General features: G+C 46.3%; 1 long non-coding RNA gene across 2 annotated transcripts; it reads right to left on the reverse strand.

Moving 5' to 3' along the window:
* Positions 1-21673: 21673 nt before the first annotated feature.
* Positions 21674-54206, reverse strand: LOC308188966. Of its 2 annotated transcripts, XR_013945906.1 has the most exons (5): positions 46018-54206; positions 43153-45728; positions 42487-42762; positions 27466-34586; positions 21674-21810 (listed from the first exon to the last, which is right to left on the reverse strand). It is a non-coding gene; the product is annotated as an uncharacterized lncRNA (long non-coding RNA). The 2 variants fall into 2 exon arrangements; XR_013945907.1 differs by lacking the exons at positions 21674-21810; positions 43153-45728 and having other exon boundaries at positions 32824-34586.
* Between the last annotated feature and the right edge of the window lie 17883 nt (positions 54207-72089).

A 72089-nucleotide genomic window follows, 5' to 3' on the forward strand; every position in this document is an offset into this window, starting at 1 on the left:
AGTTTAGCACAACAGGACTAGGAAGAAGGTGGGGAGAGTTGCAAATTGCAGGGCTGCAACTGAACTTCCCAAATCCAGCTGGATTGGAGCAGGCCTCCAATATCTGGCTAGCACAATGCAGCTCCCCTTTGCCTTGACCATTAAATACCTTGCAATGTTCAGACTCCTCCCAAAGACGTCTTCCTGAAGTGGAAACTCAAGGAAGTTTCTGGATAAAACAGTATTCAATTGATTTCCACTACAGTGTCTTTTACTAGAATCCCAATGTCTCTCTGAGAGTCTCAGTTAAATATTTTGGTAGCTCCACTAGCTGCTCCTCAGTACAGCCTGACAAACATTTCACACTGGTTGCACGCCTTTTGGTTGGAAGAAATCCCAGCTTTGTTGACACTGACTTCAGTCAACTTCAGAGGGCCTCTTAACTCTGCTTTTGGGCTTGTCAACACGCATTGGACTGAGACACACTGTCAGCAGGCAGCTCCTTCTAGAAAACATCATTCGAATCCAAATTGTCTCCCAGGCATTTTGTTTTAACTTCATATTGTGCAAGTAGCACGCTTGTCAGAATGGAAAATCTGGGTTACTCCTTCATTGTTCGTATTTAAAGAAGATCATCCCTCCGATCCTGCCCCTCAACCCCAAAAGTATCACTTCCTGATCATTCAAATGTCTTCCATATGGCAATGTACAACCAAACCTAACATGGTGCTGCTGAATAATAACCATATGCAAAGACAGATGACCACAGTAGCACTTTGAGATTATTTATACTTAGAAAAATAACTTCATAAGGGGTGATTTTTAACTTCTTTTACCTGAACGATCAAATGCCATTATTGCTCTTTTGCACATGAAAATCTCACATTCCCCTCTTTTGCCTGTGGTCTCCAATAACAAGACAACACCTCTACTTTAACATGGATATTGATATATTTAGTCCTGTTTAATCAATGCACTCCTGGGGTTCTCAGTCTAGATCTCTTTAAAAATACACCACCACTTGCAAAACAGCAAAACCCCACAGGAAGCCTCCCCAGCACATCCTTCAGATATGTTCCACTTTATGCAAAGGAGAAAGTAGGGAAGTAGCATCAAAGGGAGAGCTTTGCTCATCACTCTATAAGTATAAGACCAAACACTAGTTTTACTACAAGTCTTGCTTTATCAGAAGACATTTATAGTGACCAAACTGCAAATGCAGTAGTTCTGTAGAAATTATAATCATTCACCTGAATTAAAGAAGAGCCTATAAATGTCAAGATTAAAGCCCCATGATACTAGGCTTTGTACTGAGAGTAGAAAACTTTCAGGTTTTTGAAGAAGTTCTGCTCCAAACAGCACAAGCACACCACAGGTGAGGAGAGAAAACAGAAAAGAAAACGTTTCATCCAAGAGCTTAGAGAAGGCAAGAATAAAACCTTGCTTTTCCTGCCACAGCACTTGGTGCATTGTATTGGGTTCATGTGGCAAGGGTTTGGCAGCGGGGGGCTGCAGGGGTGGCCTCTGTGGGAAGAGTCCAGTAGCTGCCCCATGGCAGATCAGGGCCAGTGCATGAAATAAGGTGGATGTGGCCTGGAGGAGGCTGTGGCCCATGGAGAGCCCCCGCAGGAGCAGGCCCCGGGCCGGAGCTGCAGCCTGTGGAGAGGAGTCCCCGCAGGAGCAGGGGGTCTGGGGGGAGCTGCCGCCCGTGGGGGACCTGCGCTGGAGCAGTTTGTTCCTGGGGGACGGACCCCGTGGTACAGAGCCGTGTGGGAGCAGTTCTTGAAGAGCTAATTTAGCTAATTCTTCCTCTATTTGTAATTAACAGAATCCAAGTGCAATTGGGCTGGGGAATGGCATGTTGGTAGAGAAAACCCACCAAGCTCCAGCACAGGAAAGGTCCATCTCATCACTAAAAGTAGATGTGAAGGAAGAGGAAAAAGATTGTACAAACGTGCAGTAACCTGGTTGATCCATCCAGCTTCTGTCAGCCAGCAGCTCATTTTTTTTTTTTCTGAGCTGAAGTTTGGGTGCAAGCCATCATTAATAGCCTCCAGTAATGCTATTAATTCTGCTATTAAAGCTATTCATGCATCATAAGTCTGTTTAGTCCTTTTTAAGTACACTTAAAAATTTGGTCTCCACAGCATCCAGTGGCAATGAGTTCCACAGCTTTATTATGTGGAAAACACCAACTTTTGTTTGTTTCAGGTATGTCACCTGGTAATTTCATTGGGTCAAGGTAGATCTTGCATTTTGAGACAAGGTGGATAATTATTCCCTCTTTCCTTCCTCCTTTCCATCCCTGATTTTGGTGCCCTCGAATTTGTTCCCTCAATGTTATCTGCTTTCCAAATTAAAAAGACCTGACCTGTCCAGTCCCACCAGCGCTTCCTTCTGATGGAGTACAGGGCACGAACGCAATTTGTCTCCCTCAATGAGTCAAATCCACTTCAGCAGTAGCTTCAGCTTCAGCCTTTAGCTCTGTGCCCACCCAGAGAAGATGGAGGTCATGGAGATAAATGTCAACCAGGCTAGGGAAGCAGGAAAAAAAGAGTTAGAATACAGTACTCCGAATATTGTGGCTGTTTCAGATGCAAAATCCCTCCAAGTTATTAAATGAAAAGAAAAAAGGAAAAAAAAAAAAAAAGAAAAAAGAAAAAGAAAGAAAAAAAATTGTGATTAAAAATGTAAATGTTACTTGCTTTTATTGTAGGAAAGAAAAGCTTCAAGTTTTTGTGCATCATAAAATAAACAGAAAATGGGATGGCTGCTTGCAAAGCATTTTGAAATTTCCTAATTATTAAATAAGGTCTGGAATAAGCTACTGTGGATTTTTCCCATGCTTCAATTTCCTTTATGTCATCTTCATTTTTGTCTCCCTTTTTCCCAGCTATTTCAAAAACATCTGAAGATCAAGTGGCTAAAATTGAAAATGAAAAGGAAGGGATGAAAGAGAGAAGAAGCAAAAGGAGAAAGAGGGAAAAAAAAAGAAAAAAAAAAACTTGAAAAGGATTTCTCCGGAATGCAGAAGAAAACTGGTATTTTCAGTGTTTTTTGGGAGGGTCCCCCCCAGGTTGTCACTGCAGCTCCCATGGCTGTGCTTAGGAAGCATTCTCCTTTTTCCCTTTGTTTGCAGCCCCTCAGACTCAAAGCGCCATATGGAAATTACTCACATTGCTCTGACTGCAGATTTGGGCCACAACCACTCCTCTCTAAACCTCATCGGAGGCCAGAAAAAAACTTCTTTCTGTGAGTGCCAGCAACAGTCTATACCTACAAAGCAAACACCAGATGCTAGAACGATGGGCAAATGTCCAAATAGATAGGACAACCCTAATTAAAAGAAGTTTTCTCATGAAAAGCTGGCGATTAGTAAGTAAGAAATGCTTAGCTGGGCAAAACAAACCACACTGCTATGCTGAGTGTACTGTAATACACCGTTAGGACATGCAAAGGTATGGTTAAGTTTCCTGATAAGACAATGACAAAGGCACAGCATAAATTGTGATTAACTTACTGCACATTGTCAGAGCAGATCAGTCACTTCAGAAAGTTCTGATTTCTGCTTCTTTCCCTGGGTCTGGAAATGCACAATGTCGGGAAGTTGTCCCTATCCCAAACAGCCCTCACATTTCCAGTTTGTTTCAGCAGGACTGAGGGACCCTGGATCCAGGCTGTCCAAAGACAAGCTCTTCATGTTTCTCCACACTCCATGGACCTCTCTGCCATGCAAGGAAAAATACAGTTTTAAATGGGCAATTTGTTATTTCCTCGCAGAAGACAGCTCCCCCCGCTCTCAGAGATCTTTACTGAAGTGGATTTTTTCCTCCAGTGGACTACATTATCTTTTTTCTATGATTTTTCTAACCATTTTGCTCGGCCAATGGACATGGGTTTTCACCACAATTATTCAGTATTTGGAGTGTACCAATGAGTGCTGTTCGTCTAAGGGCATTTCCCTCCTGATTTGGAGACAGGCGTGGCCTGACATAGTCAATAAAGGTCTGGGGACAGAAACCAAGGTGTAAGAAAATTGGGTGCAAAGGAAAATTTCTGAGCTATGGGGAAGCTGGGAGTACTGTTGCAAAAAATCTCCATCAGCTTCTTCAGAGCCTGGACACACGGCAACAGTGAGCGACCTACCTGTGCCCAAGTCAGCCCCTGACAAGAAGAGCCCAGTTTAAATGTTAGAACTGTGCAATTATTGGGAGTGTTTTTAAGGAGTGTTTTTTCCCAAGGTAAGAAATAAAGCCATTGAAATGATAAGGAAGGTTTTTTCAAGCTTCAGGCTTGGATAACACTGAGACATAGGATGATTAAACAAGTTACCCTTTAGTGTGATTCAGTGATCAGAGGACAGGAGTGGGAGTCAAGGCTTCCCATTTATTCTTCTATTTACCTTTAAACAAATCCCTGATGGGATCCCTACTCTTCGCAGCCATCACATACCCATGGCTCCTCCTGACTTCAATTCAAAGTGCCTGTGTTCAGCATCTCCACCACATGGACCTTTAGTCTCTCTGGGCATTAAATTAGCCAGTGCCAAAATAGGGTTAATGCTACTGACCTTCTGTGATAGATTTTGCACCTATGTTTGAAGAGCAATTTGAGGTCCTCAAATGGGCTGCTCCAGATGTGCAAAAATCTGGCAGTGATCCTCCTAAACTAACCTTGTGATAGTTATTATGCAGAGAGCGCTGCCAGACCCAGAGCTGAAAGAGCATATGTGTGCACAGCCATGGTGTCGGACAGGCTGGCAGGTGATTTTTGCAACACAATCCAAACTTTTTTCTTGCATTAGTTTATCGCCAAATCAATAGAGGAACCCTTTCAAAATTACACTGGCAGAAGCACACACCTTTGCTCTGTATCTGCGCACTTACTGTACAGGCAGAGCCTGTGCTGTCTTAAGCAGGTGACAGAACCCAGCTGAGGAGCACAGATTTGATATGGGCCACAAAATATTTGGGCCACAAAATATCATCTTTAGTGTACTATAAAACCAACAGCAAAAAAAATAAATAAAATAATTAAAAAAAAAAATCCTGGTTTATTCTGTGGGGCACAAAATGTGGGAAAAAAATTAATTAATTAATTAATTAATAAAATCAGAAAGTCAAATGCAAGGACACAAGGCCCAGAAATGATGCAGGGGACGGAGCTAGGAGTTGTGAGAGCCTTCTAGGGAAAAAGGATGCAGAAAGTGAAAGGAGGGGGGACAGACAACAAGAAGTTTTAGATGATTGCTTTTCATTGGCCTAACTAGCAATAAAAACAAATTGGGCAAGCTCCTGAGAATAGCTCTTGGATAATCAATCACGGATAACAGAATTAGGCAGAAGCAGTAAGCAAGTGGCGGGATGTTAATTCAAGCTACATTTTTAACAGCCCTGGGTGAATAATTCCCAGCAAAGTATTTCCTAGCTGAAGTTTACGCAGTTCTTTTTTTTTCAGTCTTTCTTTGCCACCTGGTCAAATGCTGAATACAGTCATCTACAAAATTATTAATTACTTGGTATTCTGCACTGGATACTTTCTATCACTTATTCACAGAATCGCAGCCTGGTGAGGCTGGCAGCACCTTGGGGTCCCTCGGGCCCAGCCCCTGCCCCAGCAGGGCCACCCCGAGCAGGGTGCCCAGGCCCATGGCCAGGCGGCTTTTGGAGCTCTCCAAGGAGGAGACCCCACAGCCTCTGGGCAGCCTGGGCGTCAGGGGAACCTCCTGGGCTCCAGGCTGGGCCCACTGCCTCCTGTCCTAGCACTGGGCACCACTGAAAGGAGCCTGGCTCCGGCCTTGTTACACCCCTCCTTCGGGTGTTTACAGATGTCGATATGGCCTCCCCGAGCCTCCTCCTTTCCAGGCTGAACATGCCAGCTCTCAGCCTCTCCTCATAGCAGAGGTGCTCCAGGCCTTTCAGCCCCTTGGAGGCCCTGTGCTGGGCTCTCTCCAGCATGTCCATGCCTCTTTTGCCCTGGGAGGCCCAGAACTGAATGCCATATTACAGCCTTGTCAATGCTGAGCAGAGAGGAAGGATCACCTCTTTTAACTCACTCGTGATACTTCACCTAGTGCAGCCAGGCATACTGTTAAGGAGCAAGGGCACACAATAGAGCTGATATTTGACATGGTGTCTACCAGGACTCCTAGGTCCTTTTCTGCCAAGCTGCTTTCCAGCAGGGTGGCCCCCAACATGTCCTGGTGCCTGGGGTTGTTCCTCCCCAGGACTTTGCACATCGCCTTGTTGAACTTTGTCAGTCTACCTGTCCAGACTGTGAAAGTCTCTCTGAATGGCTGCACGGCCCCCTGGTGAGCCAGCCACTACCCTCAGTTTTGTGTCGTCTGCTGCCTCTTCCAGATCATTAATATAGATGTTAAACAGGACTGGACCCGGTATTGACCCTGAGGTATTCTGCTCATTACTGGCCTCCAACTAGACTTTGTACCACTAACCATTCGGGATCAGTAATACCTCAGCAAAGCTGTGTTTAGAATTGAGCCCCAAAAAGCCAGAAAGCCCACCACCACTAAGGAAGGAGAAGGCAATATGGGGTGGCAGCCATGTCAAGAGAAGGTGCCCCCCACAAGCACCCCCATTCCCTGTCTTGCACAGTTGCTGTGGGGCTGGCACTCACCTGTTGCAGCAAGCAGGGGTCACAGTGACTGGAGGAGAGTGGGAAGTCAGTGGGAAGCGCAATGCAAGCAGAGCAGCTCCGTGTCAGTATTACTAAGCTTACATATCCAGATCCTAAAATACTTTAATCCCTGCTTGCTTGCCATTCAAATAATCCTTGGTGTAAATAATCTGATAGCAGACTTCTCCATTCACTACCATGTGGGATTGACCATACTGACCAAAAACCCTCTCCCATACAGATCCACTCCAAGTCTCACTTTGTGCATATATAGTACTTACTCAACGGGGTTCTCCTCCTGGCAAGCTTCTAGCAATGCTCCTATACTAGTACAGCACATAAAAGCGGCTGTACACATATTAATATTTCTCCTCCCCGTTGGAGAAAGTCTGATCTTAAAATTAGGTTTCTGCAGGGAATAAAAATAGTCACTCTGAATATTCACTGTTTCTTTATATCTCACTGCTTCCACTAGCATTCCTGTCATTTAATTTGTTTGATAGACTATCCAGAGGAAACCAATATGTGGCACAAAGACAGGGAGAGCTAAAAGATGCTGAAATCTAAGCACATATTCAGTGTCATTATCCACATTATTTGCCTGGCTCTACTATTTAAAGCTCAAGTCAAAGGGGAAGTTTTGTTTTTAAAAACAAAGACTTGCACACATATGAACTGCATCTCCTTTCCTCAGAAGCTCTACTTGGATCAGACAGGTTCAGCAATCTGCATAGAAATAGAGAGCAGCAATATTGCACTTGCAATGAAGCAGATTTAGCCCTGATGCAAACACAGCAAGCACAATTCCCTGGCTTCAATAGGAGTTCTACCTGTTTATTCCAGACTCGTAGCTGCTTCTGAGCTTACTAGCCTGTTAGTGTTATCAAAATCTTAAATTAAAAGAAAAAAAAAAAAAAAGAAAGAAAAAACTGCTTTTGGGAATGCTTACTTGCAATTGAATGTCCAGTTTCAGAGACTTTAAGCAGGCAACATATTCAAATATTGGATTGCTGCCGTGGTCTGAAATAGGACAGGGAAAAATCAAGTTATGACTCAAGTCAAAAGTAAAAACTTAAGTGCAAATACTAAGAAAGAAAAATGATGCAGCATTTGTACATAATAGAGAGCATTTCCATTAAATTTCCTACTTTGAGTAATGCAGTAATTTCTGCAGGTTATTGGCAACATTAAAAGACACAAGATTAACATTGCATGCCCTTTCTTCAGAGAGAATAAACAAACAGAGTATCTGAGCTTCAAGTATCTGTTCTTCCTGATTGGCTTGTTATAAAAATTCCCTTGTAAGACTGAAATAGTCAAATCAAAGTAATTTTGCTGTGAAGAATGTGTGTGCTAACAAAAAAATAGGTTCCCTGTATGGTGTGTACGTAAATACCAGACCTTTAGCCTAACCTTCTGGTCTCAACTTTTGTATACATACTGTGGTTGCTCAGAATGGGCACCCTGTTGTGAATATTAACTGGAGTGGCTGAAGCAGGCCTGGGGCTGATAATTATAATTTGGTCCCCTGGATGGTTGAGAAGCCCAACACAGGACTGTGCAGTGCAACTTCAACAGCACTTGCCGATGCCTAACTAGAGAATCTGTTTCAAAGGGGCTCCATGAATTGTAGGGTACAGTCAATTAACTTGAATATTAATTATCTATAATGAATGTACCCTTCTTCAGGGCTTGAAAAGAAGCAAATTACTTGGAGAGGGACTAATTAAGATGATGTAATCTTGACCATGAAGAATAATTTCTTCCTAGTGACAGAAATGATCTAATTGAAGTATCTCATTAATTAATGTCTCATGAAATTGACTGATAAAATGCCTCTATGAATGCCTCCTGAACTCGGGGCCAGCAGAGCATTGTAGCGCATACACTCCCGCTTCAGACCCTATTGCTGACAATATAATTAAGCCTTGGAAGCACGCTGTGCTCAGAAGGATTTATAACTCTGCAGTGTGGATAATCTACAAATGCAAAGTTAAGACAATGCAGCTTGCCACTGCAAGAATCCCGAAGTCAATGAGCGAAACCATGAATCAGGTATAATCCAATGGATGACAAGTGAATTCCCCCTCCCACCAGCTTTGTCAGCCTGCACCGAGACCAATCCCACAAAGCGCCGATAACCCTATACCAGGTGCTGGCAGCTCCAAATGGCTTCTTAACGGCACCACGTCCATGGACTCTTTGTATTGTTTCCGAGATAAATAGAGTCAGATTCCAGGGGGCCAATTTTCCCTTTTCCACTAGATTAGTGCATGCCTATGGATTTTAGTTAATGATGCTATAAGCCCCTGGAGAGTGAGGGGGAGCAGAAGGACCCTTCCCCCTGCTACACAGAAGGTCTTGCCTGGGAGATCGTTGTTTGCAACAAGCAAGTCTTTATGAAGAAGATTTCAGTGGAAAGTCCAAGACTTTTGACCTGGCTCAGTGTTTTTTTGGAAATGAAACCTGTACTTGAAGAATGAGATTCCTGTTATTCAGGATCACAGGAGATGTTTGCATGGTTTATCCATGCAGATGGGAGATGTTCATCACTGGGACCACCCTGCGGATGGCCGTGGCCTTATCTCTGCCTCTTGGTGGGAGAAGGATCCCATGGTCCCCACTATGGTTGGTCCCACCCCAGTGACCTGCACCCACACCCCTTTGCTTGCAAGTGTCATCAGAAAAGATGGATTAGAGCCTTCAGTAACAGGAACAGGGAGAGATCCCTGACGTGCTGTTAGCTTCCAGTTGTGCAGAGTGCTGAGATACCTGTGACGAGTGCTGTATAAAAGCTCGGGAAAGGCAGGCAAGCTTTAAAGATGATCAGCACCTCTCCAGTGTGCCTGGACTTTGAACTTAACTTGCCACACATTAACTTACCATAAAGTGGAAATAATAACCAGAGCTCCAAGACAGCTTTTTTGACAACCGGTAAATATGCTAAAAATTCATTTTCATCAGTCTGGAGTTATGTGCAAATTTGGGCTTCTTATTCAGGCAGAGTAAATCGGACCTCTAGTCTCTGCAGCTCAGGCAGGCATCTCTCAGCTTATCTTGTTGGAGTCGGTCTGCTTTGAGCAGGTGACCCTCCTTGTAGGCATTCAGGACACGCACATCAGGAGGTGGTACACCCAAACCTACTCTCTCTTTTGGTAAACTAAAACCTACTCAAGGCCTATAAGCCTTTAATTGCATAAAGTGAAATGGAGCCAAAGAGAAATACCGAGTGCTTCTCACCCAAGACAAGCATTTCTCCTGGTGGCTAAAGTTTTCTCCTGGCAGGTGCAGGAGTGGATGCAGGTTTTCTCAGGCTGAAGCAGCAGCTAAATAAATTTTGGTCTCTAACATCCTCTGTGAGTCTTCTGAAATGCCCACTATTTCGGAAATTTGCTGTTTTTTCCAGAAAAATAACTAAAAAAAAATACATTCCTCCAGGTTGAAGGGAACATGCTGAGGCATATAAAATGCTATTTAGGGTTCTTTATTTTGGTCAGATAACCTGGATAATAACATGATTTGGTTTAATCCAAATGGTATATATTTTAGTTTGACCACAAAAGTGGGGAAAAAAAATATAAAAAGCATTATTTGAAAGCTTTGTTAGTAGCATTTTTCCTATTTTATCTGTTCTTCACTGCTGAGAGTCTTGAGCAAGGACCTCTAAAACTGATGGAAGTTCCTGGGCTCCAGTGAAATATGATAAGCAGTAATAAATGGTCTGTGGATGGTATAAAGGGAAATTTGAATCTCTGAGCTAACAATGATCAATTTACTACAAGCCTGCGGGAGCTAAAAATCATATAAGGAAAATGTAGAAACACAGCAGCCAGGCAGGCAAACAAGATGAAACTAGGCCAGTTTCAGGACACTATATTGTTATTTGTTTATGTCTTTCCTGTTAAAGTGAATTAAATGCCCACAGCTGATAAAAGGTTCATCTACCAGTGCCGGAGCTCCTGAGTATCTCATATTATTCCAGCACTAATTACATTTCATAAAGCTACCAAATATACCATAACTAACATTTATTGGCCAATGAAACGTTGCTGTAAGTTAATAATTACAGATATATGTAGACAATAAAAAGTGGAACATCAGCCTGGATGCAGGACGAGAGATTAAATGCTTTTGCTCTTACTGAGTATTACTGAGGGGCTAAATTTAAGACCAGAGGCCATATTGGCCCAGGAAAGCATGCAAGGACAGAGGAGAAAAAAGAAATGTGAATCTGGGGAGTTATCCAGGAGAGGGATATTTTACTGCACCCATCTGGAGTATACCTAGTGCTCTAAGACCACATATCCTTCTGTCTCTGAAAGAAGAGCTCAAATGGAGGTCCTGGGACTTTTCCCTCCAGCTTCTTACACCCAAGCAGAAATTCCCATAACCCTAGTGATAGGGGGATTTCCTATTTTACTGCCACCACATATCCCAGACAGCTTTCAGCATGCTCAGGTTTATACTATGCACAGAACAAACACCTCTTCCCTGCATCTCATCATATCTCTGCCACCTCTGCTGGTTACCTGGGGGTGGCCTCCTGTTTTGGGGCAGGTTAGGAGTGAAAAGGAGACTGACCAAAGCAGAGCTGCAATTCTTCCTGTGAACACACAGCAAACATCAGGCCTGCTACAAATTTTGTCATGCACCAAACCAGCCTTCAGCAGTCCCTGTAGAAATAGAAAGCAGGAGGTCACCTCCTCTCTGGTATTTCACCAAGGTAAGGATAAATCTACTTCTCAAACCACGTCCAAACAAAATACCAGGAGTTGATGGCTGAATATTGTTATTAGTTTTCTTTACCCAGATGAATTGGGAAAAGGTTGGTTAAACCAAAAGGGAAGCAGAGAGAGGAATCAGCCTCCTCCTAAATCTTTTTGTCACTTGGCTGCCAGGTCACATCTTCACTCCCATTGATTCCTGTGTAGTCAGTAACCAGATACTGTGGATTTTTTTCACCCTGTAGTGCTTAGAGCCTTATTTGAGCTGGCCTGCTTGGGTACAGATTCTCCCTCTAAGACTCTTACTTCCTTATGTAATGAGATTAAAGCAGACTTAAAAGAGCAGTAAGGAGATGAGGAAGGTCAAAAATGCCATTAACTATAAATAAATGCTCTGTCACATGGAAGGCACAGCACCATCATGGTTCAGACAAACCTTCCTCTGCCTGAAAGGGTAGCATTGAGCAGGCTGTCAGTCCTTGCAGACATGTCCCCGTGGGTGCGAAGGGAGGCTGGGAGAAGAGGGAGTGATCTGTGGGGTGCTGATAGCGTGGGATGATGTGTTTCTGCTCCAGCAACATCTTGCAAATAGAGACAGGATCTCTGAGTAGGAGGCCACGCTTGATTATCGTCGTGACCCCTATGGTCTTTACGGTTTTGAATAGATACACACTCCTGTCACTTACTATCGCTAGAGCACTATGAATCCCAGTGAAAGGTTACACGGATGGTCCATGCCAGGAAAGCATGAACTGGTGCAGACCACCATGACAATGCAGCCCCAAAACTTAAGGGAATTTTGAGGTTTAAAAAATCAAACTCATGGCTGAGCTCAAACTGAGCTTAGTGGCACTCTTGAAGTGATTTATATTCTTCTTGCTTATCACATAGATAGATTCACACCTGCTCCGTGGGGCAGCTCTGTTATGCACACACAGCCCATGTCCCTTCACCAAAAAGAGAAGGGGACACAGGGATGCCTGAGGGTTCACCCCCACGCACCATGAAGAGTGTCCCATTCCTTTTTCTTATCCTACCCCACTACTGCTAGACCAGGTAAAGTCCTTCAGAGGTCTTCAACCGAAGGAAAAGGGACACCTGAATTCCTGAATTGACAAGATTTCCCCTCTTAGAGACTGTTCCACAACTTATGAAATGTGACAGTGCAAAGCGTGACCTAATATTCAAACTAAACTCCCCACCCCCTCAATTTTATCCCACTACTCCTAATTAATCCCCTTTGCAGCAACTGCTCGTCTTCCCTGGCACGTATAATTGCTGATTGTTGCCACAGGGCTAATTCCTCTCCACATAGAGTTGGTATAAATCTATTCTATAGGGCAGTCAGAACATTTGGGAGGTTAAGTTTTGTCTTATTTCAATTCCACAGGGAAAACATTGCAAAACTATCTAGAAGCTGTCCTATTAGCAGCGAGAGAGCAAAGATGCCCTGGGCCGGGCACTGGCGTCGTGGTGTGAGAGATGGGAACTCCCGTCTACTTGTAACCATGGCGTTGCTTCAGTATATCGGCATTCACTCCTTTCAGACCCGCCACAGCACACTGACCTCTACTATTTGCAGGTCGTTTCAGTACCATAAATGATGAAACAAGATGTCAGGCATTGGGGAATAGCCTCCTGTGGATGTAAGCACATAGCTCCCATTAATGTGAATGGGAGTTACGCACATGCATCGAGCTGAGGATGTGCTCTCCGGTCTGCAGAACACACTTGGCAAGTCTGAGTAATCTGTGGTTGATTTTAGTTTTCTCCCCAGAGCTCCCGATGAAGGGAGATGCATGAGAAAGCTGGTGTACAAGGCATTAGCATCAAGGCACAAGTGAAAGAGCGCTCAATGGGATTATTAGTTCTTACGCAGCACAGGTAATGGATGGTGTCCTATAGGAATACTTTACATTCAGAAGTCATGAGCCCGGCCCCTCTTCTCTAAATCAGGAGTGGTGGTTAAAGCAAAGGGGAACAAAGCTAAAAGCAGAGAAAGATTTTTTTTCTTTTCCCTTTTTGTGGTCAGGAGATGTTGTTTCTGTCTCCCATCTTCACTTTACTCTTGGTGGAGAGCTGTTTGCATTGCCCATGTGCTCTGCACACTCACACTCTCTTCTGTTGATAAATGCCCCTGTTTCCTTGTTGCCAATTTGGGCCACAAGTGCTCAGGCAGGATCTGGTTGTCACCTGCGTGGAGAAAACAGAAACCCACATAGCAAAGAGGGAGAGAATCACTGGAGGTGAATCTTCACCTCCATGGGATATGCAGTCATAGCAGAGAATGATTGGTGTATTGAGCCTACACTGGGACACTCAGAAAAATTAATTCATTTTCTGTTCACACTTTAAGTTAATTTGGATTATTTAATCCACATTAGGCTCCTTTATGCACACTCTCATTCAGAATTAAAGTGTCCCTAATTCAGTTTACAAAGTAAATTAAGCTCAGCTAAATAAGTGCTATGTTATACTTGAATGAGGGTCTGTGAAGAGATTTAATGTGGTTTAATTACCCACTTTGCATATCAAAAAATGCATAAAATATCACATTAAATTACAAAAACAATCCCTGGAGCAGGAGGGACAGGAAGCTGAAGCTTTTCCTCCCAAAATATGTCACTGGATGAGAGTCCAACTACTTCATTTTAGCTTGGGGGATCACTGTGTTATATGGGAAAGTGGAAGCCTTTCAGCAGCTTGAGTAGAGGCAGTTGACCCCTCTTCCCTGCCCCTCATCGTGACTGCAAGATAAATCTCCAGAGACACAAGGGATCAAAGTCTCCTGGCTGCTGAGAAGTGCTCTACTGGGTGAGACGGCTCACCTCTCCATTTAGGACAGTGGCTCTGAATATTGTGCACAGTCCAGCAAGTATGCTTGAGGAGATGTTCACAGATCAAGCGTTTTGGGGAGGTGGGCAGAATAGTACCTGCTTTACACGTATCCCCAGGATTTGCACAGCACGAGGTGAGGATCCAGCAGCTCAGCACTGAAGGACCCAGAAGGAAGAAGATAGCTAAGAAAGCATTGGCATTGGCTTTGCAATAGCAGGCTAAAAAAAATCTAGAAGCCTTTGGCAGGGCTCGTCTGGATCTCATGAAAAGTGGTGGTGATTACAGGGAACTGGAAAATGGCCAACATAGAGGAAAGGGAGAGAAAGAGTGGAAAACCAATTTAACTTCAATTTCTATAAAAATACTGGCACAACAAAGCTGTTTGTAAACATCTAAGAGATAGCCAGGAACACTGAGCAACACTCAGTTTGGATTTTTTGAGATCAAATCATTTTTAAACCAATCCAATGCTCTTATTTGGCAGCATAAATAGGAGAAGAGCAATAGAGATCATACCTCAACTTCAGCAACTTTATCTTTTCACAACAAGGTGAAGCAGTCTAGGTAAAACTGCTATTGAACATGCAAAAAAAATCCAAGAAAAAAATGTATTTGTGGAGTAGTAAAAAACAGAAGGAGGTATATAACAGGAAAAAATCTTCAAGGTTCTGACTGGGATGTCACACTATGCAATATTTTCCTTAACAATTTGTATGACACTGTAACCTTTATGTTTACATGTTCGCGCACACACCACCACAGAGGGAGGGGCTACCAGCACACCAGAAAACACAGGGCTAGAGTTCAAAATCATCCTGGCAAATGATAGAAGTGGTCTGAAAAAAAAAAAAAAAAAGGATGCAAATGAGCTTTTGTCCTTACAGATATCAAGATCAGGGAGGAACAACAACTGCACCATTACAAACCAGGAACAACAGACTGGGTGGCAGCTCTGAAGAGAAGGACTTGAAGGTTGGAGTGGATATGCAGTTAGATGTGAATCAACAAGGTTACACTGAAAACAGCAAACACCATGCTGAGGCATGCAAAGAGCACCATCATATTTAAGACGTGTGAAGAAAGCCTTCTGCTCCATTTGCTGCTGGTAAAGGCTTTGCTGGAGGACTCTTTTCTGGTTTGGCCACTATATGTCAGGAGAAGTTAGATTAATGGGAAAGAGAGCAGAACAAACAAACAAACAGCAACAACAACAATAATAATAATAATTAAAAAAAAAAAAAAACAGCAGACTACAATCAGAGAGATACGACACATGGCTTGTGTAGAAAAAGACCAGGGAAGACCAGGGAAGAGAATATGGAAAAGTGGCACCACTGTGGTTTCAAACATGTAAGAAGCAGCTGCAAATACAAAGGGAATAAACTCTTTCTGATGACCGCAGCGGGTAGGAGATGAAAACTGCCACAGATTGAATTAAAGGGAATTCACTTCAGACGAGAGGACAGCTTCCCTATTCAACATGTGCCAAGGTAGTCAGTGGAATCATCACTGGAGTATTTTAAGAATAAGATAGAGAAGTTTTTACTTGAACTGATGCGACATAGTCATTGAGGGACAGACTAGATCACTGGTTGGTGTCCCTCACAGTCTTTGTAGGTCAAAGAGTTTTGGGATTTGCTCCCATTTCTGGCAGGACAATGTGATTTTGGCCAGATCAATACATTTCTCTACTTATCAGTAGAGAATATGCAAATACACAGAAACAAAATATTCTTCCCTTTAAAGGAAAAAAACAAATGCTACTAGAAGGTCTGTCTGATTATAGATCTGCTGGGATGGTGCTGACTTCTGAAAAGAGGAGGCAATCTGCCCTACTCTATGTGGAGATCATGTAGATCAAGGTCCTCCAACTCATTTTGTATATCTGCAATAATCATAAAAGAAAAGCTTTGCAACCTAAACAATTGTCTGTCATAAAGCCTCATTTCCTGGGAGACTGAGCAAACATAGTTCCTATAAAAATTTCACCATTTGCAGCAAAACAAGAAGAGTTTCAAGACTGCAGGAGTGTACAGAAGTAACAGAGCATCAGCATCTCTTTAACTTTGAACCTGCATCCAACCACTTCTTGCTTAAAGGACAAAAACAAAATGTGTGTAAACACAATGAAAGGAGGATTGTTTATGTGCCACCCCCATACCAGCAACCATGAACTCTGGCTGATTTTGCTTATCATCCATTAAGGGAACTGGCTATAGGTCATCTCTGTGATTACCTAACACTCAGGAGAAGCAATAAAGCTCAGCTGGAGTTGTCACACTGCAGCAAAAAAGGAAAGCAAGCCCAACTCTCGTTTTTGTTTTTCACTACATTACTTCAGTTAACATAGTGCACTGTTAACATTAACTCCTGGCCATATATTGCTTTATAGATAGACAATCAATACTGCGACTGAAATATGATTTTGTTAAAACGTCTAGGGGACTGTATGCATTTAGCTTTCACACTATTTTCAGAAAATGAACATCAATATAAAAATAATGAGCCTCATAAAATAAAGCCTAGTTCATGTGGCTGAGCTGGCTTTTAAGAAAGGGGACAGAGATTTATACTAAAGGCATCACAAAGGAAACAGCTTAGAACAACATTCAGCATCTCTTTCAACCCCAAACGAAGGACGTTCAAGGCCAGCACTGAAACACAGTTTGCCTTTGCTCAGTAGGGCATGTGCTGTGATGGCAACACTTGGCAGCAGCTCTTGGATACACCAGCAAGAGGAAACTGCAGCAGGGCCTTTGACAGGAATACAAAATCACCTCGTATTTAGAGATCATTGAAATAAGTCACAAGCCTCATTTTTTTAGTCGAGCTACTTCTGCTTATGAAAGAACACAAGAAATTAAGCATAGTTCCTCCTAGTGACTGTAGGGCCACCAAAGAGGACAGGAAAGTCCAAGGGACAGTAAGGGTACTGGTACTGGTGGTGGCGATGCAGGGAAAGTCCTGCTCCTCCTAAGAGAACCAGAGCATTGCACACCAATAGGACTGTTGTCTTATATGCTATATTAGTTTAATTTTCCTTGGGATGAAAATACTGTGGGTAGAATTGGGGTTGAAACAGGGAAAAAAGGCACATTCCAACTCTTTGACAGCTACATGATGTAGCATAAACCTTCACATGCTGTACCTCAAAAAATAAGGATTGTGGATCCTCACATGTGGCATGTGAGAGTGCCACATGCACAAGGCACAGCCTATGCTAAATAGTGCAAGACAGGAGCTATACATCAAAGCCAAGAGGAATTAGGACACGTACACTGAAAATGATTCCCCCCGCCCCTTCCCATCCCTATATTTGTCAGGATTTCCTAGTACTACTTTTGTTAGACCCTTCTGAAACATTCGTAGTGAATGAAGAGGTGACAGAGTTCTAGAAAGTAATGTTGAAAGGGAAGCCTGTAAAACAGCTGAATGACACTAACCTGAATCAAAGCTGACGGGGGACAGTTCACTTTAGGATCAGATCCCTTTTAATTCATTTAAAGCAAGTCTTCCTCTGACCCCTCCAGCATTTTCACGGGACGTCTACGTTCAGAAATGAAGGTACCAAAACTCTTTGCCAAGCCGTGAACAAATTTCTGCTCATGGCTTTCCCTTTCCACTCAAGGGACATCACAGACTATGGGATGTCCCCAAGGAAAAGACAATCAAGTGTGAAGTTCAGCTTTGACATTTCCACATTACACCTCTGTTCCAGCTAGCTCTGACCACATAGTGGTTGGTCATTGACATTGGCAGAACACCAGGAAGCACCACAAGAAGCTCTGCTCAGGATCAGGTCTAAATGTGTATCAGCCCACAAATGTTCCTCTTAGTACCAAAACTGGGATTAAACACACATCAAAATGAGCAAAAGGTACATTAGATCTGAATATCCTGAAGCAACTGACTGTACCTCATATATTGTTGAAGTTCACCAGAGATGCTTGGCTTTTCTTTTTCCTTTTGTGTGTGTGTGTGATATGAATTTATGGAAACTTTCATTTTGCTTAAAACCCAATAAAATATGAAGTGTTTAAAAAATTAGTTACTCATTTGGAGTTTTAAGTTAGGGATGTGCATAGACGGAACAACTTGCCACCCGCGTCAGGCAGGAGGAGGTGATTAAAAACCATCCCTTTTTGCAGGTGTTGTACAGTACCAACTGGTTTCTGCTTGCCTCAGGGAAAGTCCTTTCATCTATCACATGTTGTGTTATGGGTGGATTATGTCATATCAAATCCAATTACCTCATGTCATGTCAGTTCCTGACATAATGCAACAGAACATACTTGTGAGGTGCAGATCAATGTAGCACGAGGCATCCTAAATGTATGAAGGACACAGTGTTGCTTGCACCCATAGGGTGGCTTTGGGTGCTAAAGTATCCTTTGGCAGTTATATTATTCTTGTCCTACGCAAGGGCAAATTCTTTCCTCACTACCTAAGTCTCAATAATCCCTGCATGGACTCAAAAGTTGTTCTGGGATAAATTTCTTCAATCTGATGTAAAATGTGGGTAAGTCAGTTTGGCATCAAGCAGCCAAAGTTTCAGATCATAGAATCACAGAATGGTTTGGGTTTGAAGGGACCTCAAAGCCCATCCATTTCCAACCCCAATTCCATCGGCAAGGACCCCTCCCACCAGCCCAGGCTGCCCCCAGCCCCATCCAGCCTGGCCTTGGGCACTGCCAGGGATGGGGCAGCCACAGCTCCTCTGGGCAGCCTGCGCCAGGGCCTCAGCTCCCTCTGAGTGAAGAATTTCTTCATTAAATCTAATCAAAATCCACCCTCTTCTAGTTTAAAGCTGTTACCCAATGTCCCACCCCTACACCCCTGACCAAGAGTCCCTCCCCAGCTCTCCTGCAGCCCCCTTTAGGCCCTGGCAGGCCGCTGTGAGGTCTCCCCAGAGCCTTCTCCTCTCCAGGCTGAACAACCCCAACTCCCTCAGCCTGGCTCCACAGCAGAGGTGCTCCAGCCTCTGAGCATCCTCGTGGCCTCCTCTGGACCCACTCCAACAGGTCCCCGTCCTTCTGGTGCTGGGGCCCAGAGCTGAGCGCAGGCTCCAGGTGGGGTCTCACGAGAGCAGAGCAGAGGGGGACAATCCCCTCCCTGTCCTGCTGCCCACGTTGCTGTTGGTGCAGCCCAGGACACGGTTGGCTTTCTGGGCTGCAGGTGCACATTGCTTGGTCATGTCGAGCTTCTCATCCACCAGCACCCCTAGGTCCTTCTCCTCAGGGCTGCTCTCAGTCCACTCTCCACCCAGCCTGTATTTGGGCTTGGGATTGCCCCAGCCCAGATGAAACATTTCAAAACCTCCAAATGATGTGTTATGAGATATGGACAAAGCTTGAGTGCCTTACATGAAAGGCAGACCTATTTGATCTGTGGAATGGTCCTGACTTGAGAAGAAAAAGAAGCTCTTAAATTCAGCCTGGGTGGACTTTGGGAAACAAGAAAAACATCAGGACTGAATAATCAAACATCACCTCCTAATCCATTTGGAGAAGCAGCAGAAGTCCTACTCCCACTTCAAAATTTTCAATGCATTGCACACCACAGGCGCAAGGAGAAACAGCGACGGGTGCAGAGATAAAGACGGAGGGAGGCTGCAGAAAGGCTACTGCAGGCTGAAGAAAGCACAGAAACACAGGTATGCGTATCTCCTTCAACAGGCAACACAAGCAGCAGCCCAGAGCCTGATTAAATCGAGGAGGCTGGGCTGCCTGTTTTATATTTGTTTACATGTTTCCTTTCCTTTTTTCATTTGTCCCAGAAAGGCAAGCTCCCAGGGAAGGAATTTAATCACTATCCTCTCTCATTTAAGAGTGTGTCTGAAAGCAGCTCCTGAGAGGATGACAGGACTGCTATCCTGTCCTGCTGTGAGCACAGGGAATGGTTTCCCTTTAATCCTCAGTCCTGCGACTCTGTAATGCATTCTCCACCAGCTGCACGGATGACTGTGAACATGAGGCACTACCTCTTCCAACTTCCAGCTCAAAATTTACCTTTTTTTTTTTTCTGGATTTGAAGTCAGCCACTTTCTGTGCCCTTTCCGTGCCCTTTCCCAACACAAAAAGGTGTTAGCTAAGCATGACTGTATGGACCCTGGTTTGAGCAGGCTCTGATTTAACTAACGCATGTTCCTCACTTTCCCCTGTCACCTCCCAGAGCTGGGTCCAGGGCTCACGTTGCTGCCTACTTGCAAGCTGGCAGGAGTCCCTGGATCCCGGCCAGCCCAGCTGCATGGAGTCTGGGGCTCTGCTGGAGTTTGTAGGACATTTGTGATCTTCACGCTAAAACCTAAAGGATCAGCTATTGGCTCATGTGAGATTGCAGTGGCAGGAAAGTAATGCTACAGGCAGGGGTATGGTAGAGAAAAGCATGCACCATGATTGGAGTAATCAAAAGGAGCTTTCTCCCCATCTCTTTGATATTTTCTTTCAATGTTCTTTAATACTTTTGATACGCTAGGATCCTTTTGTTTTACTCCAGTACCAGAGCTGACCTACTGGATCCTTCCCATTGCCCACATCAATAATTCCCACAAAAGTTACTCTGAAATTTCTGAAGGTTCCTCTGCTGGCATAGGGCACTGAGGGAAGAGCCCAGAGGTGCGACAACCCAAGGCTTGCCATGGAGGTTCTCCTGTCCAAGCTAGCAACCTTTTCCATGCCTTGCACTTCTTAAAAACTCCCTGGCATGAGAGATACAACTTTGTGTATTCTTGCAGTGTTAGTACAACATGTCCTAATTGCTCCTGATTTATTTCATAACATAAATATTAAGTAGCAGTGTTATGACCCTTTGTTGATAACAGCACCAGGGTGATGAGGATTTTGGCACAGGATGAGCAATGTGTGCTTGGAGATTTTCATTAGATCCCTGATACTCCAATTACTCTACAAATTGCCAGCTGAAGAAATATGATCATATTGAGGATTTGGATCCTTACCAAAGAGATCAAGTCTCCTTCCTATACCATACGTAGCTTATACACTCATGTTCTGTTCTGTCTGTTTTTACAACCATCACTAGCACAGTGTTGCTCTCCAGAGAGAGATATTAAGTCCCCCAGGTGAGGACAGCTCTGTTATCAAAACCATCCTGGATGGCCTACCCCAATCTGCTAGGTAAAATATGACTAAGCAGCTGAGCTGTGCATTGATGCCACCATGCAAATGTTAATTAGAAGGCTACTTCCCATAGGTAGAACAAAGACGCTTGACTTTGCTGCTGCTTTGAAGTGCCTTGTGGCGTATGTCAGGTCCTGCACGTCATGCACAGCAGTTTTATGCAGATGCACAAGAGGGAATTCCTAAAGAGGAACAGTGAACATGGGACTATGCCTGAATTAATTAATTAATTAATTTCCTTTGCACAGGTAAAGACCCTCTCAATTATTTTTCAAGATACCTGTGTGTCATCATGGTCTACACAGGGACACAAGGAAACAGTCTGAACGCAGAGGTTTACAAGACTTACCACCCCATAAGTCCTGTCCTCTCTGCCATACATTGGATTATTGCAGTCTTGGTAGCTTTGGTGAGCAGGATCCCAAATCAGTGGCCTTTATGGGAGAAGATGATCTGGAGGTGGAGCATAGGAGAGGTGGATATGGGTTGTGGCAGATCTAGGGATAATGGTCAGAATACAGTAAATTCTAAAGATTTATATATTTAGCCTGATATCCCAAACTCATCTAACCTTGCTAATCTTGTGCATTTCCACACAAGGGGACCATGAATTAGGTGGAATAGTTTTACACACCTTTCAGTAGCAAAAGTTACTGTAATTAACAAAGTCTTTTCTTCCTAGTGGAACAGTGGGCAGCCAGACTATAGCGCTTTGACAGGTTCCATATAACATTAAAGCAAACAGTGAGATAATAGAAATCACATTTAACTGCCAATGAAGAAGAGGAAAGCCCAGCAGTTCTTATCTCAGCTTTATTAGTCCCTGTGCAATGCTGTTAGCTTTTACTGTTGTTGATGCACCCAGTGTCCATTCCCATAATTTGTGCTGCATTACTTATCACCTGGAGGGGAACGTGAGAAGAATCTAGGTGTGTCTGAGGAGCAGAAATTAAAGCAATGGGAGAGAGAGAACATCACAGCACAAAAGTTTTTCCTTTGCATTAGAGCTAGACTAAAATGAAGCTAGTGGTATGCTTACATGGAAGGCACGGTCCCTCACACTTGACTTTGGGTACAAATCTAATCTATATATGTGTTCCCCTTCCTATGATCAAAAAAACTCTCAATTATAATCTTCACAGATAGCCTCCTAATACTCACCTACACTCCAAATTCCTGACATATCAAGAAAATCACAGAGTTGTATTGCAACACCCTTTCCAGGCAAGAAGTCTCCAAGGTCCTGCCTTCAACAAGTGCTGTGAAATATATCAAAAATCCTCCAGAAAGCACTGAATGCACTATCCCAGAGTCAGAAGCCATTGGTGCACCTTTGGAAGAGTGCTAAATAGTCCTGAGAAATTGGACTTGTTAGGTTGGGCACAGCACCTGACTAACCTGTCCTTGGATTCCAGCTGGATCCCAAAGGCTGTCCAGTTGTTGAATTGCCCTGCATATATCAGGCCGTGCCATTCTGGTCCAATGTAAAAATCAACCAGGGGAACATGGACAGGCAGAAAGAAAGCGACAAATACACATGAAACTGCAAGATGAGAGTCTTCTGTCACTGCAGAGTCACAAGTACCATAAGGGGAACTGGAATAAATTTGAGCCCTCACGTAACAAAATCCATCAAACCCACCACATCAGAGTGATCAGCAGGACATTTAGAATAAAGATAATCCTGCCCATCTAAGACAGGGCTGGTACCTCTCCACAAGACTTCCTTCAGCCTCCACAGTAACAGGCTTAGTTCAAACAGCAATCTTGTTGATGATCTCCTGAGGTGTCCCAGCTGATGGACTCATTTCCATTTAGATGTCAGAGCAGCAAAGCATCTATGAACTTCATAATCTTGATCATCTTCAGCCCAGGGAGCCAGAGGCAATTGTGTTTCCATTCAAGCAAGAAAAACACTTGAAACACCAACATGGGTAGAAACACTTAACTCTTTAAAAATCTCAGCCGACGGCAGCTGTCATGTTTCAAACATGATCACTCTGGTTTTAGAAACAATAGGTCGAAAGGTACAATTTTAAATTTAGGAACAATTGGAAGTGCTTATGGACTGAACCAGGCAACCTTTAATTTCATGCATGTAAGACGTGGAATAGGAAAAAAAAAAAAAAAAAGAAGACTGTGAAGGAGTACATTTGAAAGCCCTGGTCAACCCAAGAAGCTCCATTATCCTCCCATGTCATGGGGGCCTTTCCACTTCCCCACCTCTCTGAGGGCCATGTGCCAGGACTTCTTTTTTTTTCTTCTTTTTTTTTTTTCAGAAAAAGTCATGAGAAGCAAAGCAGTTGTGTCATTGCATCTCATGGCATGTCACACCAGCCGTTACCACTGAGGCGGCTGAAGCTGCTTGAAGCTTAAGTAAATCCATGCCTGGAGCCCAGAGCCTCACGACATACTAGGGATCCTCACCTAAACACAATCCCAGTAACATATCTCCTTCACATTCAAATAAGAACTAAAGCATCTATATGACGTGCCCTTAGAGTGCAACCTAGGGCCAGGATTTGAACCCTGGACGTGCTCTTTCACCATGGGGTCCTCCTGCCTGCCTGGCTCTCCCTTACCCACAGATGCTACAACCCAACCAGATGGATTTTGAGCCTTGATGCCTCACAGCAGGATCAAGGATTCAGTTTCCTGGATTAGCAAAGAGAGCAGTACAGGTCACCATGCACATCAGTGAGTACAGCCCTGGCATGTCATCCTGGGGAACTTTTCCTGACACGGCTGTCAGAGGAACTCCTAGAAGCCTAAAGAGTCAATTTGCACAGCATCTACATGCATATTTTTGGTACCAAATAAAGGTCTGATTTGCACATAGGTAGAGCTGTCTCAGCTCTCATTAGTGTTCATGGTCTTTGTTGCAGGGGTGCTCACATGGCTGATTTCCATCTCCAAGTTTACAATTTTGGCTGCTTAGCTTTAGAAGTTGCAGTAAAGTGGGATGCATCAACACAAGGCTGCTTTATCAGCCTTATCTCAGCACCTCTTCTATTCTACCACTACAGCTGGGCCAGAGAGCAACTTGTCATTTAGTGTTGTGCCTAGGCATTTTGAACAGTTACCTCCAGGTTAGCAGGAGTGTACCAGCTTCGTATTGATCACTTGTCAAATATCATGCACATGGATCTGAGGCTGGTTAAGAACCATTTCCTCTAAAAGTCAATATTTATTCATTAACAACCTTTTAGCTGGTTAATTGAAAGTGACAGGATGCATTTTGCCTAACAGATTGCATTTTACTGAGTAATTTCTAATTTACAGTAAATATGATTGAAAATAAAAGTTCATTCCTGCTATCAGTTTAAAAATGGTTTGTGCTTCCAACAATTGTACCATAGGGAGCTGCTCGGCACTGATTTATTTGTGCATGCGTGTGTGTGTGCATGTTTTTTGAATTGCAGTAACTTAGCCGAGTTTGTCTCTTAATTCTGGGTATCAGAGCAAAGGGACCTTGTGGTGAAGGTGACGGCAAATTGTGTTAAAGAGTGATTATTCTACTATTTCACCTTCTGGCTCTTTTTTAAGCAGGATTAGATTTTTTTTTCCTCTCCCTCCCTCTGGCATCTCTTACACATTTAAAAACCTAAGCACCTAGGGTTAATATGCTCCAGATAATAGTATAACAGAGATTTAAAAAACAAGTCAGACGCAGAGAACTTTGAACAACACTACTTGCATTGTGGAAATACTTATAAATGGGCACAGAAAGGAATAATAGGTGCAAAGAGATTTTATTGCCTCAGTAACAAAAGCACTCAGCTTGTTAGCATGCCTTCCCCTCAGCTCCTCTCACTCTTACAGGTGAAGAGTACTATCCCTTTCACTTGAAGTGTGTATTGCAGAGCAGATGAGAGCCTGAGGCCTCCCAGACTGTGTTCCCAGCTCAGCCAGGGTGTGGGAGCTGCTTTGAAGATAGCCACAGGGTCTCCTTTGTGTTGTGGTCCAGCAAGGTTATGTCCAGCATGCTTCATTTCCAAATAAAATAACAAGCATGGGTGTCCCTTCCACCCATCTTGTAAACTTATCCACAGTTTTGAATGTTCAGTGGGGTATGTTTTGTTCATGTATCAAGGAAAAAGAAAGCATCCAGAGCTCGAACTGAGGAAACAAGCCCACAGACAGGACAGGCATCAGATGAGAGCCCGCTTGCTCCCCAGCCCCATTCACATGGAGGGGCAGGCAAGGTGCAGCCCCTCTGCCCTAATCTGAGTTCCCAAAAGTCAGACATCTGAGACTTGCTCATCCGCAGCCTCTCTTATAGCCAGTGGTGAGATGGGAAGTGACCTCATCCTAAAATAAGCATCCAGGAGAGGTCAGAAGAACTGCCCTCTAGAAAGGGGCGCTTTTCTCGCTGACAAAATGTGAAGAGATACTTTTGAGATTGGTCCCCTGAATAAAAAAGAACCGTGCAATCACTGACTTTAAACTTAAGCACCTCTAAACTTCTCCATCGGAAGCATATCTAAAGCAGATTAAATGACTCCTACTTTTAATTGATCAGTTATCCCACTGAAATCCTTTTGAACCTGCCTATAAATTTTTCAGCAGCTCCCATATGGGGCTGAGCTGCAGCAGTAGATGCTGTCCCCAGCTGATCGAGTGGGCAGATGTACTTCTGCCTACAGGTAGTTGGCAGATCAGTGCAACAAGAAGATTACACTTCTCACTGATATATTCCTCAGAGCCAGAGCCATGCTTTTGATCTCTGTAGGAATGGATAACGAACTATGAGAATAAGCCATGCACAACATTTAAGTACCAAACAGAATTGTTTTCCAGTTTAATTAATAACTGCTTTGTAGGGTGGAAGGAAGGTGTAATGTGATTACAGTAGCCTTAACATATCAACAGAGACTGCTTAGGAATTGCTTTTTGACAACTTTACCCAAGCTAAGACAGCAAGCATGGACACACCAGGGAACACGAGAGGTTAGCCTTTCACAGGACACCCTGTCCTCCATTTTTCAGGGCAAGTTCCCTTTCTTCCAAAGGAGAGAGCCAGAGGGGGAAGGCTGTGCCACACAAACCCCAGGAGCATTTTTCCCATCTATATTCATACACATAGTCCCACCATGTGAGCATTAATATCAGGAATGTATCATAACAAACACGTTCTATGTCGCAGTCCTAAAACAGGGTCACATTTATTAAGCAGAATTTCTTCTTTCTTCACCCAGTTTCTATTAGGTTTCACCACAAAACTCTGTGACTTTATGGTAGATTTGTCAATAAGGGAAACTTTAAAATCCAAGTTAATTTTTAAACCAATGCTTCATTTCCTCAATTATTTTGTAAAAAAAAAGAAAAATAATTGATGAAGTACCAGCACACCATATTGTCAGCACAACTCTCCCAGGACATCCAACAACAGGTAGGAACTTTTCAGTGGTGTTTATCCAAAAATTGTCCTGAACAATACAAAAGGTGTCCCCTCCAAGTAGCAAGGGACATATGTCAACTTTTGGGGAAGAAAATAAGCATCTTAGCATTGTTTCCATTGTGTGAAACTTGGAAGTGGGCAACTAAATCCTTCCCCCCATCCTGGGCATCCCACCCTCTCAATTCACCCCTTAGCTTCAGACAGTAACCAATAAAATATTGGGTCAGTAATAAGGATAAATATGCCTATCCTATAACCAAGTTATCAGTAGTTTTCCATGGCTTTGCTCCAGTAAAGAGTGGTCCTATTTCAACATTTTGCTTCCTGAAAATCCCCCTGAAATCCTGGTAATGCTCACAGTACAAGGTCCCACATGGACTAATAACCTCATTGAAGGACACCGGCAGCTTAAATACCTCATCTAGAATATTTACGGATTGGGAGATAAGAAATGCCATCCTTCCTGCATGACATTATGGGGAGGGGAGCAGTATGTTAAAACAGCACTTTGGACTCAGCGGAGAGTAGCATCACTGCCAAGTATCACAGCTCAGCCTAGAGACAGACCTCTTTTGTTTTAAATCTCTCTGGCTACACTTCCTTTGGGATGATGCAATCCTCAAAGCAAATTAACATACACAGGAATCTCCAGTGCACAGGAATATGTCATAAGAAATAACTATTTTTAATGGTGTTCTACCAGGGCTATGACAGAGTCAGCGAGCCAGCTGAATACAGAGATGCTTCTCACCTGCAGTACATTCAGCGGTGCCAGAAATCCAAACCACATGAATAGTCTTGTGTCTTTGTTGTTCTTCAAGTGCCCTCAATGTGGAACTGGAAAAAGAAAGAGCATTTAAAAAAAAAAATAGAAACAAAAACGGGATGTTCTGATTGCAGGCGAATCTGAGCTGAAGGTTACTGCTATTTTTCTCCTGCTTATATTGCTCCTGTTTCACATTTATAGTACAAGAAGGACTTATCTCCATGGCCTTTGAAGAGGTTTGAAGAAGTGAGGGTTTGTTCTTGGAAATACGTTCCTCTCCTCTCTCCCATTGCTACAGAAGAGACACAGAAAATCCTCTGTTTAGGGCTCTAGCTTGGGACTCAGGAGACCAGAGTTCAGTTCTTACTCTGCTGCAGACGTCCTGGGTCGCTTTGGGGAAGTCTTTTTGCTGGCTCTTTAAAGCTGATTTCAACAGGAGAATCTCTCTGAAGCTTCAAGAATGTCTCAGTTGCTCATCTCCAAATGCCTTCAGCTTTCTCTGGCTGCAAAAATTATAATTACATCACAGTGGGAAGAAGAAAAACACAACCAACTTTAGATATTACGGCACTCAACAGAAATCTCAGCAGTCAGGTGAGAAGCAACCCCAATGGGGATGCTAGTGGCTGACGCAGACTTTGGAAGCATCAGCATGAAGAAAACAGTAAATGTGAGCTGTCAGCTTGTGAGAGGCAGTTTATGCCTCTGGTTTGTGTCTAACAGACTCTCTCCAGAGTTTTCTTAAACAGGACACACTGCTTCCCCAGCAAGCAGCTAAACGGGCTGGTTTTCCTTCTGATATTGATTACTCTCTCTAGAGCTAGGAGAGGAGTCATCATATCCAAAGGAAATTAGATGGAGGTGGGAAAGTGTTGTCAACAGAGCTGTAAGAAATTAGGAAAAACTGCCTGGGGAAACAAGCTGACTTGTACTTCTTCTTAGAAAGGTCATCAGGATTAGGAGTCTTGGGAGAGCTTCATTAAAGTCAGTAGAAAAAAAAAATTACAAGTGGGGAAATTAATTTGGGCAGCAAGAAATTAAACTTACACAGAAAGAGACATTGAAGTCAGTAAAGAAGGCACCAAGAGGGAGATGCTGGTACAATTCACCCCAGATGCAGGGGCGAGAGAAATGAAGGGCAGGGAAGGTCCCCGTCGTGAGGAACAACGAGGTGCACACTTTGCTGAAAGCCTTCCCTACAGCTCCAACCAGGTGTGCATTGCTAAGTTGGACACTAACACTCAAGGCCAGCTATAAACTGATTTTACAAAGATGTAAAGTAGTATCTGTGGTGGACAATTCTCCCAGAGTGGGGCGACACGAGGTTGCTGTGCATAAGGAAGAAGAGCTGCAAAAATTCAGCTTGGGAAAGAACTACACTGAACAATGGGGCAGAGGGTTGTTTAAAAGGCAGAAAGACCAAAGAAATGCTGTCTGACTTGCTCTGCTTCATCAAACTACTGAAAAAAAGAATAGATGTTAGCGTGCCAGGCTCATAGAGTCCTCTAGGTTGGAAAAGATCTTCATGACACCTCACAGCCCAGAGCAGGGTCTTGAAAACGATCCTTGCACATCCAAGCCAAGTATCTTACACATAATATTGCTTAGTTGACAGGAGTCAGTACCCACGTATCCCTTTCTAATTTTCTAGCATCCTTACCTTGAGAAACTCACCCTCCCGAAGTTGCACTGATGGGTGTCTGTTCTGGGAAGAGCTCGCTTTTGAAAGACGGGTGTTTTCAGAGTGGAAATTTCTTTGGAAGATTCCCACTTAGATCAAATCATAACAAAAGTGGAGAAGAAGCTGCAATTTTAAAGTGTAAATCCACAGTGTGCCTTCAAAGAGAACCCCTGAAGATGCATCTTTCTCCTGGGTTTTCACCGCACAAAGCAAGGCAGGACTGAAGCCTTGGATCAATGCCCCACTGCGCGTTATTAAGGCCCCATTTCAGCTGGGTTTCATCTTTGCTGCCTAAACATATGGCAGCTTCATTATCCTAGGTGGAACTTAAAGCAGCGAAAAATGTAAGAATAGAAAATGACCTGCTCCTGAGTCTTTGAATTGCTCCTGATCATTTTCTTATAGGACTATCGGTTATAAATAGCGTTTCCGTACTAGGAAATAACAAAGAGGCCTCTTTTCCCTAAGAAGGGCAGGAGCAGACTGGTACGGGGTGACTGACACCAGCCAAGCTGCGAGCCATGGCCCTGTGATGCTCTAAGAAAAGGTACAGGTCCCCTCTTTGCCTTTTTGTGATTTCTAGCACTACCTAAAAAAGAGCTTGACGCTAGAGAGGTGTGAGACAGCATGTCAGGACGGAGGCTAATTTAGGACAATTTGGGTCTGTTTTCTGCATATTCAAAAAAATAAACAATAAAAAAAAATAAAAATAAAAAAGGAGAGGGGCTGATCCTGGCCTGTTATAGGTAGCTGTGGAAAAGGGAAAGCACTGGACTCTCAGTGCCCTCTGCACCACTCATCGGGACCAAAGAGCTCTGCCACCTTCAGTTTCCAGACTCACACAGCCAGAAATGAGTGGTGCAAGCCTGGCACAACCAAGTAAAGGGCTCCACGTGCATCCTAGCCTTGAAGGCTTCTCCTTCTAAAGAGACGCCAGCTCTGCCTGGGCAACTCGGTTACTTTCTCCAATGCTTTTTGTACATCTTCACCACCCATGGAAGTGGAAAATGATGCCCTCAGAGTGCACAGATAGGGGAAGGCACTGAAACCCGCTCCAACCATCCGCTGCCTCCACGCAGGGACAGGCACAGGACATGTGCCAGGCAGCTCCTCTGTGCTCGTAGCAGCTTGCAGCTCTGATCCAGGGGATCCACAAGGGGCAGGGGGCTCTGCCCTACATTTTGCAGGGCACCCAGAAACCCAAACCCAAGCAGTGCAGCTCTGGGGGACATGGTTCCTTGCCAACTCCTTCTTGCAAAGCTGCTGCGTGCAGCAGGGGTGATTACGGAGACAAAAATGCAGGTACCTTTGTTTGAAAAAGAGAACAAATAAGCAAAAATGTTTGCAAAAGAGACATTTGTCATGAAAGAGGAACATAATTAACGGCCCTTCATGTGGCACTAAATATGGAGAGTAAATGAGCGCCCTCTGATCTCCAGGCTTTTATGTTTATTTCTCTATTTTGCTCTTGCTGGGGGACAAGAGCAGCTTTTCCCAACGAGAAGGCCCTCTCACAATAGCAGGTAATTAGTCAAGGGGCCCGAAGGGATCGAATCTTGTCAAGGGAAACTCATTTATACAGTCAGGTGATGAAGCCACATGATTGCAGCTGAACGCCGCAGTGGCCCATTGAGACACAACGGCACGCTTGTCACATGCCCTCCACCAAGCTGGGAAATTGCTATTTTCAGACATCCCCCTTCCCCCAAAAGGAGCCAGAAAGTGCAGCAAATAGGTTTGTGTACCCAAGCATGCATGCATGGAGTGGGATGGGGGGACCAGACCCTGCGTGGAGGGGGAACAGGCTCATGCAGCCAAGCTCCCCGTGATGCCTCACAGAGCAATCACCATAACACATCTCTCCTTAAGAGCCCTTTCGCCAGGAAGATTGCTGGCCTGTTTATAAATATTGCCTATAACGAAGCCTCACACTACCCCATGTGAGCTATCCGAGCACTATAATTAGGGCTGTGATGAATCCACATTGTTATGGATGCGCCGGACACCGAATATCAGGCCTTAAATTTCCGAGGATGCCAAATGCGAGCGTGGCAGATCAGACACTCTATCCCATTTGTTGAAAACAAATGTCTTATTTACGTTGCCCTGGTTGTAATCTCTATCCCCAAGCTGCTGTTATTAACTAACATGAGTTTTCTCGGATAGCTGAGCAAGAGACAAAGATCATCAGGGAGGCAGGAGCGTCGCGGGAGAGGCAGGATCAGGAGCATACTTTACTCAGACAATTATTTTCAAAGCCTGTGGATGTTTAGGCCTTTATTATCTCCCCAAGAGTGGCACGGTTTCCCTCTGCCTCTAAACACTGAGGTATACGACCAGCTGTTTTTGCACCACGATTCCCCATACACAGAAAACACAGCCTGTTCTCACCTGCTGGAGCCAGGAGGGTATTCTGCAGTGCCCAGCGCTGATACAACACTCACCATCCCCTGGTGGCCCACCAGCACACATCTGGCCCATCTCCACCCTGAGCCCACCCTCCAGTCCAGGTCCACCCAGCACCGGCCCACTCCTCAGCCCTGCTCTCCAGCAGCCAAGCCCTGCTCTGGAGGGCTCTCTCTGGGGAAGAGCGAGGATCCTGAGCCCCATCCACGAAGTCTGGATGAAGGCAGCCCAAGCTCAGTGCTCCCAAAGCACCATGAAGTTGTTGAACTCAAGCCATCAGCTGGTAATACAGACCAAAGTCAGAGGAGTCGGAAGCATTGGCGCAGCTTGAAGCTGCCCGCAGGTCCAAGCATCATTTCACAGCCTGAGGCAGAAATCAGAGTGGTTTTGAACATTTTCTAGCAGCCACCCTGAGCTTTTACCTGCTACCATCGGGAGCCAAATCTTCAGCATCAAAAGGGGAGCGAGAGCTCGTGCGGCAGGCACCTTCCCACTGCGTGCCGAGGAGACGTTCCTCTGAGGTAATTTAAAACTCAGGGCTGATTATTCATTGCTTTGGGAACCTTCCCAATTAAAACGGTCTGTCTGAAGCTAAGCTTTGAGCTTAAAGCCTTTCCTTCTGGGGCCATGGCGTGAGCTCTGCCTTGCAAACACTGGTCCCTGGGAAGCATTCCTGGCTGGGGAAAAGTACCACTAAGTACAGTCAGAAAGATGGAGAAAGCCAGGGCTGAACTTGCCTGCGCCTTTGTGCCTGCAAAACGTCTAATTGCATGCATAAGCACCTTGTTTGCGCAGGCAAATGTGGATTTAGCATGCACAGCCAGGCTCTGTGAAGTAATTTTACAGTCAGTACGTACGTGCCAACCTCTGAAAATTTGTCCTCAAACATCCTTTGGATTCCAGAGTGTATCCACGCAGGAGTCAAAGCGACTTCTGTGTTTGCGTTTGCCGTGAAATGCCTCCTCGGCAGAAATGAGGCAGGACCAAATTTTGTCCTTCCCTTTTCCTTTGGCTGGCTTTGGGGAGTGGGCTCTGGGGTGAAACACAGCTCCAGTACACATTCAGACGTAGCCCAGCAGCTTCCAGTAGCTGAGCTCAAGCCTTACTCACCAGCCTGGGGCTCTGCCCTGGCCGAGGGGTGCAGGTATTTGGGAGAGTTGTGCAGAATTGTAGGGGATGGCGAGGAACTCATACAGGGACACTGGGGAATGGCGGGTCAGGCTGAGGCTTTTTCCATTGCTCATTTTTCAAGTCCCTTGTCATGCACAAGCACACCCCCGCAGCAATAATAAGGCCCCAGAGGCCAAGAGAGGCCAGAGGTATTTAAGTTAAACTTACAGAGTGTTTTCGTAAAGTCTTTACTTGTGTCCTTTATGATCTCCCTGCTCTTTCCCATAACCTTCCTCCCTCGGTCACCATCCTCCATCCCAAAGGGTCACTGGAGACGCTGTAGGACCCCTCCTATTTCCCAACTGCCTCAAAGAGTCAGAGACTGAGAGCACCAAATACAGCACAAGATGCCCTTACATCAACATTGTTGAGCCAAAGGAGGCTGTAGGGTACCAAAGCCCAGCCCTGGGGGCCAGCTCGTGGCTGCTGTCATGTACCTCCACTGACTTCTGTGCAAGCAGACCATGGTCTTCAGCGTAAGGATCACAAAAGTGTTTTCTTCTATGGTAAATAAATAAATAAATAAAAGAAGAAAAAAGAGATCTTAGCTTGGATGCACATTGATGACTGGTTATTGATGCTGAGACACTGGCTTGACCTCCAGAAAGCACCGAGAACCTCTCCTGGGATGGGACCTCTAACGGCCCATCCTAAAATTCACACCACCTGAACTTACTCCCCACTGCGGACCACATTTTCCGTAACTCTTATTGGATCAACCACCCAATTTGCAGCAAATGATCCAATTCTAGAGAAAACCAGCACGCCTTTTTCCTCTTTCCCTTGAAGATCATGCAGCCCGTGTTCAGCCTGTGGCTGGTGGGAGTTTTCGCGTTTAAAAATACACGTCCCCATCCTCTCTCACATACATGCATGGCTTGCACATGACGATCGTTTATTAAAACTCCTTGCTCGGAGGCAGGCGGCTGCTGCAGACGAATTGTTGCAGGAGAGCTGGCGACGGAGGAGGTGAGCGCATCCTCACACCAACGCCGGAGGTGTCTCTGCCAAGCCGTGCCCGGCAGGTGGGCTTTCTCTCCTGCCTGTACCCTTATTTCTTGGAGCTGCCATGGGAGGAACCTCGCTGGGGCCCCAACGTGGTCCTTATGTTCTTCCTCCCAGCTGCCCTCTTGTTTGCTCGTCTTATTCTGCCTCTTAGTTAATGATGAGCTCTGATGTGGTTAAACACTGACACAGCCAGCGAGACTGACTACAGTGATATATTTTTATTATTTCTTTTGTGCAGCACTTCATTTACAGTGGTTCATATTATACCAGGAATCTGTTTAAAACACACTCTGGGGTCTCTTCTTCCTATTCACTGCATCCCATTAATGCATCCTGAAAGGGATTCTCACACATACACACTTTCTGTGCTTGCTATTTTCTGCCCTTTCTTCCCTTTACCAGTCTGCATCTCTCCATCCTGCCGGGGGATTAAGGCCATTGTTGCTATTTAAAACAGCTTCCCTTTGGTCTGTGCTCTGAAGGCTGGACGCTGGCCCGTCACTTTCCCACCTGCTTGGATAGTCTCTGCTTGGGACTGAAAACCCTCATTATGTCCTTGACTTCAATGACGCAGATCTGCCGGGGAATCAGGGCCGTACACAATGGGCAGCCGGTGTGGTCCTGCCTCTGCAAGTACCAAATCAGGGCAGCCTTTCAACTGATCCAGTTGGCCCACCGAAACCGAGAGGCGATGGCTTTGTGTCTACCATTGTATGGAGAGCGGGCCTGGCTTCTCCTCCATCCTACAGCATCAGGCCTGGGGTACGCAGGTACACACAGTTGCAGCTCCATCATCCGGGCCTCATCTCCACTTCCAGCTGGGCTCAGCTTCGCGCAAGGTCTGCAATGGGGTAAGAAAAGAGCAATCGAGAAAAATGTAAGCCTTCATATAGCAATATATATGTTTATGTATACATATATATATATATACATCATGCATCTTATATATGGGGAGGAAACCAGCTTCTGTGCATGTTTCCTGCACTGGCTGTAACTCCACTCCTGTCCTCCTCCCTCCAGCCTGAGCACAGAGCAGATGCAAATAGGGGCTGCCTCATCTTTATGCCACCTGAACATTAAGGTGACAAGGCAATCACTGGCAGCAAGGCTAAAGCAGCTCTCCATCCTCTTAGTGTAGCTGGGGCGGTTTAAGAGACAGATCTAGGTGCTTGGGTCCAGCCCATTATGTTCAATGGAGCTGCATCCATTTGCAGCCGTGCCGCATTTCACTCCTGTAAAACACATCGACATGGGGAATAAATGAGTTTCTATAGGTCTTGGAGTTGTACACAAATGCACAATGATCTCAGATCCATCTGCTCCCCAAGGCCTGAAAGTAAAATCTGCTTCCAATCTTATGTTTTATGCTTATTGCTGTCATGCTGTTTATACACCCGAATGCTGCACATTCTCGTTTTGTTTAACATAAACAACAACTATGCACCGTCTGCTGAAACTTTGTCAACTGCCTTTTCCTTCTGTCTGGATAATGAAAAGACACAATCCAGCAAATGCATCTTATTCTAACTGTTTGCTTCCAGACGTGATACATCAAGCCTGAACATCAGAGGCGAGGGGAAAAAATTAGATGGATTTGGTTTCAGTAGATGCAATTCAGCTTAGCTTCATGGAAGTCAGTAGAACAGCAAGCAAGCAACAGCCAACAACCTAAAACAGTGCTGTTTTCTTCTTAAACCCATCCCAGAGCTTGCTGATATGCCGTGCCAGGGTGGTCCACAACCAGGTTTATGCCTCACGGACAGATGTTGTATTCACTGGGACAATATTTGCTTTTAAGATGTCTTTAAAGCAAGACATGTACATGGAACAGCCTTCCCACCTCTGCAGTGCTGGACTTTCCTTTGATACATAAAACTGTGGGCTGCATGGACCTTGTCCAGTACAGAAATAAAGGGTAATATGAACCTTTTAGGTACTGGATGCTAAATATTTGAATGCTCATAGCTGTTGTGCCCTATGATGCATCCAGTCGACAGTGGCCAACACCTTTAGGGAAGATGAAGCGATTTCTCTTCTCAGGGTCTCCATTACAACCAAATGTGCCATGCACTGTGCTAGGCATTCTGCTCCTCCTAATTAGACTGAGCAGTGGTAATTCCCCTCTGAAAGTGAATTTTCTTCTAAATGAATGCTCTTATGCGCACAGCCGGGGTTTGAGAAGTGATGTGCAGAAAAGAAACTATCTGGCTGTCATTTTCTCCTGGACACCAGAAATGCAAGAATGTCAGCCCTGTCCAAACAGCGTGTCATTGCTGTTCCCTCAACAAAATGACATCCAGCTCCTCAGCTTAAGCTGCAGAGCTTATATGAAGAACAACAGAAAATACAGAGAGAGAAAGGAGGAGAGACATTGATAAACTGCTTTTAAACTCACTATGTGCATTACTGTTATAAAACATATGTATCATCTTAGCTTCTGTCACGCTAACTGTGCCAAATTCAGGGGGGAAAAATACATAGAAAGCTCAGCAAAGCCCCATCCAAGAACACAGAATCTGAAAACTTTAGATTTCTCTTTTTTTTTTTTTTTCCTTCTTTCTCAACTCACATATTTGTGTAATGGCAACAAAATCAGTTGCCTAAAGTTCTTTCCACCCTAAATTCACAAAGGGACACGGGTTTATGCAGGTCCCCTTCTTTACCAACAGCCTTCTTTCCTGTAGGATTTCCACCGAATCTGCTCTCCACTACCAACCCTTGGGTCTCAGGTTCCCCCTGCTCCACCTGGCCAATTGCACTATGGTGTATTTGCAAGTCCCGGCATCCGTAGCCCAAAATTCAGAGCATCCCTGTGGCCAGAGATGTTCACCCCAAGGACATAAGGATGTTCCCCAGCAGCACATCTCCGCAGAGGCAGGGTAAGGGCCAACTTGGTGCCTCACTGCTGCAGCATCCCCAGCACCACCCCTGTGCAGGGGTGTGGATTTCTGCACTGCACAAACCACTGTCTTTCTTTGGCTTACCATAGCCTCCAGGCAGATTGCAGCAGAATTTACAACATCCTCGTCGGGCAGAAAACAAACAGGAATGGGCTATCATAATGTTTTGCAAATATAGAAAGACTCAGGAGCGATGAAGAAAGCAAGAGCATGAAGAGTCATGGTAATGATAGTTACTGTTATTGATAACTACAAAATTACTGGAAAAAAAATAAAAAATAAAGCATTACACATAGCTCTTGTCTGAGCAGTTTGATCATTCCATTTCCATTTTTGAATAAAGAAAAGCTTGTTTTGCTATTACAGCTTCTGAAGCAATCTAAGCCATATGCAGGGATGCCACACACAGAAAATAAAACACACACACATCCACCACCAGAGACAGCCCGACATTTTCCAAACCTAAAAAAAAAAAAAAATAGAACCGTGAGTTTATCCTGAATGTGGGCGAGTTCTTATTTCACTGAGACAACTTTCTGGTGAAGATGGATAAATAATCAGCTGGGAAACTAAAGCCAGTAAAAATTATTTCACTGAAGTATTTCTGGGGCCCTGGGTTTGACATAAAGCACAATCAGTCCATGCAGTTCACTGCTCAGGTGAGTGCACACACCTGAGTGAGCTCAGTTCACTGCACGTCTCTACAAGCCACACGTTTAAGAGAGGGTTGGAAATTTCGATAACAAGAACAGCAAGAGTAATAAAACAAGGAGTTAAAAAAGCCCCATCAGTTCAGCAGTGATATAAAACCCCTTGGTGGGATGGGTGGGGGAAGATGAAGACAAAAAGATTTTGTAGGAAAGTTTCCCTCTGAGTAAATTCTTCCATAACAGTAGCATTTTTAGTGTCTTCCCTGAAGCAGTAAGTAGCAGTAGGGTCACAGGATGGGCATTAGGCTGGATTGTGGATCGACTGAAAATCCAGTTTTCTGCCTTCCACGAGAGAAACATATTCATCTCAAAAGAGAAAAGAAAGGTAGCTGGAAGCCAGGACCCCGGCTCTCATTCCTTCCAATCTATTTCCAGGTAGGTGTAAGAGCTGACCTTCATTTCGGCTAAATCCTGTCCCTGCTGAGGCCACCAGGGAAGCTCAGCGGTCCCCGAGACGTGGTGTTGGTTCAGGGCAGGGTGCCCAAAGGTCTCCTACCAGAGGACTGAGCAGCCAGCTAGCTTTGTAACCACGGGTGCTGAGCACACACGTTCCCCACGCTCAGCATAACCAGCTCTAAATTAGGCAACGGTGAGGTCAGTTCCTGAGGAGGCTGGAAAAAACGGAGCTGATATCACAAAAGCTCCTGTCGAGGGCTGTGTTTGCTGGCAGCAGCACGGTGGTGTTGCTCATGTCTGGAAGAGCCGGGAATGACAACATTTCTGCAACAAAAACCCAGCCCAAGCCAACGTTCAGGAGCAAGAGAGGAGCTAGAGGTGTGGCAGCTGACCCACCTGGAGAAGGCCTCAGCTCCTGAGTCCACTGAGGAGGGCATGGGCTGCTCTATCAAAATATAATAATAATAATAATAATGATTAAAAAAATGGGGACTGATGCACTGATGCTCTGAGACACAACACCCAGCTCATCCTTGCCCTGTTCTTGGTGCTGAGCAAGGTGCTGACCAAGGTGAGCAGGTGAGTGTGGAGGAAGGATGGAAACCCACTGTGGGAGCCCTCCCGGAGCAAGCAGGTGTCTGAGATCCAGGGTGAAGCAGTCGCTGAAAGCTCCCCTGTGCTCGTGGCGTTTTGTCACCATGAATATTTAACTAGGCCGCGGCCTGCCTGGCGCTTTGCAAACACATTCCCATTGCCATGGGGCTGCCTGAAACCTCCACCAAGACAGAGGGGACATGCAAAAGGGCCCTCAGCCTCAGGCCAACATTTCCACCCCTGGTCCATCCTAAACCCTTGACCTGAACACTTGGCTTGCTGGTTAGAGTTGTTGCAATTGGCACACTAACGCCAGCTTTTCACATCCATCAGCAGGATCCGCCCCTTTCAAACCAGGGTCTTCAGAAAGATGAGTCTGTCCTTGTTCTCCCACCATCCCAAAATGCACCCAGCACCTCCCAGGGCAAATCCGGCACTGGGCTGAAAAAACAGGACACACTGCAGCCGGGAACACTGCACCTGCCAGCGCCATTTCGGTTGAATCCCATGCCCAAGGGCAGCCAGCAGCCAATATCTTGAAGACGGTAGGTTTGAGGACTCTGCTGAGACCTGAGCACTGCATAGGCTTCCTGAGAAATTCACCCACAGCAAATCCAGCAGCACAGGACAGATATTTTGACTCCAGGTGACTGCAGCCACTCTCAGGGATCACCATCCCCAGACCAGCTCCACAAAGTGGTACATCTCAGGCTGCCCTTTCTCTTTCTCCCATCCCTTTTCTGTTATTAGAGATGAAGGGAAGCATCTTCTTCAGTGAAAAAAATACATATTAAAAAATAACCCTGATCTCTTCCTCTTGGGCTCACATCTCTCCCATGAGCGCATAAACCTCAATCATCCTGACATTTTCATTGATTCCAATGAAAGGACAAATTAAAAGCTGATCATTAATTCACAGGCTCCCTCTGCCCCTCTCCCACGTAGGAACATCGGCTTATTTATATCAAATATTCACTTTGTGCTCTGTCCTCAAGTGTGCCATTATGCCCCAGAAGAAAACCCTCTGCATCATGAGAGCTTATTTGGGAATTACCTGGACTGCAACGGACCCTTGCCCACTGGAGGTCTCTCCTCAACCAACCCTTTCCCACCACTGCAGTCAGTTCCTAATTTTCTATGCTTTTAACCCTGTGATACCCCTTCATGCCAGCTTGGCTCGGTTTTGAATTCTCAGCAGGCTTCCAAAAGAAGAAATCAGCCTTAGGATCCTTTGACACCAGCTTGCCTGCTGTAGCCCGTTGAAATTTAATTTACTCCTCAGTGGATGAGCCGTTGGCTTGCAACCACCCCGTGCAAATCAGCGTCCATGCTGACATGCAACCACATTGCAACCAGCTCCAGTAAACGTGTCCGTGTCCTGCTCGTGCTCCAGATCTTCTTTCTGCCTGTAGCCTGACTGCTTCCCAAGTCTTTGCTTGGGAAAAATGCTGGAGTCAGGGAAAATCCTGACTCTTTTGGCCTTGGGGACTGCGTCTGCTTGCACACCGCCCCTCACACCCCACCAGCTCAGCACAGCGTTGCCTGAGCTCTTCCACCCAAACTTCATCTGCCATGAGTTGAGCTAACTTAGCATCAGCTCCCCCCACCCCAAACCAGGCAACTCTGGCTGTGGCTTTGCTTTTGCAGGGGTTTTCCAGGCAGAAAATGTGGTGCGTGTTAAAGACCCCAGAGCTGTAGCAGGAGGAGGTCAAATAACTCAGACAATGTCACAGAAGAGAAGCTAAGAGAGGCCGTGGTCCATCTGAGGCCTCCCAGCCCCATGCATTAACCGCAGCCATCCTCGCCTTACATCTCATTTTATCCTCTAAATGCTGGAGGCTGTTTAGTGTCTCTTTTTCCTTTTTTTTTTTTTTTCTGTTCAAATATTTTACTAGCTGCACTGAAAAGAGAGCTACAAACAGTGGGGGAGAATCTCTCATGGCCAGAATACAATGAAGTGCATAAGTGCGAGGGATTGCTCTTTACAATGCTCGAATCAAAGATAAACATGAAAAGAGCCACATCCTCAGAGCATAAAACAGAGGAAGACACCATTCCCACGGGGAGCGGTAATGCCTTTAACAAATAAACTACCTCAGAGGTCAGAGAAATGTGGGGAAGGATATTTTTTTCATCCTGCGACCCACCTGAATTTCAAATCCTGGCAACTTACTGGCAAACAGCTCTGGAGAACAGCACTGAGGTGTGGGATGTGCTGCCGACAGAGCCCTTCTCCCAAGGACCCTGGAGCATTCTGAGGTCTCTAACTGAGGAAACTTCACAGCATCCCTACGAGCTGGCTGCAAAGCTCTCGTCCTTAACGTGACATCAGGCCCGTATCAGGCTGATGGATCACTCCTGGGCAGCCAGGAGCACAGCGTGCTCCTCGTGTTTTCCAACCTGGAGCTGCCTCACGGAGTTTCAGGCCAAAATACCCCAGGGAAGCAGGCAGACTCCTTCCCAAACACAGGGGCTGTGGCAGGTATCTCCTGGGAGACCCTCCGAAGGGCAGGGGGAAGGCAGCATTTTCACTCACCGTAGGAAACAGAGCACTTAAAATATTCAAAACCCCTAAAACACGCAATCTCGTGAAATTAAGAAGCACAACGACGGGGACAGCCATTTCTAAATCACTACGGAAAGGCCAAATACGAAGCCCCTATAAGCTCCTCCAAGGGACTTCATTGCCCCATGTGGATCTCCCTGCCCAGGACTGCCCCGTTTGAAACCCTACACAGAGCAGCACCCAGGAGGGCAGAGCAGTCCTGCTCACGAATCACTTCTGCAAGTTCTTCACCTCTCCTGGGATCAGCACTAGTGCCACCCCCCATGCCGGGGGCCAGCAGTGCAGAAGTCACCTTCAGCATGGCCACTGTGCACTAAAAGCATCGGGGCACGTTTGGAGCCCACCACCTTCGTGTTCAGCCACCAGAGCGAATTGTTTCTGCGTCTGGGGGAGATGGAGGGCTGCTGAATATTTATCAGGCTTTGAGGAAAGCTGCCCACCCCCATCAGTCCCACAGAAGCAGAGTCAGGGCTCTGCCACTGCCGGCTGTAGATGTCAAATTATTCTACGCTTACACCAAGTGTACAGCTCTGCAAAACTGCCCTGCAGCAGGGTCTACATGCCCGGACTATCGGTAATTTTATTCAACACTGATGAAAAGATGCAGGAATCAGCCTGGCAGGGGAGGGACAGGGACGGACAAGTGCCCAGGACAGACACTGGGACACGCTCAGCTGCTGCAGGCACAGCTGATGGTGGGGAGAAGGAAATCTGGGGGGAGGAAAAAAAGAAAGGAAAGATCAGAGAGGAAGCAAGCATGAGAAAAAAATGAGCAAAAAAGAAGCAGAGCACAGCTCCTTTCGCTGGTATTCCCCTAGCACCCGCAGGCAGCCGAAAAGTTGGGGGGAAAAAAGCGGTGTTGTCTTTCAGCGACTAATCCTTTGAGGGAGAAAATCAAATTGATGTATTGCCCAGGGAAAATAGGAGCCCACCAGCAGCACCAGAGGAATTCGATCGTAGGAGGGCTAAGTGAAGAAAATGCTTTTATATTTTATTCAATTTGAAGACGTCTTTTCCAGAAAAAGGGGGGGGATCCCATTGTTAAGTTACATCAGTGCTCTCCCCGAGTCCCATGAAAGCCTTCTGTTGCCATCCACAAGTGTGGGAATGGGTCATCTGGGGCACGTCCCAGCCAAGGAGAGATCCCCTTGCCAGATACCCACCAGATGGGGTTGGGCTCCCCATGGGACCCTTGTGCTTTATGTTTCAAGTCTAAGGATGCTCAGCCTGCACCGTTACCAGATAGTTATTCTGGCCAATTTATTGCCGTTTTGTTGAAATGGGACCTTCTTGCTCCCAGAGCTGGAGGTGCCTTCACCCTTTGACACATTCCGAGTCACTTGGGCACTTTTTCTGAGCTCCACCCTTGCATGTGCTACAGGTTACTGTTGATATTTTATCTGCTATGTGATGACTGAGTTGGGTAGTGCTCGGGTTTCACCAAGGCATCTAACACAGTTACACTAGCTAGCACAAGAAACACACTGCCGTAGACAAGAGCAAGAAAACACCTTGATACGTTCACCTGCCTCAAACCTCAGCTTATAAAACAAAAGGCAGGCAGGAAAAGGTTACCTTAGCAGTTGATAGCAGGGCTGAAAATCAGCTCGGTTTCCAGCTGGTGCCAAGGAAAGCTGCTCCCAAACCTCTCTCTTGCAGTGCAGATGAGGAACACAACGAAGTTGAACCTGCTCCAAAATGTGGTTATAGGGCCAGGGTCCAACATGTGCTCAGGACTGGGTAAAGGAGTGCTTTGCCTTCAATGGATTGGTAGGAGCCCACGGAAATGGCTGCAAAGGTGACCTCAGCCAGGCAGCAGAGCACTCGTCTCTTCCCCCACGCTTCTTGACCCTCAAGAGACATAGAAAGAAACACCAGTCAGACTGTATTTATGGCAAATTCACAGCTCTCAATAGGTCTTGTGCAGCCCAATGGGTCAAGCATCGGCAACTCTTGCCCTTGGCTACAACACAAAGCCACCACAGGTGAGACCAGCTCTTTGCAGGTCCCCTGGCTAGCTTTTCCTGCAAAGCTCTGCCGAGTGTTTGGTCCCTAGGAGAACAAATTATCCTTCTGCCCTTTCTGTGCGGATACATCCCGCTGGGAGCAGGGAGCACTGGGACTGACATTTGCAAACTCTGGCTTGAAATCCCTTTTTTTTTTTTTGACCATCATTTTTAGTGATGGCATCATTATTTGCAAAGAGCACCAGGGAGACTCGGCCACGACACCCACACTCACCCAGTCTCAAGGATGCCCAGCCTTACGGGCAAAGCAGCCCCCAGAAATGCAGCACATGGTCACTGGGGGCCTCCCATTTGCACTGCTCCAGGTGGCCATGCTCCACAGCGAGCACAGGGCTCGGGGAGAAGAAAGGCTTTTGCATGGTTCATGTGTCAGGCACATCCCAGCAAGGTCAATCGGTTTTGCAGGGGTAGCCAAAGGAGAGGGAAAACTGCAGCTGATCCGGAGGAAAGGGGGGAAGGGGAGAAGGAATCCGGGGCTGTGCCAAGAGCTCTGCAAACAAACCTCGCTGCAGCCTCGCAGATGAAAGAGCAGCGCCCGGCAAGGGGGCTCCGCTTCCTAGGCATAAATCAGGAGCCGCTCAAACCGAACCAGGGACACCCCGCTGGCACAGGCAGGAGAAGAATCACCCCCTCCTGGTCCCAAACAACAGCCCTGGGCCCCCGAACACACTGCCCACATCCCCGACGGGAGCAGCTCTCTCGGATGGCAGTGTGGCCACGGTGTTGGAGGAGATGCAAGCCCCCAGTGCCATCTTTGCTTGGGTTTGGGGAGCCATCGAGCTGCAGCCACCCATGGGAGGCATCCAGGGAGGCACCTCCAGCCTTTGTTTCATCCTCCCAGCCTCACCGAGGCTCCCTGGACATCCAGCATCGTGCACAGATGCCCGGGAAGGGAAAAGGATGGCTTTCCCAAGAGGAGACGAGCGGTGACAAAGACCGTGACTCGCTGACAGCACGCTGAGCCACAAGCCACTTTTTACACCCTTTTTACAATAAATATTAGCTGGAGGGGGCTGCGCTTTTCCCACTCTCCCGCCAACACAGCCTCTCATTGTTTACTCTCCCCCAGCAGCCCAGGCGCTCTTGTTAATGTGCTGTGATTGAGCACTTCGGAGGGGACGGGTTTGGGGTTAGCTCCCGGCTCCCTTCGGAGAGCTGTTTACTCTTTAGTGATGCCTATGGCCCGCTGAAGACAGCGCTCCTCCACCCCTGCTGGGCCCATCTGCTTTGTCTGCCTGTTTTCCTGCTGCCACCGGCAGGCAGCTGGCCTGCGCGTTTCAGCGAGCGCTCGCAAACCCCTGGAGGGAAAAATAAAATTAACCCGGTGAAGAAGGGGGCTGGGGAGGACGTGGAGGAAGGAGAGAGCAGGGCGGCTGGGGAGCCTGCAAGGACAGGACCCAGCTGATATCAGGATGCTGCTGGCACGTGGTGAGGGTTTGGCCAGGTTTTTTTGTCTCATTTTGTGTGTTTTGACCTGGAGCAGACAGTGTGCAAGAAGGCTTCAGCTCTTCCTGGGTCCTAACATCCCTGCCCGATAGCAAGAGGGCTTCGGACCCTATTTCTCCTGGTCATTGTGTTGTGCCCTGGGTCTCCTCTGGTTGTCCTACCCCTGCACCTCTGTCACATCTGGCACAGGCCACCTACAGGCACCCATCCTTTCCCCAAAAAGAGCCCAGCACAAGAACATGGCCATGGGGCTGGCCTGCTCCCCCCTGCTGTCACCCCAGCTGTGCCTCCGTCATTGTCCTGCCAAAACGCCGCACCTGGCTGCAGCCACAGCTCCCTGGGAACCCACATGTGGTCTCAAGGCTCATAAAAAAAAGGTCTAAAGAGAGCCGTGACCACAGCCACAGCTGGCACAAGCCCCGGGGCCGCGTCCATAGGCACAGAGATTTCCTGATCGATGCCTTTGGAAATTCTGGCTCTGCCTCCTCCCACAAATGAGACCCTTTGCAACTCAGGTGGAGATGTCAGCAGAAAATAAAAATGGCAATTGAGTAGAGGTCTGTCCAGGGAACCCCCCTTCCCACATTACAGCCACGTGCTGGGGGCAGGCGGGCTGATGCAGGCGCATACGTACGTGCAGAAATGAAGGCACTGCCTACACTTCACGTGCACCCTGCAGAGCTCACTGAGGGGGGGGGGTCTTCACCTGGCGTTTCCTCTGAAGCCCCCAGGTCTGAACACTGAGAGCGACCAGGAACCAGGGAGGTCTCTGGTTTGCCTTTGTCCTGCCTCAGATCCACAGGCAAAAAACACGATCTGCACTTCCCCTCCCGGCTAACGGGGAAAGTAAGTGGAACCAGAAGTTGGCCACAGTTGTCAAACCGATATTACATGCTTGGGAAACCGGCAAGTGTCACTAATCTCCAGGGAAAACTGAAAGTCCCTGTGCACACAAACACCTATGGATAAATAGGTGTGTAGGATCAAGCATCCCCCAGGGGGTCTCAGCTCCCGAGCCTGCTCGTTGGGTGTCCTGCTAAAGCATCTTTTCTTCAGCTTCATGCCACCCACTAGGCACACAATCCCCTCTCCTTTGGGGCAAGGTAGCTGTGGCAGAGGGAATGGGCAGCGTGGTGCTCATCAGGGCTCCAGCTCATGCATGTGCACTGCTGCTTGCTGCCACTACAACCAAAAGACCTTTGCAAAATTTGAGCCCCCATACCATGCCCCCTCCCCAGCATGAAGAGGTGAGCGATCAACACGGCCTGCACGGCACATTTACCCACGTCCTCCTCTCCGGGTGTGAACAGCTCCTGCTGACATTAAAGAGAGATGCTCCCGTGCCTGCAGCAGAAAATAGACCCCCCTCATTGTCTGAGCTGTATTTACAACAGGCAAAGTCTCTGTAAATTACAGTTATCTGAACGTTCTGCTGGTCTGGATCCACTGGTGACACTTATTTTTCCCTTCTCTCCTTCCACATACTAGGCTTTGCCAGCACTGGTCCCATTGTGCTGCCCATCAGAAAGAGCTGCAGAGGGGAGAGGCTGAGGACATTCACTCCCCAGAGCCTTTGACAGCACAGAAAAGGGAGAAAATGCCACCTGCTACCTGATGGGGACTAATTTCCTACCTGGAAAATCTGGTTGCTAAACATCTGGCCTGACAGGCCAGCGAGATGGCTTCCAGCAGAGCTGGGGAAGGCGGCAGCAGCATGCACTACACTGGAGCCCTCGACCACAACTCAGCAGCACCAGGCTGCCCACAGAGAGAGCAACAGCAACAAACCCCCTCATTTATCCTAAACCTCTCGTACCATAATCCTCTGCAAACCGTGCCCAGGGAGCTCAGCAGCACCTGTGTGTAGGGGAGGGAGGAAAAGCTCTTCCCCAGGTGAGAACCATCCCAAAATGATGGGTGCGTTGTGCGAGTCAGGACCTCAAGCTGCATCGTGGCAGCCTATGTTCTGCAACACAGCTGCATGCTCAGAAATGAATAATTTTGCATTATGAACTAATTGTTGTAAGCTGGAGGTTGTGAGGGGATGGTCTGGGAGATGGGGAAGCTAACAGAGCAGTGCACACACATGAGACAGCACGAGGACCCCTGGGTGTTGCAGCTCAGCCTCCTGCCCCTGTTTCTTCCTCTAAGGCACATCACAAAAAGAGACACAACCTCCATCCATACTTTCGAAACAAGGAGACTGATCTGATTTTGCCTTTTTTTTTTTTTTTCATGAAATTGAATGAGCTTTTTTAGCAGTCTGACAACAGAGGCTTGGCATTGTCACCATGAAGCATGAGAAAAACCATGAGCCAGGTTTGGAAATCATGAGATTGGCTTAAAAAGCAGAAGACTTTTTTTTTTCCTTATTATTCATGCATCTGTTTAGAAACAATACACATTCTTTGTGTTCAGCTCCAGCCCTCTGAAATGTCAGGGACTGGGCTTTTAAGGAAATTTATCTTTTTCAGCCAGAAGGAATAAGAACTTACTTCTTTTCTCTTCTGCGATTCTTGTGTGGTTGCACGATACAGAGCTCTGGGCTTTGGGGTGGGGGAAGGAATAAAGACTTCCATGGGGCTCACTGTCAAATGACCGAGCTCCCTGCTCTCACCACGTGGCTGCAGAAGCCAAGAGCATCCACACTGCATGCACACACACAGGGCACACGGGGAAATCAGGGCCTGCCTTCCTATCTGTCTGCAGCGTGCATTATGTGAGGTTATCCTCCTGCACAAGGCGAATTTCTGCCCAGATTTGTCAGAACTGAGCATCCAGACACGAGGAAACGTGGAGCCACAGTGGAGCCCACCAGCAACCCTGTGTGGAAAGGCAGTTGTCAGGCTTGAGGTCTGCATCTCACCAGTCTCAAAAATGAGGTGCTAAAGCCTTCCTGTTGCTTTGATGTAAATGTCGTGGCTGAGAGTCATTGCAATGGGTCGTGATATAAACGACCCCAAAACATTTATCTGCCCAGGAGAAACCCCACTACAGTTCTGGTGTTAGGCAGAGCCCATCCCCTGACACCAGCTAATGCATACAAGCAGGACCAGAGTCAGGCCCTTCATCAAAGAAGTGGGCAGTTTTCTCCAAGTCTTGCAGTAAAAAAAAAAAAATAAAAATAAAAAATGACCATTGGTTTGCATTAAAAAGAAAACGTAAACTTCTTCTGAAGCATTCAGCCATGGAAAAGCGCTTATGTGGCTCCTGGGATCCCTTTCCTTTCGTCAGACTTCACATGAAAAGCCCTCTCGCTGCTTCCCATGTCAGCATTAACTCCTCCAAATCAATCGGCACCAAGGGTGGAAAGCAGAGCTGACGGGAAGGGAGCAGCAGTCGGTGACTTACAAGAGTGCTCGGGATCCTGCCTCGTGAAAGGTAGACAAAACCTGAAGGTTTTCTGCAGGTCTACCTGCACGGGCGTTTCTGCCTCTGATTATCCACTGCGCCGGTCTTCCAATAGCACTGGAATTGCAAAGCTAATTGCACTGTAAAAGTAACGGCCTATGAAATTTTTAATGGAGCAGATTGCACTTATATTTTTTTCCTCTGTGGTTCAATATACTTTGATATCTTTTCTCTCTCGCAGCATTTCATTCAGGCTTACAGTGGATTTATACAATTGCTTTCCTCAGCGCCATAAAGGCTGGACCGCAGGACGGCACCAGCTTGTTTTCCAGCTGGACCCAGGCAGCCGAAGCCCACAGCTGGGCACTCAAGTGTTTTGAGGAGCATCCAAAAATACATCCTCACCCCCGAACCACTGATACATAGATAGGTGGAGCAGTCATCACAACACAGCTGGCATGGCATAGCGCAGGCTGGGGACGAGAGGCACAGGAAGGCATGGCTGCTGGGCTCCTCCTGCTCCTCCGCTGAAAATACTGAAAATACAACCGGGAAAGGGAAAAGCAGGGGAAAAAACAAAACAAAAAAAAAAGTAAGAGCATGTATGAGGGACAGAAGCCAAGCAACATTTAAGGTAGGATGAGGATAAGTTTTAAAAGTCACAAGGAGCACTGTGCTAGAACGCAGAAATAAGAGGTGGGGGCATAGTGATGGCAACAAGTTCTGTGCCAACCACAGCACTCAGGGTCACATGAATACAAAAAAAACAGGGCCAACGGAGGAGGAGAAGGAGGAGAAGTACGTGAGGTATTGGAGCTCTGCATATGGGGTGAGGACAGCCAAGCAGCACAGGGATCCAGGGATGTTCCTTAGAAGACATCAAAATGAAACATTCTCTTAGTTGTTTCATATCAATGTTGTGAAATTCCTGTTCCCTCTGAGATAACAAAGTGTTCCATCTTCCATGTTGCCTCGGAGAATTCCTGGGTGAAGAATTCCAGCTCCAGCCAGTCCTAAATATCAGCAGACAGGCTGTGAAGCACCTGCCGAACCCACTAGAAGAGATGGGACCTCCTCAGTGCAGTGTGTCGGCTGAGATAAAGAGCACGGAGAAAGAATGAATAGAAGAACTGTAGAATGCCCACACTCCAAAATTAGCCATCACCCTAAGCATGATCAGCCCCAGCCTGAGCTGAACACGTCACCCGATGAGGATGATGTTCAGTCCAGTGCTCCAGTCCCAGAGCCACCTATCTCTGTCACATTTGCAGAGAGCATCAATTTTAACAGTATAGCATGAAGCTTGCATTACTAGCGCACGCAAACACGTGTGCGATTCAGATATATTCTAATAGACAGCTCTGGCCCATGACATTCCTGCAGGTCAAAATTAAAATAAAAGGGAGAGACGCGCCGTGAGCCTCTGGTTAGACTCTGGGCTGGCTCGGCGCAGAGGCAGCCTGCAGTTAATCAGCCTTCTTTCTCCACTAACTGTCACTGCAAACAAAGGAATTAGCAGAAGGTCTGTAGGGAGCATTGAGATAATTTGGCTGGCTGAAGAAAAGAGAAAGAAAAGAAAAGCAAAACAAAATTACTGAGAAATTTACTCGCGCTGACCTCTCCATAAATATTTAGATATAATCATCATTACCTTGGAGTAAATTAAGTTATAAACAGTCTCCACAATTGCTCATGATGAATGCGTATCGGCATCAGAGAGCACTTTATTGCAAGTTAATGTGGAAACGGAGCACCTCAATCAATCAGGACGCAGAAATGCTGCCGGATGATATCAGCCTGTCTCACCCTATTCACGCTGGGCACCGTACGCTCGCCCACCCGGCCCCCCTGCCCCCGATGTGTTATGTTAACAAATACACATCGAACCGATGGCAAGGGGTACGTATGTGGAGCCAGAACAACAGGGGAAGTACAATACGTGTCCTAGGATGTGTTAGCGGTACTATTTATGCTACAGTAATGTCTACAGGGACCGAGGATGTGCCCCCCTGGTGCTGAGCTCTGTACATAAACACAGCCAGCAGCTTCCTTGGGGGGATCCATCCAACCCGACCCAGGCACCCACAATGGGGATGTCCATGGCCAAGCTAACCAACCGCCGTCAGCCCCCTTCACAGCCAGCAGACAGAAATCGGCACTTTCGGAGCTCGGCTTTCCAGACCTATTTGAGACGTCTAGTGGAAGCAGAGACCAATCGTGCCCCGGGCTCCTTCGGTGCCTTGGCTCCATCTCCGTTTGGGAGCCCCGGGTGACTGCTGCTGAAGTCAGCATCTGCTCTGCGGATGCCGATTTGATGAGACGAGTCCCATCCGCTCCGACCGAGAGGTTTAGAAAAAGCAGACAACCACACGGCAGGCAAACGGGAATCGTCTCTGGGCTGCGTTTTTGGACGTGAAACCCATGGAGCCTCGCAGGGCCGATGACTTCCCCGAGAGGTTTTTCAGAGCCCAGCTGCCAAAGAGGAGAACAGCAGAGGGAGCGTGCTGCAGAGGAACTCCTTCGTTTTCAGAGTGAGAGCTGAGCAGTCAGGAGCTTTGTTTTCCATTCCAGCCAGCACGTATGAGAAAAATCAAAATTGTTTCACACTCTGCCCCCTTGGGTCACCCACCTCCATCTCCTTCCCACCCAAGCCAGCGCAGTGGCACTTGCATGGCAGGTCACCCAGTGAGCTGTGCAGTGGCATCGCCTGGTAAAGGCAAGATTTAGGATTTGACTACTTCATGACACCTACCAATCACCCTCACTTTCTCATCGCCACCACCCACAGCACCCAGAACCTAGAGGTGCTGCACACACAAGACTAGAAAGGGATTTCCATGTTACAAGGTAGGAAGGAATGGCGTATAAGACAACCGGTGATAAAAGTGTTTCTAAAAAAAGGAGCAAGATCAGAGATTTCATTAAGGCTCTTGACTTCAGCAAGATGGTGAAACTTGTGAGAGAACAAAGATTTTAAAATGGAGGGTACGTGTGCCTAAACTTCTTAAGAAAGTCATTGAAATAGGCCCTAATAACGCAAAGAGCTGAACTGGGGTCAATTCAAGAAATCAGTGCATCATGCTGTGCTAAGGTTCTTAGGAAAAACCATCTTCATCTGGTCTTCATCTCACTTCAGGGCTTTTTCTTATGGAAAAACTTTTATTTCCATTTCCCATTTAAAAAAAAAAAAAGTTATGATGTCCAGTTCATGGTGCTGCTTGGCTCGAATTTAGTGTTGGGAAACAACAACAGCAACAGACTCAACAGATGAAAAGCGCCAGACAGAGAAAATAATTAAAATGCAAACAAAGTGGGCTGTGAAGATCCTTCTCGCAAGCAGGTATTTATAGCAAGAGGTGAAAGAGAGACAGCGTAGCACTGACTGTCTCTACCCTGTTGCAAGGTGAAATAAAAATACTCCTCCTCTTATCCTTCTTGAACATAGCCTAAATAGAATGAAATAAAACTTTGCTGGTAGCTACCTCGTTCTCTGAGCTGTGGGAACTTTCAAAAAGAAGGATCATGGATGAGTTTGCCACTTTTCCTCCAACATTACGAATTTCTCCTGACAAGACCTTATCTGCTGTCAGTGCTTCCCTCAGTGCTACAACACCGACCTCCATCTGACAATTTCCCAGCCCAGGACAATTAAGCCCCCTTCCTGGCCGAGGACAGCCTCCGACAGGACTCCCACCAAGGCTCGTTTTGTCACCCGTGTCTCATCCCCACCGAGCCTTAGTCAGAGGGGAAAGAAAGAAATCTCTAAATCTTTTGACACAAGGCAAAGATTTCTATAGATACCAAAAACCTATTGACTGGCTCAGATCAAGGGGTTTTTAATTGAGTGAGCAACGTTAATTAGTAAATCTACTGACTTCTAAACACCACGAGGCCCAGGGCTTCAGATTGCCATTGTGCGAGGACAATGCAGCTTTCAAGGTCTAGAGAGCATTTTCCCTGGGCTGCCCTGCCCCCAGACACCAAAAAGTTTTGCAGCTAATTGTGGAGGCATTTGGGTGGTGGCAATCAGACATCTCTTCAGCTGAGGGAAAGGCTCAAAGGAGTCTTCAGGGATGTTTATCTTTGAAAGAAGTCTGAAAAAGAAACACAAGGTGTTTCTCGAAAACAGAAAGATCAAAGGTAAAAGCATTTGGACGGATAAAATGGCTGCAAAGATTATTACTTCTTAACATAAAAATTACTCAAATCGCTCCCATCTGTCTGCCTCCACTGCCATATGAGAAAGGAGACCAAAGGCTTAGCTCCCAATACATTAAATCCTAATAAATCCACCCATGTTTTAAGTTGTAATACATGAAACACTTTTCCTGGAAAAACTGTCTGCAGACCAGCAGCAAAGGCTTTAAAACATGTTTGTTATGGAATCAGGAAAAAGAAGGGATCAAACTATAGCAGCTCAGCAGTGAAGGATTGCTGGAAAAGCAGAAACTAAAAATGTAATAACGGGAACATGAAGTCAGGAGGAAGAAGCTTAGCAGAAGGAATGGCCTTGCTGGGGAAAACGCACCAGAGTTTATGGCCCCGCTCTTTATTAGCTGAGGAAGTCAATGCAGGCTTCTGGGGAAAAAATAGGAAAGGAAATAAAAAGGAGTTTAAGATCATTTTAATGGTTCGAGGCCAGATTCATAGCAGACCTGTGCTGTGCCCGGGGATCTCACCTCTATTTTTAACATTCCCTGAAGTCTTCCCACGAAGCGATGACCAGGATTCTGACAATGGCCACATTTATCCTGTGCATCCGCCACCGTGCCAGCCCACGAGATCCCACCAGTGGCACACAGCAAACGTTCAAACCATCCTCTGCTTTCAGAGGTCCTGGCCCCCTTTCTGGAGACATCAGCAGCCCTTTTACATCGCAGCAGTGAGTGATGTGACATGGCTGCACATACGAGACACATTTCCCCACCTGGAGACACCCCTTTGCCAAACCGTGGTGCCTTCGTGGTCTTACACAAACTCACACGGGGACATGGATGGGCAGGGGACGTATCTCGGCATTCAGCCCTGGGTGAGGGCAGCCTGAGAATTTTTCGATGGCCACAACATCTTTGGATTTCAGCTCAAAACTCAGAAGTAGATCCAGGGATTTGACAAAATACTTGTTCACATTTCTGTGCAGGGCTACAACACATTACGCCCCTGGTCCCTGCAAGGTCAGCATTTACAGAGTGCAGCAAAAACAGGACAGTGTGAGTGACACCCTTCCTAGACGTGGCTCTTGCAGCGACACGTTTTTGCCTTGGTGAAGTCAGAGCCCGAAGGAGAGATACCTCCTAAGTCACAGACAGTTTGCAGCCTCTGGTGGCATGGTGGCACTTCACCGAGACGCAAAAACATTATTTTATTGGAATTCTTTTGCAGGGTTTTGTTCTCTTGACAAGAAGAACAGCTACTGGCGCAGCAAAAGGTTCTGCTGGGCTGTTTAACATAATCTAGAGTTAAACCTCACAAGTGGTGTTTCCTATGTCAGCTCACTGCTTCAAATCTTACCTGACGTCCTGCATCATGTATGAGACATCTGCACGACACGTCGGTGGAACAAATCCGTCAGCAGCACGAACTTGCAGGGACAAATCCATCCCTGCTCCAACAGCAGTGGCCTTACCCCAGGGGACCACTTTTGGCCTGCTGGAGTCAAATCGGATTCAGAGCAAGTAGGTCCCTATGTGCAGCTTGGAAGACAAAATGAACGACTAAAATAGCATTAGTGGAGGCAGGAGTGCCTGCTCGGTATGCCAAGATACATCGGCTCGGCTGCGGCTGTGGCAGTCACACTATGTTTAGATTCAGATTGCCACCAATCAGTTATGTCCTATGCAAATCCCTCCCCCAGTATAAAAATAAATAAATAAATAAAATAGAAGAAAAACTTCTTAAAACCTATCTTGTGTTATGCCTTCAGGGCAAATTTGCTTTTATGAGCATAAATAATTCATGCATGTTCATTTATTATTAATTAATATTCCATGAACATGCATGGTTTATCCACCCAAACAAAGCCCCACGCCCCGCGCGCCTTCCCTGCAGCCTGACATCAGCTGCTGGCTGCAGCCCGGCTGACCAAGGCATTAGATCAGTACCATTTATCACCTCTTTCTCCCCAGAAGCTGCTGAAAACTTTCTGAGCCTCCTTGCTGGTCACTGGCTTGCTCCATTCCCGGGGCCAGAATAGGGCGATTCGACTCTTCTAGGCTTAAATATTTGGGAGAAGGTGGAAATGTGGTGGCAAGAGGGAGGCATGAGGAGGAGTTAGGATTTTGGGGCTTTTTTCCATTTCAGGGAGCATGGGTGACTGGTGAGCACGGCTGCTGGGGGTACCAGTTTCACACTCGGTACCCCATCACCAACACCCCCAGCAGCATCACCCAGGTGGAAATATCTCCCATCATGGGGACTCTTGCACGTGCCTCCGGCAACCCTGGTCATCTGCAATTGGGGTCCCCCTCTGTGCTGAATATAAATTTGCCATATAAACATGGCAATTTGCCATATAAACATGGCAAAAGAGAAATCCCTGCCCCAAAGCCTTATTTTTTGGATAAAAAATTGAAGCAATTTGGAAAAAAAATAGATTTACAATGACTTTTTTTCCCTTTTGCAGTGGAATGAGTTAAAGGATCTTTTCTGTTACATTTAAGGTCCGGTGTGTCAGGTATGAAAATAGGGAGAAGGGTTGGAGGAGGCAGGCTCAGCACCATTTCATTGCTTATGGCAGGACTCGTGCCAACCATGTTTCCCTGCTGTGCAGGCAGCTGGCTGAGAGCACACAGGGATTCCCCAGCAAAGCCAGGAAACTAATGAAAATCTCTTCCATCTCAATATAGATCCTCATGCGTTTTGACTCCGGCATCAGTCCACGCCAGAGAGAGGCAGCCGGATTTTTCTTCTTGGTGCCTATCCTCTGCAGATCCCACGCTCGGTGGATTGGCTCTGATGCCTGGATCAGCCCTCGGTGCATGAGCAATGCCTGCAGAGGCAGCACGCATCCTGGTCTGAGGAACCTCTGCTGAGCCCCTCCAAGCAGGGTCAGAGCTGCAGACTCAGGTCCCTGCCAGCACCCACAGGACCCCACACAGGAGATATTCAGCTCTCAAATCTTCACCGGGAAGCAGCAGACTTGTCACAAGCCTCTCCTGGATGCTCCATTCATGTCCCAGGTCTCCAAACGCCCATCTCACCTGCATCCTGGGTTACAGACATGAGGATGCAAGGCCAAGAGCTGGATTTTCTTTATTTGGGCTGAAACATTTCAATCTCTTTATACGGTCCTATGTGAGTCCCAATTTCAAGCACAGGAATGCTGCGAGGAGATAGTAGAAAACTCCCTGTGCGTTAGACACTGGAACAGCTTCAAACCAAGAGTGAGCTGAGGCAAACAGAGACACGATTTTGGCATTTGCTAAGGGCTGAAGCAGAGCGCACGGGGAGAGGTGGAGAAGAAAGCATCACTTACAGGAGATGTTCCCATGGCACTCAGCACAACGGGGACCCAAATCCCTTGATAGTCCTCAGGTGGCAAGTGGAGGAAGAGAGAAATGAGAATTTACAGCGATCTATGCACAGTTAGTGCTGGGTCCAAACCTCAGGTCTAGAGCCAGATCTCCTCCTCATCTTCGAGGACCTGCAGAAGGGAGAGGAGTTGGTCTCCAGTGGGTGTGAATTGCCCAATTTCTCCTGTTTCTCTGTAATGTTTTACACCAAAGGCCTGGGTCCAAATTCCCCCAACCTTCACGTGTTTCACAACCAGACCTGAAGTGTGTGACTCCAGCAAATACCCCGGGCACCCGCCTATCGCCTCGTATTGTTTTACAAATAGAGATACGTTCTATAACACCGAGAGTTACAGACAATTTAACACAGAGGGGCTGCTCTGGGAAAACTTAAAACTGTCATAATTCATCCTCCCCTTCCCCCAGTACAGAAATGAAAGATTAAACCTTGGAAGATTTATTAAACTGACATTTTAATAGAATTTTTAGACTTTCCCTGTTAATAGTTTAAATATAATTGAATTCCATGAAAGGGAGGAATATGGGATAAAGTCGGTGTCTCCCAACAATAAGAGCATTTTAAACACTGTGGCATATCACTACTGCATAATTTAGTCTTATTTGCATGGCCCTTAGAACTGGGACTAACGAAAACACAAATCTAATTAAGAAAGTGAAAGAATTGCCTCTACCAGCAAACTTCATCACAAGCTCCACTACCACACACCCACCCTCCCTGAGTTACAAACACGAAACAGATGGCAAGAAGGAGAAAAAAAGAAAAGACATCACATGTCAGCTCTTGGAGAGGAAGAAGGGGGGGAGGAAAAAGAGAGAGAAAGCAGAAGGGACAGGATGGATAACTATGCTACTTGACGATGCAGCAATTAACTTGCTGAGGGTGGAATAATTCTTGCGCTGCCTCTCCGGTCGGAGCACTCTCCCAACTTAGCCAAGTAGTAGATGTATTGAGTGCAGCGGAGAGTAAACTAGTTTTCATAAATCCCAGCAGGACTCCGTTTCGCTTTATGAGATTCGTGTGAAAAATTGAAAATTCAGGTTTTTCCAAATGCATCTGTAATCAGCAGCCTGAGCTCTGCGGGTCCCCGGAGGTAACTGATCACAGACAGCACAAAGTAGGGTTTCACAATCACACTGAGCTTCTACACTGCATTTTTAAAGGTTAGACATTAATTCCTGATCAATACAAGGAACAGCAGGCTATCCCCTACCCCCATTCTCAGAATTGTCTTACGTTATTAACTGAGCCATGGCTTTGTCCTAGAATTATTTCAAATCACAACTTGGGGCTGTAAGACTCAAAGTCCCTTTGGATGCTGAGCAGAGGGGGGTGAGAAAGACCCCCAGTACCTTCTTCCCCCATACAAATCCACCAGGTCTTAGTTCTGAGTGGCATCCACATTTTGTTGCAGCCCCATTTTATTAATATACTTTTATCCTGCTGCAGGTTCGCTCAGGTCACTGATGGGTTTTGTCTTCTTCACTCAAGAGGTATCCCCTTGCTGGACTGTTGAAGGCAACAAGGCTTGCTGTGCTTGGCATGGCCCAGGCTGTCACCCAGTTAAACACAGACGGCAATGAAGACCTTTAAAGCTCAGCCATAACCACAGACCTCCTTCTAGTCAATATTAAAACAGCCATGAAATCGAGGGCACAATTCATCCTATTCTAAAAGAAACAGCTAAGTTTAATCAGATGAATCACCCCCTAAAGGTCTGTGTTTCTGTCCATTGTAAGATACATTTGGACCAAATATTGAGAGGCTTTCTTATTCAATCCCCAGAGCACATTCACATGCATACACATCCATAAACACAGATTTCATATTTTGCACTCAAAAATAAAACCAGAATTTGAAGCTTCTCCATGCCCAACAGTTCTAGCTGGATGATGTACAAACAAGCCACTCAAAGTTATTCTTCATGTCTGAGTATCCCTCCCTTAACAATGTGCCACACTAAACCTATTTTTGCTGGGTTCCTCTGTGCCGTTACCATTGCAAATTTCATTGACACCCAGAGAACTCCCTTGAGCTCTGAAAACAAACAGTGTGTCCCAAGCATCCAGTTTTCCAGCAGCTTAAGAAAAAGCAATCCAGGCTGCTCAGCAGCCTGTAGGGATCAAAAATGTTCTGGTCTTCTCCACACTTGCATATTGGGCTGTTATTTCTTTCCACTCGTGTGATAGATAGGTGGTGGCTGCTTTTATGTGAAGACCTGATGCAGTTTGACATGGTCTAGGTCGGTGGCAAGAGGGATGCAAGCAGGTCAATCAATTAGATTTAGGATCAATGTTTGACTGTTGGCTATGATCCTCCACCTTCCTTTCCCCTGTGGCAAAACTCCTGGAGCTCTGAAGTTCTCAGCTGGAGACCTGGAGAGAGTCTTGGAGGAGAGTCTTGGACTTCAGGCAGCCTTCTGGGGAGGTTTTGGAAATCTTCACAGATTTCTAGGCAGGCACAGATTCATTAGCATGCACTCATGGTCTCATATTTTTACTGTCTCTCTTCAGGGCTCATTTATTCCACTGAAATCAAACACAAGAATTCCCCCAAGGCATCCTTGTCAGATATGAAGTGACTGGGCTACACAATGCACTCTTTCCAGGTACTGCAACAGGTACAGGAAGGTTTATTGCGGTTTTCGGTGTCATATCAATTCATTATCAAAGGGAAATTGATGAATATCCACTTTTGCTGAATTAGAGAGTCTCCTGATGGTTAATGAGCGTGAATAAAACGTTATGCAAATTAGCGGCTGAGAAGGGACTTCTGGATCCGAACTTGAATATGAAACAGGTCATTAATATGACATGTTTTTAACATCTGTTGATTGTTTCAAGTGTTACATTTGTGGAGAAAATGCCTAAGATTCAGTGAGAAGAACATAAGATACCTCTGTGCTCATGTGTGCACCACTCTGAGACCTGTGCCACTCTAGGTGTGAGAAAACAGAGAAATTCTGGAAAAACAAGCAGGCCCCTGCTCCTAGCGAGGAAACTCAGTTTATAGCCCAGATTGCTATTTGCTCACCTGTTCAGCACAGCTCAGTATTGTGTGTGCCTAGCCAGCTGTGCAGAGATCCTCATAAAATATGAATACTTCTTCCAGATACGGCTGGTTCTTAACTTGCGTTTATAGTATGAACAGTTATTGGGTTCTATTATTATTTATAAGCCTACGGTGTGAGAAACCTTTCTCTAATGCTTAAAAAGTGGCAGCTTCCCTCTTGCCCTGAGCAGAAAGACAAGGGGACACAGTAAACCAAAGTGGAACAAAAAATGAGATGTGTAGACATGACAGCCTAGATTTTCTGTAAGCCGTACAGGCAGTCTAAGTGTTTAAAAACAATTAAAACCGGGATGGATTCGGGCTTTGTGGGCTTGGCAGTGTAAGGTACAGTCTGTGTCTTATCCTGTTGGTACAATCCAGTCTGTCTGGGTTCCTTCTCTTGGGGTTGCTTGTTTTTTTTTTGTTTTGTTTTGTTTTAAGGTTGAAGAACAAGTGACAAGAGCCAGGTAAAACAGAAAAAACACAGTTTCTTTGAACTCAATCTGTGGTGTTAGTAGCTGCGTCCAAAGGGTCCCCGACACATCAGACAGGAGGAGTGGCAAGGTAATATTTTGAGGGAACCTTGCAGTGGTTTTTAAAAATGAGAAATGATTACTGTGACATTCAAAAAAAAAAAAAAAGACAAAATTGTCAGACTAACAGAAATGTTCCTTTGTGAAAAACAGACATTTGGACACACAGTTGTATTCACATCCCTCACCTCCCCTGCAGCAGGATCAAGACCTCCCAGGAGGGCTAAGTCTGGGTAGGAAATGGTTATCATTACAGGACATTTTAAAATCTGGTTCTCCAAATCTGCAACCATATGGTCTTGCAGACATTCGGAGGGAAGAGGGTAGGCGGGTGGAAATGAAGGAAAGCTCCTTTCTACCTTCTCCCTGGGCAATGGTTATTGAGCTACCCATATGAAGTGGGCAAGGTACAAGAGGAGAAAAATAATCCATCCAATAAATTGCGAGCAGGGCAATATTCACAGGCTGCAGAAAAAGTGAGTTTCAAGCCACGGTAGTGACACAAGCTTCCATTTCTCCCGTCTGAGGTGACCACCCAACTCATTCCCACTTCAGGTATTTTAGGTGAGGATATTTCTCTCTGACCAGAAATTCTACACATCCAACATAAAGTTTCAGCTTCCCCAAACTACTTTCTACTATCCTGTCAGAAATTTCTACACAAACTCTAAACAGAACAGCATAGGAGCTCTCATGCAAATGAGGACCATCCTCAGGAGAATATAAAAATGGCTTTGTTCTCCTGTCATTGCTTCAGATCCAGATCTTCATTCACATTCGCCATTTACGAAAAAGAAAAGTAAATCAAGTCTTTTGCCAACAGATTTTAAAAGCTGGCACAAGTGGCCCATGCAAACCATGGTCTAGAGGCCATGACACTGATATTGGTCAGCAAAAGGAGGAAAGCAAAATACGACAATCATTTCAACCTGAGGCACATATCCAAGGAGACACAAATAGAATGACTCTGCAAGAGAAGGCTGGGATGTGCTTCTTCGGAGACAATGCATGAAATGGCATCGAAATGAAAATTCGAGGAAAGAGGAATAAAAAGGAATGACATTTTGACATCTTCCCAGCCAGGCTCTGTGTAGTATCTGCACTTGCCCATTAGGTATGAAATCTCAATCACTGCATGATGTAGGAGTATTGATCCAATGTGTTGGTCTCCCAGCTGATAAGATGTGCCCAAGTCTTCTATCTCACATGGATAAAGATCACAAAACATACCCTTCACCAGAGCAAGTGAGAGAGCAGAAGAATAGCAATGCAGGTACTTGGGTTGTAGAGTTCTCCAAACAGCGAAGGATTCAGGTCGTAGAGATTCTCCTCAAAATCCAGGGTAGTGTTCTCAAAGCCCTCATTCCAGGTCAGACCCACCTCAATAAACAAGGGTCAAGAAGAGACGGTAACAGAGTTTTTCCATCCAAGGTGCATTGCAGCCCTCTGGATTGACAATCCAGGTTGACATAAGGAATGACAAGTCGTGATAAGGTAATGAAACCTGCAAGTCATGCATCTCAACCATGGCCCAGGAGGTGCTGAGATATCAGGCTACCAAGACCGAGAGTCACCTTATTTCTTGCAAGAGGACGCACAACCAAGTTCAGATGATCCTTTCCAGGGCCCTCTATTTCTCATTCATTGCCTGCCAGCAGTCACCTCAGCAGCTTCATCTCCAGCCTGCAAACCACAGTGGTGGGCTACTATATTTATTTTCCCATCACAATTAACCACTTCTGATTAGTTCAACTAATTACTGGGTGCAAGCAATTATTCTCTGACAGGCCTCCTCAGTCTTTAATGCCTGTTCCCACAAGATCAAACAGGTGAAGGCCAAAAGAAGTAAAAAAACTAAACAAGTGGGAAATGAGGGAAAGAATTAAGAAATCCCTGAACAGATCCAGGTCCTTTGAGACCCCGAGTAGCAAACAGCCGAGCTAATTAGCATGCCTGTTGCCTTGCCAGCATGCATGGAAATTTCCCCTCCAGCCCTTTTTCCTGCAGAAGTTCATGATCTGGGATACCTCCACAATACAAGCACAAGACAAGATGCATTTGTGCATTCTCATTTCAACACCGCAATGCCTCTTCTTTGAGCAAAATCCAAAGCACTAAATCATGTCTGAGAAATTTTGTTTAGAGGGTGAATTTTGGATCCTAGTCCTCCAAGTGGGGGGATTTTCTTTGCAGCTGAATGAAGACCACTGACAATGGGAGGGATTAGGAGAGAATGGAAATGCTGACAAAGGGATAGCCTTAACTGATGGGGAGCATACTTTTATGGATCTCAGAGGCAAAATCTTTAGGAGGATGCTCTAAACATTTTAATGGCAACTGTATGTTTTCTGCCTCGGATCGTGCTAACAGAATTGAATAGAAAACAAAGTGTTAAAGACATTCATAGAAGTGAGTTTGATCTGTATCAGATTCTGTAGGATACAAGAAAAAAATCCATAGCATGTTTGACAGAGGAGCATATTTGACAGAGAATACTCGTTCCTATCGCCATTGAATTTCATGTAATTTTCCCCAAAGAAGACTGCATCCAAATAATAATAACGTGGTTTCCAACTGTGTCTTTTTGCACCTCTGGTGGGGTTTTCAGATGGCTGGTGAGGTCGGCTGAGGTGCCAGCACCACCTTTAACTGTGTCTCAAGTCAGTCCTCTTAGAACACCCTTGTCCATGGTAGCCATGGACACGATGGTTTCTTTGTGATGCAGATGCTTGTTTTCAGAGGGAAACGTTCAACTCTTTGAGCCTAGTAATGCCACGTGTGCCATGGAAGGTTGGACATGGAAAAGGTTTTCTTAAGGAAATCGGTAGAAAACATCATCCCCTTTGGAAAACAAGCTTCCTGAGCACAGCCCTCGTCCCTGGGGATAGGCATCAGACTTGGGTATCTGTGTGGGGTGTGATGAATCCCACCCAAAGCCGATAAATGCAGGCAGGATCATCCGCAGACCAGTAGAAGAAACACCAATCCTGCATGCACACAACTTTAGTACGCCAAATGCACACCCTGCTCGAGAGGGGAAGGGCAGCGAGCGTGGCCAGGAGAGCTCAGCCCCTGGCAAACAGCACCAGGCAGGTCCTCCTGCTTTTTGAAGAAAGACAAGGGGAAGAGGGGGAGGGTTACGGCTAAAGCTAAATTGTCCCATAAAACATTTTACTACAACAAACCGATTAACATTTGACTCTGCTGTAGAATGCTGAACAATGCTACAGGCTGCAAAATGCCTCTCTGAAAAGGCGATGCCAAACAATGCGGTCACACAAAGAGCCCTTGGGGAGGCAGAGGGGCCCCTCTACGGCCCCACCACCCAGCCCATGCCTGCTTTCATCTTCACGCTAGCTACCCATGCTGAAAAGGCACAGGAAAGGTGTTTTGTTTCAAAGTAAAATCCTTCTGTAGGAAGCGTGTGCTGCAGAAAGGCAGGGCACAGCCCCCGTCACGATGGCGTTCTGCTTTCACTGCACTGACGGGAGGCATTCATTCTTGCAAATCAAAAATACTCCTGGTGTCCTGCTTTCTGCTTTCAAAGCTCTCTACCCATGCATGAACCCCAACAGGCTCAGCCCCGGGAGTCCCTCCTGCCCCGCTCGCGTGGAGGTCAGAAGCACATGGGGTCCAGGGGAAGCAACCGTGCAGCAACCCTGAGCTCAGACAGACCATTGCTCCCTCTCTCTTTTCTCCACCTCTGCTGGTACATTAATCTTCACAGAATCACAGCCTGGTGAGGCTGGCAGCACCTCGGGGTCCCTCCATCCCATCCCCTGCCCCAGCAGGGCCACCCAGAGCAGGGTGCCCAGGCCCATGGCCAGGCGGCTTTTGGAGCTCTCCAAGGAGAACCCACAGCCTCTCTGGGCAACCTTATACACTTATAACACTTATATTATACAACTTACATTCTTCTACACTACTGGATGAGTTTCCTAGACCTAGTGAGGAGATTATCCTGTGAACTGGACTGGGGAAGACTAAGTTTGAACTCATAGACTTTTGTAAATATATTCATTGTTGGAAATCAGCTGAGCAGCTACAAGAGTCTCTGATGTTAGACTTGATATTTTCAGTCAGTTATAAGCAATATATTTTCCTACAAACACATATGCACATAACACTTTTCATCAAAACTCTATTCATACCTTTCCTCCTTTTTCCTTTTTTTCTGCTTGCCGTTTCGGATCACAGAGCTGATCCCCACATGGGTATTGCCAGTAGCCTCTGACATTTGGGGACCCAACAGGAAAGCAACAAGTGGCTGATGTGCTGCCATTTCACCCACCTTCCAAAACACAGCAGGCTCAGATGTCCAAGAATTTCCAAGGAAATCCACACATATGGCTGACATCCAGGAGCAGCAAGCCATGGCCATGGTGGGCACAGGAGTGTCTGAGAGCGGCTGCCATCAGAAAATCAGCATCACTTGGGAGCCTCCTGGGTGGGAGAACATCAGACCCGCTTGTTTGTCAGAGGGCAAAGGCTGGTGAAGGCAAGTTTCTTGATGTGTTTTACTGGGGATTTTTTTGTGTGTGTGTACTCACAAGTAGAAATTCTGGCTTTATCACAGTCACGAGATGCCTCTTGCAGAGCATCCCCTCCGCTCCCCCCAGGCAGGCAGCAACCCAACAGCGATCAAGTCCAACCTACGGCTCCAGGTCCACCAGAAGCAACCACCATGTCATGGGCAGGTCAAGCAGCACTGGATGGGGGCTTGTTTTCAGGGCTCTGTGTCTGCAGGAAGGGGACTTGCTGTTCATCAGGAGGGAGAGGTACCCGAAGGAACCCCCTCCACCAAGGGGAGCATGAATATCCACACAGGTCTGGGGTGTTTAACATCAAACGGAGAGGGAATTAAGGTGCTTGTGTCTGTGGCTGCTTTACACACTAACTTTTGACAGGATGAAAACATAACCCCCTGTTTTTGCCTTTATAAGCGATACTTGGCTTTTTCTGCTCCCAAGCTTGTCTACTGTGCAGCGTATTTCTTCTGCTGATAAATATTTATGCTCCATGATTTTGATTTATACGAAGGGCTTAAATATCGTAAAGTTGGATATAACCAGCATAAAATAACATAAAACAAAGCACTAGTATCCAGAATGGGGTGGACTAAAAAGGCATGGCTCCCATGGCAGCCAAATTTTGCCCCAGAAATGACCTCTTTCCCCCCAGGAATGGCACAACTTGGCAGCTTCCCGCTCTCTGCATTACAATTGAGATTCCAAAACTGTGTGTATCAAACAGGAAAGGTGTTTGCAGTATTGCCAAGGTTACTAGAGTGAAAACATTGCAAATGTCATTTGCATGATTGTACTTTCAAATCCTAACTTGTAGCAACAGTGCATTTTAAATGAAGGTGATTTATAACTCCAACCAGAACACTAATCATATTTTGGAGTAATAGGATTTATTTGTTGGTTGTTTGGTGGTTGTGTTCTTTAAGCTCAGAGACAACAAGCTATGTTCATGAAAAGGGACATGGCTGGGCTTAAACCCTACCCCAACAACATTTTGAGAGGATTAGAAAATAAACACAAATGAACTCTATTTTCAATATGCAGTTCAGAGTCTGGGTAGTCTTTAATGTTTCCTTGCTATGAGAACATCCTAAATTGCTAAGCAAGTTCAGACAATTTCCATTTTAAATGAAAAACTCAGATTAACACAAAAAAGAAGTCGTCGTTTGGGGATCAAGAATGGATGTTTAACAGCGCCCAGCTGTTCTCCAGCTCTGAAACTCCTTACCCAAAGCACACTGGGCTCATTACAAAGCAACATTCAGTCCTACACCAAGACTAGGATTTACTGCTCAATATCTTGACCAAAGCTAAAGCTGGAAGCAGTTGCCATGTTCTCTATGACACTGGATTTTTGGGACTGACCGTTAGGTGCAGGGGCACCTATCTTTGAGTCATGCAGTATTTATGGGGAGAAACAGCTTGTTTAGGCCATAATTTAGGAGGTGCATTAAATCTCATCTCATGGCCCATATCCTTACATCGAACAAATGGATTAGATCAATATATACCACCCAAAGAGCTTGACTTTAACCTCCATGCGCACCAGACTTACAGGAACAAAAGTGCTCCGTGAGGGACTAAAAGTTACAAGAAATAGTTCCAACAAATTCCCTCCCACACCTTTTTTTAAAAAAAAAAAAATCTTTTCCAGACATTTCTGACATATCTCTGTAAAAAAAAAAAAAAAATGAAACAACCACATTTAAGCCACCTTCTAGGACTTGTTTTAATATAACTATTCTCAGTGGAAGCCTGTTAAGCTAACCCGGTAGACGTGGGAATCCAGGAGTGCTCATGTGGTCTGTTCATGCAGCCCAGCCGAAGGGATGATAAACTTCATCTGACCACTGGGAACTTCATAAAACACGCGCTAACGTGGCCACTTAAACTACATGATCATACACTTATTGGCAATTGAGTTTGGGCTAGTTAAAGGGGTTTCAAGTTAAACATCTAGAAACAGCACCTAAAGACTCCAGTTGTGCTTGGAAATTTTGACCTTGAGTATGTTCACACACACACACTGATTTTATACAGTGTGTATATATATATGTGTGTGTATATATATGTATAATTTCACATGTTCTTATACCCACATCTATAAATGAAAAAATTAATCTAAAATATGTCGCCCTGCAATCTGTCAAATAAAGCTGATATAATAAATATGTCACTTTATTTAACAACTGATGCTGAAGAGAACGAGGCAGAATGAAACAAATCAAGACAAGGCTTAGTAAAAACACTGAGGAAGGCAGAAATTAAAGCAATCAATCACATTCTCGTGGAACGTCTACACCACTCGAAATAATATTTTATTGTCTGCTATTGATTGGATGCCACTGAACAAAATTGCAAACAATGAATCTGGTGTTATAAGCAAGAATCACAATAAGAATAACTTATTTCAAAGCCTCGGCCGCACAACAGTTTGCAGTTCCAGGCATGGAGCATTGGACTTCTTCTTGCTCTACCACTTAAACCTAGGAGAACATCCCTGTTCATTAACTACTGAAAGGTTCTTCTGCAACTCTGCCAGAAATAAGGGCACATTCCCCTTTTGCTCTCCTTTGTATTTTGTATGTGAACGTGCAAACTGGCAAACTTTGGTAGAATTAGAGGGAAGGACAAGGAAGCCAGGGAGAAGTGGCACTGCTTTTTCAAATGGTGAGCTCTCCATTCAAGGAGGAGGAGGAGAACACCCCGAAGGAAAATACACTACCAGAGCAAGGCTTGGCTGTGGTGCATTCACCAGCAGCTACATAGTTCAAACCCAGGCAATTTTGTGGAAATGAAAATTTCCATGGGCCTTCCAGCAGCCCAAGTCCCTTCCCAGGTGCTTTGCCCTTCCTTGGATGGGATGCTGCCACACTGAGCTGTGCAGGATGAAGGGATGCAGGCAGGGACTTGGGCTCTCATTCAACCCTGACGGAGAGAACTGGGTGCAGGACAAGCCACAAGAGGCCATATCTCGCTGCTAACCAAGCCACACAATTCTCATTGAACACCCCACCTGAAGCCACCAGGATGACCCAAGAAGGTCTGAAGGATTCAGCTCCAGAAGGGATGAGTTGCCACAATGCAGTGCTTTACAGCAGCAAGAAGTACATCCAAAGCTGGTATCCAAGCCCTTCTGAGCTTGGCTTGCTGTAAGGTGCAGTGAATACGTGGCAGGGCTCTTTGTTCAACAGGGAGAAAGCCCCACTTCATTCTTTCCTCTCAAAACTCACAGCCTGTGCCACCTCTACGAATGGTTAAACAGAGTACAACTCACACAGCTAGGAAAATCAAAGGGGGTGGTCTCTGTGTGTGCCATCCAATCCTGATAATATCCAGACTCTAAAACAAAGGCAGGCAGTTGTGAATGCAATAGGCTGGACGAAGGAGCAGGCAGCCAGGCTGGATTAGGAGGACACATCCCTCCCTGGGTTGTCTTATGGTCACGTTAGCCATTTGCATACACGTGTGAATGGCACGAAAACACTGGGCCAGATCCATCCACGGTGCAAACTCATTCAGTTCCAGTGGCTCTGCCCTGGGTGCTAATTGACATTTTTGATTACATCTCATATCACGTCTCTAATTTGCCGACAAGGAGTAAAAAAGACGTAACACACAGATTAGGGTCTGGCTCCAAGTGTGACAGAAACAGGAGGGAAAAGGAAAATCATCCCCGGACCTGTGCAATATGGCAAGAGGAAGAGGTGGAGGCTTCCCCTTGCTGAAGAAGCTCTTTACTCTGCTGGTATCCAGGAATCAGGTTGTTTCTAATTTACTGTTACTCAGCTGTACCAACCCAATAGATTTTACCCACCCCTAATATATTTAGTCTCTGCAATTACAACAGGAGTGGGAGTCCCTGTGGGCATTCTGGGGGTAAAATCTCTGCTTGGTATTTGGGGGAGTGTTTGTGCATGGGCAGGAAGGATTACAGCTTGGGGCATTTGGAGTTTAGAGCTATTTTCTCCTACCTGTCTCGTATACTCCCCCTTCTCTTTCAGACTCTGTTTCACATTAGGAGACAATTGTGCACCCATGGGGATCAGCAGCAGCAGTGCCACCTTTGTGGGGCGGAGAAGTATTCCCAAGGGGCTTCCAGTTAATCTGGAGGAGGTTTTGGTACTCTCAATACACCCACAAGCCACTTTGGGAGGAAAAGCTCTTTTCTAATGAATTATAGTTACTTGAAAGGTTGCCTGGGACTTCACAGTAGTGCCCACAGGCAGATCCGTGGATCCCGGTGAATATGGACTGCGGATGCTTAGGGCCCAGAAATCACAATAACCTCAGGCTGTGGGAAAAGCTAAGGGGGAAAGGATACCAGTGGTTGAAAGACAGCATGCAAAGTGGTTAGTGATGGCTCACTCCCAAACCTGCAGAGGCTTGCCTCAAATCCGGGCCTGGCCAACATTTTAATTGATGCCTTTGAGGAAGGGTAGAGAAAATGTTTGTGAAATGCGTGATAGAACCCAGACTGAAAGGGGAGCGAGTGCTCAAGAGGTGAGGAGCAGGACTCAGACCAACCACGATCTGCAAGGCAGCAGTCTGGGAGAAGCAAGGAGAAATGTAGAGGGGAGAGCTGAACCTCCTGCCCCCCGGGAAGGACATGTCCAGAGCACAGGCATGAAATGAGATGCTGGTTTGTAGTCTCGGGGCAGGCAGAAGGCCACAAAGAGCCAGCCATGGGAGTGACAACCCAGTGAGAGGGCTGCAGGGAAGGGGTACACGGGAGGCAGGTGGGGTTGGGGGGGAGTAGCCCCAAACCTCCCCAGCGGGAGAGCTGAGAGCAGCTGCTGCTATTCCAGCCTCCGGGCTCACTACCCAAGCCCAGGGATTATTCCTGCTGTCAGATCAATGCACCTCCTATGATCAACACGATTTTTTCCGTGCCCGCCACCCAATTCCAGGAAGCAGCTCTGGCTTTCGGACCAAGCCAGCCCGAGCCGAGGAGGGCACCGCAAGGATCTGGGGGCGCCCGGCGGACTCGCGGCAAGGCTGTGGCTCGTACAACGAGCTATTAAAGAGGGAGGAAGGAGCCAGCGAGGTGCACAAAGCCAAACCCCTCCAAACCTGGGCAGGGGTTTGCGTGCAAGGCAGGCGCGGAGGGAAGCGATCTGGCACCCTCTAGCGCGATGCTCCGGGAAGCGCTCGTCACCCGGCACCCATCGCCGGGCCCCAGCCGTGTCCCCTCGCCCTGCAGCCCCCCAGGCAGTCCGAGCCCATCTCTCCAGCCCAGCAGCCCCCTTTCTATGCCATCTGCTGTCCCAAGGCACCCTATCTCCCCAGCAGAGGAGGCGCAGCTACGGCCGCCCACGAATATTTTGCCTTTTACGACTTGGCTCTCGAGCCATTGGAAAGGAAACAGCTTTCTTCCCGTCCTCCTCACCTTCACCGTCCTCCGGTGAAATTTTGGGTAATGTATGCTGCGTCACCGGAGCAGCACCAGCCTGTGAATGGCAAACAGGCACCCGCACGTTTCCCAGGAGGACATCTCACATCATCTCCGAAGCCGAGGAGCCCGCACGAAGCACGGGCAGGAGGAAAGAAGATCACCCCAGCCCAGGGCACGCCAGTCCCTCCCAGGGGTTCGGACCAATTCCACAAAGCCTCCTGAACAAAACCTGCTCCTTTCCCGTGTTGTCACAAGCAGCATGGTTTGAGGGGCAGATGGGGAGTGGTGGCCTCAGCATCACCACCTGGGAAGGTGCAGGTGGGACCATGCAGAAGCCACCACCACCAGGACAGCCACCTCTGTGAGCCCTGAGACAGGGCAGGGCCAAGCCCCAATACGTTGCTGCTGGTAAATGTTGCTGCTGGTCTTGCAAGCACATAAATGTGAGAGCTCCCCTTGGACCCGGAGAGCTGGCATCTCACCAACCTTCACGTCATTGAAAAACACCCTTCCTAGTTACCTAGTCACTGACATTTTTGTTGAAGGTTTCTATTATCTGGGGAGAAATGAGTATTTTGTGCTCAGTGCAGGGCAAGCTTGCCATCCCAAAACACACAGTCCACTTTATCAACCCCTCTTCCATGCTCTTTCTTGTCCCCTTAGTCCAAAACCAAAGGACTGCTTGGGCAGAAGGCAACCCACGTATCTCCTGCCCCACTCTCCCCCCAAACCTTCCTCCTCCAGGTCCTGTGCTCCTCTGCACCAGCCAGATGCTTCCCATGAAAACCAGCTGCCAGTAATGCAAGCCACGGGTCTGGCTCAGCTCTGGTTCAAGCTGGATCTGATTTTACAATATTCATCTCGCAAGCAAGTTCATCTCCTATAAATAAACATAAAACCTGGGATGTTTGCCTGGCCCCTGAAACAAAAGGACTTTTGCTACACAGCTTAAATTTTTATTGCTAGTTAGTGTAAGAGAGGGGGAAACACAAAAGCGAGGGCTGAGCCAGGATCTGTGCACGTTTTTGCAGGCAGACCAGCCAGTGAATCCCCTTAACGACCTTTAAAACGCTTCTTGCCTGTCGTGCTAATTGCGTGGTCACTTTGTGATGTGGACACATGTTCACAGGATACTCAGCCGAGACCATCAGCGAGACAGATTGCTCTCAATTTATGCACATATTCTGAAAAGTGTGATTTTTCCCTCTTAAAGATGTAAGAAGCCTTTTTAAAATCAGCTTACATTTCCAAACCATAGACCCACCAAACTGAATAAGCCGAATTCAGCGAGCCAGAGCTATCAGCGAGGAGACTTGAGCCCTGGTCAGTGTGTTGGGATTATGACCGGATCACTTGCCCCCATCAGAAGCAGCAATATTTATTTTTTGGAGGCAGGGCAGAAGGATAAACATTAAAGCAACTCACTCACACTGGCTTTTCCACTTGCAAACCACAGCTTCCGCGGCACGTGCAATGCTTGCATCCTTTTAGAAGACCACAGAAGGATTCAGCATTGCCATAAAACCAGTACAAGAGCAGTGGCTTGCAGGAAATTACTAAAAAATGGTCTTGGCAAAATGCTAAGGGATTGAGTATTGCCTTCCCCACTGCAAAACAGCCAGCTAAGACTGTTAAATCAGGTTGCATTTTTTAATTATGGCTTACAGAAGACACAAAAGGAAGAGAAACAGGGGCCCGGGCAGGATGCTTGGTCCCCGTTTGAAGAGCAGGGCAACATCGTACTTGTCCGTGCACACAGACTTTAAGTGCAAGTGTGGTGGAAAACCTAATGCAATAATACCCAAATCACTTGAGACGCCCTGTGCTCCCCCCTCCCTTGGAGCTTTAAATAAGAAGCATTAAATGAAAGCCGGAGGGCAGGTTGTTGCTCGGGGTCAATCAATGCTTCTCCCGCACGGTCGGTGACGTTGCAACTGGCGAGGGCTCGGCCCCGGGGTTTCAGGGGCTGCGTTGGCGAGAGCAAAGTCAGAGACAAGGAGAGAAGCAGCCTGGGCTGTGGGAGCACCGAGCAGCTGAAACCACCACCTCTCTGCCCATCCTGGGGAAAGAGAAGTGCACGAGCAATGGCACATATCTGTGTTGGCACCACTGGGGGAAAGCTTGAGAGTTAACACATTATTTCTTGGTTTCAAATGATAAGTGAATCATAAATGGATTTTTTTCCTAAATAACCCTATTACCCTACTTTTCTTGACTGCTCTTTAGTCATTACTTAGTTAACTCAAACTTGCTGGTGAATGTACTCACATCAATGCTGGTCAAAAAAAGCATTTAGGCACGTGCTTAACTCAAAGCAGATAACTAAGGTGCATTCAGTGAAACTCACCCATCTGCCTCAGTGTTTTTTTTTCTCTGAATAGGGCCCCTCCGTCGTTTTAAAAGCTATATTTCTTTTCAGCATAAAGTACTGCAGCAGCGAAAATCAATGCGTCGTGCTCCATCAGTGTGCATCTGTCACTCAACTCCCAGCGCGGGGAAAGGAAGCAACGCACGGAGAAAACACTCACCCTGTCCCCTTCCTTTAAGAACAGCCAAGAGTAAAAAGATGCATAATTTAGTGGAATGGCTTTATTTGTGTATTGGGTTATATTCAACGTCAGCCGAGGTTATGTTCTTGTCTTCAGTTGCTGCTGGGTGTTGCTTCAAAGTCATTCTGAGTCACTGCTCTCCGTCTTCATCTGCTGATGGGCCCCCAGGTAGTGATGGAAACATAACTTCCCTTGACATGGATAACCTCCAATAAAGGAGTGACTTCTCTTTTGACATGCTGATTAGAATAAATGGGGGGAGGCTGAAGGGAGGAGGAAGGGGGCCGTAGCTCTTGGAAAGCAAAGAAAATGGGTCACATCCTGCTCTGCCTCTGTGGCCGCAGATTCACTCCGAGCTATTTGCAAGGAACTCGTTAGACTTACTGCTAGGGCTATTGATGGAAATGCAAATCTTTACCTACAGTACCTTATTCCACAGAAAATGAACAGCAGCCTGGGGAAAACCAGAGAGCTGTAGTCTAGGGAATGCAAACCTCCCGGTCCCAGAGTCCGGCAGGTTGAGGCATCACCTCTCTTTTTCAGATCTTAGCCTGAAAAACAAACCCCGAGGTCTGACTTCACTCAGATTTTCCATTAGCTGTGTCAATACTGACTTTAAAGAAATTCCTCCAGGTTTCCACGAGCCTCAGTAAGGTGAGAATCAGAGCCCGAGCATTCGGTAAATCAGCCTTGGCTGGTGCAAAGGGAAAGGGCTGTGCTCAGAGGGACGCGGTCTGGCTGGCACTTTGCAAGACCAAGGGAAGTCTCCT

The sequence above is a fragment of the Anser brachyrhynchus genome (assembly GCF_964034855.1).
Source record: "Anser brachyrhynchus genome assembly, chromosome: 2".
In the NCBI taxonomy this organism is placed as follows: Eukaryota; Metazoa; Chordata; class Aves; order Anseriformes; family Anatidae; genus Anser; species Anser brachyrhynchus.